The sequence below is a fragment of the Malus domestica genome, chromosome 07, assembly GCF_042453785.1.
Source record: "Malus domestica chromosome 07, GDT2T_hap1".
Taxonomy (NCBI): Eukaryota; Viridiplantae; Streptophyta; class Magnoliopsida; order Rosales; family Rosaceae; genus Malus; species Malus domestica.
In genome coordinates this window covers 7,222,671-7,293,976 of record NC_091667.1, presented here as the reverse complement: position 1 = coordinate 7,293,976, position 71,306 = coordinate 7,222,671, and the positions used below count along the sequence as shown (strand labels likewise).

At 40.6% G+C, this 71,306-nt stretch overlaps 5 protein-coding genes across 5 annotated transcripts; all 5 read right to left on the bottom strand.

The window, feature by feature from the left end:
* Positions 1 to 19,606: 19,606 nt before the first annotated feature.
* LOC103402020 (oligopeptide transporter 2-like) lies at positions 19,607 to 25,215 on the bottom strand. The gene is made up of 6 exons (XM_008340764.4): positions 24,644 to 25,215; positions 24,471 to 24,568; positions 22,614 to 23,177; positions 22,228 to 22,483; positions 21,723 to 21,905; positions 19,607 to 20,327 (listed from the first exon to the last, which is right to left on the bottom strand). Exons 1-6 carry the CDS (start codon positions 25,127 to 25,129, stop codon positions 19,713 to 19,715), a joined length of 2,202 nt encoding a protein of 733 aa, XP_008338986.3. The 5' UTR covers positions 25,130 to 25,215; the 3' UTR covers positions 19,607 to 19,712.
* A 3,601-nt stretch (positions 25,216 to 28,816) lies between these two features.
* Positions 28,817 to 31,321, bottom strand: LOC139197656 (oligopeptide transporter 2-like). Its single transcript, XM_070825597.1, has 3 exons — positions 31,234 to 31,321; positions 30,319 to 30,827; positions 28,817 to 28,849 (listed from the first exon to the last, which is right to left on the bottom strand). The coding sequence occupies exons 1-3, from the start codon at positions 31,319 to 31,321 to the stop codon at positions 28,817 to 28,819; spliced, it is 630 nt and encodes a 209-aa protein (XP_070681698.1).
* A 16,490-nt stretch (positions 31,322 to 47,811) lies between these two features.
* LOC139197655 (uncharacterized) lies at positions 47,812 to 48,768 on the bottom strand. Its single transcript, XM_070825596.1, has one exon. It carries the CDS (start codon positions 48,766 to 48,768, stop codon positions 47,812 to 47,814), a length of 957 nt encoding a protein of 318 aa, XP_070681697.1.
* Positions 48,769 to 54,694: 5,926 nt separating this feature from the next.
* LOC103437400 (uncharacterized) lies at positions 54,695 to 61,568 on the bottom strand. Its single transcript, XM_029105422.2, has 2 exons — positions 61,190 to 61,568; positions 54,695 to 54,980 (listed from the first exon to the last, which is right to left on the bottom strand). The coding sequence occupies exon 1, from the start codon at positions 61,460 to 61,462 to the stop codon at positions 61,190 to 61,192; it is 273 nt and encodes a 90-aa protein (XP_028961255.1). The 5' UTR covers positions 61,463 to 61,568; the 3' UTR covers positions 54,695 to 54,980.
* A 592-nt stretch (positions 61,569 to 62,160) lies between these two features.
* Positions 62,161 to 63,699, bottom strand: LOC103437459 (transcription factor bHLH10-like). The gene is made up of 3 exons (XM_017332799.3): positions 63,132 to 63,699; positions 62,558 to 62,986; positions 62,161 to 62,362 (listed from the first exon to the last, which is right to left on the bottom strand). Exons 1-3 carry the CDS (start codon positions 63,591 to 63,593, stop codon positions 62,261 to 62,263), a joined length of 993 nt encoding a protein of 330 aa, XP_017188288.3. The 5' UTR covers positions 63,594 to 63,699; the 3' UTR covers positions 62,161 to 62,260.
* Positions 63,700 to 71,306: the final 7,607 nt, after the last annotated feature.

Here is a 71,306-nt window from a genome sequence, read left to right as displayed (position 1 = left end):
CTTTGTTCCTGCCCGAAAGCATCTGAAGGGTAGTGAGTCATCATCTTTTTACTTAGAATGCCACTGAAAAGTGTTCTTTGGCTAGTAGTAGGTTAGTCTCCATCAGTTGCCACTTTAATGGTAAACAAGTGACTTATATTTCGATGAGAAGGCTTCAATTTGCCTTTGGGCTCGGTGTTGAGCTTTGGGCAAGTCTCCTTTAATTCGGCATCCTTGGGTTTTTTTTCATCTAAGTCCAATGTTCAAATATTAACCCAAACAAGAAGCAATCATGGATATTTCCTCAATAAGCTAAAGGTAAACATGTCTATTATTTTCTTCAACATGAACATCTTTAATAAGATATTCTTTCTTTATTTTCTTTTTTTTTCTGATAAAACCATAGCGTCAATCTCATTCTAATATTGTCATCATGAGAAACGGTTATGAGGTACATTTAATTTTTTTTTTTTGTTGATAGAACCATAATGTCAATTTCATTCAAGCATTGTCATTATGAGAAATGACTATGAGGCGCACACAATGAGAGTAGAAATCAATGTTCTGGTTTATGGTTTGCTGTTTGATATCCACTAAGAATTTTAGACAAGAATGCAGGTGCAAGTGCAGCTGGTAGGACGGGGTCGCCTGGGCATGCACACCTTGTGTTACGGCAACTGCAGGATGTGCATTTCGGACAGCTGCAATCCCTATCTTCATGGCATCGTAACGAAACTACGTTTCTTGCTTTTGCTCATTTCTGAGCATCTGCATCCCAACACATTTAAACGAAAACAAATACTGACAAATCATCAACAATAATAAGATTTCATAAATTCGTATTCAAAACCTTGCGCAATTGATAAAAAAGTACCAATATTATCTCAATTAGGGTTAATTAGTTGGTAATTATTCCGGATTTTTTTTTACAAGACGGTATTCTAAAGTCCTCTTGTCTACATGAAGGGGGATGAAACTTTGGTGGAAGGGAGTAGACACACTTTCTTAACAAACTTGTTGGAATGATCACTCGTTGAAAGTTAAGAAATTAGAGTTTATAACTACAATGTGATTATATACGTAGACAATTTAACAAAAAAGTTTAACAAAAAAGTGTTAAAGTCCCACATCGGTGGATGAAAGAAAACCAAAGGGGTTACACGTGAGAGAGAGTGTTAAAGTTCCACATCGGTGAGTTCAAAGAAACCCAATGGGTTTAAATAGGATTACCCTACTCTAATTAATACCGAGGCCTTTTGTGGAAAAACTTCACACCTGACGGATTGGGCAGGTGGTAAAGTTAGGGACAATATCGGTGTCATTAGAGTGGGCCGGGCCCGGCGATCTAAAAATCTAACATGGTATCAGAGCCATGGTGCGGGCCCATGCAAACTAATGAGCTTGTATGCAAGCCAACGAGCTTGTCACCCATAAGGAAACAAGTTTGAACTCTTAATATAGAGACGATCGCTGAGTTCCATTGAAAACAAGTGGACCCAATGGGAGCCAACCTCTGAATTTCAATTACCGATGTAGATCTCCACGTGTGAACCGCTAAATGGGGTTACACGTGAGGGGGGGGGTGTTAAAGTCCCACATCGGTGGGTTCAAAGAAACTCAATGGGTTTAAATAGGATTACCCTACTCTAACTAATACCGAGACCTCACCCATAAGGAAATAAGTTTGAACTCTTAATATAGAGACGACCGCTGAGTTCCATTGAAAATAAGTAGGCCCAATGGGAGCCGACCTCTGAATTTCAATTATTGATGTGGATCTCCACGTGTGAACCACTAAATAGGGTTACACGTGAGGGGGAGTGTTAAAGTCCCACATCGGTGGGTTCAAAGAAACACAATGGGTTTAAATAGGATTACCCTACTCTAACTAATACCAAGGCCTTTTGTGGTAAAACCCCACACCTGACGGATTGGGCAGGTGGTAAAGTTAGGGACAATATCGATGTCGTTAGAGTGGGGCGGGCCCGACGATCTAAAAATCCAACATGGTATCAGAGCCACGGTGTGGGCCCATGTAAGCCAATGAGCTTGTGTGCAAGCCATAAGGAAACAAGTTTGAACTCTTAATATAGAGACGACCTCTGAATTTCAATTACCGATGTGGATCTCCATGTGTGAACCACTAAATGGGGTTACAAGTGAGGAGGAGTGTGGGTGAAAGAAAACCAAAGGGGTTACACATGAGGGGGAGTGTTAAAGTCTCACATCGGTGGGTGAAAAAAAACCAAAGGGGTTTAAATAGTATTACCCCGCTCTAACTAATATCGAGGCCTTTTGTGGTAAAATCCCACACCTGACAGATTGGGCAGGTGGTTAAGTTAGGGATAGTATTGATGTTGTTAGAGTGTGACAGGCCCGGCTATCCAAAAATCCAACAAAAAGGAGAGTTTGAGTTCAAATTCCACGAAGAACAATAATTAATAAAATGAAAAACAAACTGTGAAAGGTAGACTTACAGGATGCAAAAACCAGCAGAATGGTAAGTAAAAAGGCCAACTTAAAGGAAGACTTCTCCATATCTGTTAGGCTGCTGCCAGGAGTTGCTCGAGTATACAGAATAGAGGTGGCTTTATTTGTTCATTCAGTTGGGTGCTCCAACACATGGCTTTATAGTCAAACTAAGCGTGGTTAATATGGTAGATTATCTTGCTGTGGATATTGGAAGCATGAAATCTTAAATATTTACGGCTACTGACTTTTCTAGATTGTGCACATTCATTGCATTACTAATAGAGATGGAGAACAAGAGGATCTAGGTCCATTAAAAAGGATGGTTAATGTTCTTTTTTGGTCAATAAAAAGGATTATGGTTGAATGAGTGTTTGAATGCATGATATCTGAGGAAATAAGGGGAAGCTTAATTTAAGACTAGCTAGCATTATATTTGTGTAAATATATGACTATAGTCCATTGACATTGACCTGGTTTGGTTTTTTTTTTTAATTAAGTAATGTTAGGAATGCCAAATTTTTAAACCAAATGATGTGGATGTCGATGAATGGATTATTATTTGTAATTATTGATTAATGTGCTTATTTCTTATTTGGTTTGCAAATTTATGTATAAAAATTTGGTCTCTTTGGCATTATCTTTTTTTATTATGTGTTATTGTTCTGCCCATATAATTTTTTTTAATTATTGTATAAAAAATTAATATTGTCCATATAGAAGAGGAAAATTGTATAATGACCTGATTAGTCCCTTTGTATTTATATTGAATGGTGGAGTTTTACACTGGTGAATACAGAAGATAATTATCACTTGCTATAGGATAACCAATTTTTAACATATCAACATTCGTGGAAATGTCGACATGCAAATTTACAAAAATATTAATGAATATATCGATATCGGTATAGGCTGCTTTTGACGGACATTATGAAAATTTGCAATGGGTGGACATATCAACTCATTTAGATTAGTTTAGTCGAAATTAGATAAAAATTTCTCAAAAGAAATCAAAAGTTGGAAGTTTGCAATAGAGTCCGACCAAATTTTTGTAATGAACTATAAATATTTTCGATATTCATTGATTTTCTTATATTTCACCATACAAGGTGAAGTTTGTATTTCACTACTTCTCATATCAATCTTTGATTTTTCATATATTTTAACAATTTCGTGAATATTTTAAATACTGACTATGTTGATGCACAAAATCACTAAGGACTTTGGTACAACAGAAAGTGTTAAGTTTGTGACCTTCGCTAGATTGTTCCGGTCGCTAGTGTGGATAAGTATGTAAATGGATAGGGACAGGGAAGCAAACACAAGATGTACGTGGTTCACCCAGATTGGCTACGTCCACGGAGTAGAGGAGTTCTCATTAATTGTGAAGGGTTTACACAAGTACATAGGTTCAAGCTCTCCTTTAGTGAGTACTAGTGAATGATTTAGTACAAATGACATTAGGAAATATTGTGGGAGATTGATCTCCTTTTATAGAAGAGTTTCTAGCTTTGTTCTGACATTGACACGTGTCGTGTTGTGATTGGCTTCTGATGTTGACATGTGTCGCGATGTGATTGGCTTCTGATGTCGACACATGTCGCACTGTGATTGGCCTCCTAGTTGGAGGGAAACTCTTCTAGGTCCTTGACGGTATAACGTTGACCGGTGCTCAATAGTTTCGGGATTGGTCAAGTATGGTACAAACAGTGCTCCCCTAAGTTCCCGATTGAGGGAAGCTCCTCGGTTGAGGACTTGCAAGATCCAAGCCGTTAAGTAATCACGAAACTTCTAAGTACCGAAGTGTGGTATCGTCTTCACTTGCCTTAAAGGTTGGGCATTTTTTGCCAGTCTGCCTTGCCATGGAGCACAGAGGTTGACACACATAGGGACTTTCCAGTTATCAAGCAATGTTGCTGTTCCTTTACCCTTGTGGGTAATAGTAGGGTAGTTTGACCTTCAAAATTTATGTGTCTAAACGTTGTCAGAGATCTTTGGCAAAGTTATCTGTGGTACCCGAGGAGCTGATGTTGCGTGTGGGGATTGTCGACATATTTTACTCAGGAAAATCTGCTTCTCGAAATCCGAAAAGTGGTGCCTCTTCGATTTTTGAACAAACGACCATGCTGCATTTTCGTTTATAAGGGCACCAATTGTGTGCAAGAAGTACGTTCAGATAGTTATTGCTTGTACGAATTTTCCCTTTATTTTTGTACTTCAGAGATTTATTGGACCTTATTTCTCCTTCATCATTTCTGAAAATGTCTGGCCCATTCGACTATCGTTTTGACTTGAACTTTGGTGAAGAGGCAACCATGCCTCCTCAAAACAACATATGGCGCCCATCCTTCTTATCCCCTACTGGTCCTCTTACTGTTGGGGACTTTGTGATGAAGAATGATATGACCGCTGCGGTGGTGGCCAAGAACCTTCTCACTCCTAAAGATAACAAACTACTTTCCAAACGGTCTGATGAGTTGGCTGTTAAGGATTCTCTAGCTCTCAGTATCCAGTGTGCAGGTTCTGTGTCTAATATGGCCCAACGCCTATTTGCTCTAACCCGCCAAGTTGAATCATTGGCGGCTGAAGTGATAAGTCTCAAACAAGATATTAGAGGGCTCAAGCATGAGAATAAACAGTTGCACAGGCTCACACATGACTATGCTACAAACATGAAGAGGAAGCTTGACCAGATGCAGGAATCTGATAGTCAGATTTTACTTGATCATCATAGGTTTGTGGGTTTGTTCCAAAGGCATTTATTGCCTTCATCTTCTGGGGTTGTACCGCATAACGAAGCTCTAAATGATCAACCTCTGATGCCTCCTCTTTCTGGGGTTCTGTCCAGTACTAAGGCTTCGAATGATCACCCTCTGGTGCCTTCTCTTTTTGGGGCTCTGCCGACTGCTGAGACTTTTCCTAATCAACCTTTGTGAAGGTTCCCTCTTGTTTGTTTATTTTGACTCATGTATATGTACATATTTGTAACTTATCGGAGATATCAATAAATAAGCTTTGCTTCATTTCAACGTATTGTGTTAAATACACCAAAGCCTTCTTCACTAAGTTCTTTGAATTTTTTCTTTTGTTGAAGCTTGTATGTTGAAGCTTTGTGAGTGAAGCATGTAGGTTGAGATAGTGTTCCCTTAATTTCCCGAGTGAGGAAAACTTCTCGGTTGGAGACTTGAAAAATCCAAGTCACTGAGTGGTTGTGAGACTTCCGAGTATCAAGGTGCAGTAGCATATGGTAGGAGTCCCCCAAGTCTCCGGTTGAAGAAGTTGACGAATGAGGTGTCTTGCTAGTAGCCAAGGTTCTAAAGTAACAAAACTTCACCATTTTCCTTTCTAAGTGGTAGCCCAAAACTTCTTCTTCATATATGTTTGTTATGCAAGTTGTTAGGCCCAAATAAGAGGAGGCCTAGGCAATTTTTTTTTTAGATTTTTTTTTTCGAATTTCTTAATTTCCAAATTTTCAAATTTCTGAATTTTGGAATTTCCGAAAATATATATATATATATATATTTTAAGCTTTGTAGGTGAAGCTTTGTTGGGTACTATGAATTGATTTTGCTTCACACTATCTTGATCAAGAGTGTGTGAAGCTTTTGTAGGTGAAGCTTTTGTGTTGAAACTTTGTAGGTGAAGCTTTTGTGGGTCAAGCTTTTGTGGGTCAAGCTTTTGTAGGTCAAGCTTTTGTGGGTGAAACTTTTGTGTTGAAGTTTTTGTAGGTGAAGCTTTGGAGTTGAAGCTTTGTAGGTGAAGCTTTGGAGTTGAGCTTTTGTTGGGTACCATGAATTGATTTTGCTTCACACTATCTTGATCAAGATAGTGTGAAGCTTTTGAGAATTTGTAGTTGTCCTACATTGATGAAGCTTTGGTTGGTGAAGCTTTGGTTGGTGAAGCTTTTGTGTTGAAGCTGTTCGAAAATATTAGTATTTAGGTTTATTTTAGTATTTGGGTTTTGCTTGTTAGTTTAGGATTTGGGCCTAACCCATCCGAGTTAGGGTTTCTTAGGTTTAGTTCTCTACAAATATTGCTTGTAATTTAGTTTGAGCATCAAGTTAGTCACAATGTAGTCTCTTAGGGTTTTGTAGCCGTTTCGGCATTCTCAGTTTGTTTAATATATTTCTTATTATTTGTTAGTCTTGTTCATTGCACACTCTGATATTCAACTTGGTATCAGAGCAGGTTTGATCCTTCGGGATTTAATCTGCTTTGGGTTGGTATCTGTTTGCTTGTTTCTGTTGTCGTTCGTGTTCAGATTGTTAATTGGTATTGATTGTTTGCAAGAAGAAAAAAATTGCTCGTTTGTTTTTTGTCCCATGATTCTGCTTCTGCACCTTTGAATGCCGTAGCCTGCAAGAGTATCCGCAAGTCTGTATTGTTGCAAAGGAAAAAAGAAGGAAAAACAGGGGAGTAAAAAAAAAAGGAAGAAACAAGAAAAAATTGGTTGCTTGTCTGAGGCCTATGCGGGCAAAGGGAAAGAAATTTTGGTTGGATTTTTTGTTTGTTTGTTCGGAAGTTGGCATCGGCATCAACATCGGCATTGGCATCGGCATTGACATTGGTATCGGCATCGGCATCGGCATCAGCATCGAAATTTGGAGTTCTACTTTGGCAAACCCATGTCATGTACCACCATGAGTTTGACGGGGGGGGGGGGGGGGTGTTGGAAAATATTAGTATTTAGGTTTATTTTAGTATTTGGGTTTTGCTTGTTAGTTTAGTTGGGCCTAACACATCCAAGTTAGGGTTTCTTAGGTTTAGTTCTCTATAAATATTGCTTGTATTAGTTTGAGCATCAAGTTAGCCACAATGTAGTCTCTTAGGGTTTTGTAGCCGTTTCGGCATTCTCAGTTTGTTTAATAATATTCTTATTATTTGTTAGTCTTGTTCATTGCACACTCTGATTTTCAACTGAAGCTTTGTAGGTGAAGCTTTGGAGTTGAAGCTTTGTAGGTGAAGCTTTTGTGTTGAAGCTTTGTAGGGTACCATGAATTGATTTTGCTTCACATTATCTTGATCAAGATAGTGTGAAGCTTTTGAGAATTTGTAGTTGTCCTCCATTGATGAAGCTTTTGTTGGTGAAGCTTTTGTTGGTGAAGCTTTTGTGTTGAAGCTTTGTAGGTGAAGCTTTGGAGTTGAAGCTTTGTAGGTGAAGTTTTAGTGTTGAAGCTTTGTAGGGTACCATGAATTGATTTTGCTTCACATTATCTTGAAGCTTTTGAGAATTTGTAGTTGTCCTCCATTGATGAAGCTTTGTTGAATTTTCCAATTTCTTCTTTTTTTTTCTTTTTTTTTTTTGGGAAAATTAGAAATTTGAAAATATGGGAGAGACAACATATACAAATTTTGCTTCCACACTGTTGAGCAAGAGATTGTGATGCAATCCACACCTTGTAGTAGTCAAAGGTTTGGATGAACCATATAAATTGAATTTGCTTCGAACAATCTTGATCAAGAGTGTGTGAAGCTTTCTACGAGTTGTAGTTGCCCTTCATTGATGAAGCTTTTGTTGGCACCATAAATTGGTTTTGCTTCACACTGTTTTGATCAAGAGTGTGTGAAGCTTTCTACGAGTTGTAGTTGCCCTTCATTGATGAAGTTTTTGTTGGCACCATAAATTGGTTTTGCTTCACACTGTTTTGATCAAGAGTGTGTGAAGCTTTTGAGAATTGTGGTTGAACTCCTTTGATGAAGCTCTTGTTGGCACCATAAATTGGTTCTGCTTCACACTGTCTTGATCAATAGTGTGTGAAGCTTTTGAGAATTGTGGTTGAACTCCATTGATGAAGCTAATGTGTTCACCTCTTCCCCCCTCTTTTTTTCGGATTTTCTTTTTAAGGGGGAGAGGGGGTGCTGCAAGTTTGAAATTTGAAAACTCCCTAGCTTGTGTGGAAGTTTGAAGACTTTCCATGTGGGGTTTTCTCATGGTTTGAATTTTGAATTTTGAATTTCTTTGGCAATGTTGAACCCTATAAGAATGATAAGTTTCCACTCTTTTCATTGTCTTCATTTGCTCATTTTGTAGTGATTTTTAGAAACGGAGTGCTCTTATAGTTGAGAGGGATTCCGGCATTGCTTTGCACCATCTTCAAGTTGGTAGTCTTCTCCACTAGATCGCATGCTTTCATTCTTGTTGAATTGTTTGAGTGTTCATGTATTTGGTTGAGAACATAATGAACTGATTGAGCTTTTCTCCATGCCCTAGGAACTTCCTTATGTTTCGATCTTTCATGTGGTGATAGAGTTTGTTTCTGTTTGTTGTAGACGTCAGACTTTGGAATTCCTAATGGTGGGGGCTCCCCTAACTCTAACTCTAGGTTTGAGCTTGCAATGTTGGAGTCTTCAGGGCATTTGTTGGAGTCTTGTACAAAAAATTCGAGATTGGGTGATCTTCGCAATTGCCAAGCCTTAGCCAATATTGGTTCTTCCTCCTTCATGTTAGTGGGTGAGGGGGTTGTTTGTGACGCCATACCCATATTTTGCTCTGAGTTCACAGCAGACCATTTAGTGCAAAACTTGTTAGATAGCGAAAAACAGCTTAAGCCCTAAGGCAGTCATGTAGTATCCCCCGTAGTGTAAGAATGCGTTTGGTGCATCATGAAGAATTGTTCTCTGAACCGCCCAAAAGTCATGTTATGTTCTATACTCAAATATTATTGACTTTAGGGGTGAAGCTGCCTTTGCACCTATGGTTGCAACAGATGCTGTCTTTCATTGGATATGCGCCTGGGCAACTTTACCCTAGTTTTTGGGATAATCAGGTTTTATATTATTTAGATGGAATGTGGGTTAAATGAGCCTTCCTTTCATTAGTGGCGCTACTGCTATAAGATGCGCCCGGTGAAAACATGCACTGGTATGTCGAGTGTGCATGTCGGAGTAAGAGAGAGCGTATTATCTTTGGTAAGAAAAAGGCGTACTGCACGTGGAAAAACCGTTGGTGCTTTCTTTATAATGATTGGGAGTATGCTAAAGGTGTCACGCTTAAGCGACGTGTTCCTACTCACTTCCAGACTATAGGTTGTAATGTATCCATTATTTGCATTATTTGCTATTTGTTGTGATTTTCTCTTGCTTCTAACATTTTTTCTTCGTGCAGTGACGCGAAGGACCATCAAGCTGTCTGGACGGGAGCTAGCTGACGTAGATAAGGTGTTGAGGGTGTCCAAAGAGGATAGACATTTGGGCAAGCTACCCTAGTGTCGGAGTGCCAGAGACGAGCAAGTAAGTTATGTCTTTCATTTCGCCCTCTCTTTCTTTTACAAAGTTGCATTCCTTACTTTGATTTTTCTTGTTCAGTGGAGAAAGAGGGCAAGAAATGGGAGACTAGTGCCAAGAAAGAGAAAGCACCCATGTTAGTTCCCGTAGACGACATTTTGTTTCACAAGGGAGCTCGTAAGCACCGGGTGAAGCCAACCCCTAAACCTAAGTTGCAAGAAGAGGTCCTCAAGATTGCTACCTCAAAGAAGGCTGAAGCTGAGGCCATCAAGTATGCTGCTGCCATAGTTGCAGGGGAAGAGAGACGATTGTTGCCTCCTCTTCCTACCATCAATCCCATATTTCCTCCAACCATGGAGTCTACTGACCAAGAAGGTGGCCCTAACTGTAGCTGTAAGAGAAAGTACAAGGAAGAGGTTGGCAACATTCATTGGAAGGACTTTAAGGTTGCCATGCAACCAAGTAGTTTTAGGTATGTCAATAATTGCCTGGCAGGACATTAATCCACTGTTGATGAGCTTGGCGAGCCGCTAGATGAGAACGAATCAGATCATGACCGGATGATGAGGCTATCTTCTTATGTAAGTGTTACTCTTGTTGGAAATGTGCCCTAAAACCAATCATATGATGATACTTTACGGACATTTCATATGTTAAACTAATCTAGTTTAATATCAAGGGCAAAGATTATTGTTTTAAGCCGTCTCATATAAATGTTATATGCTTAAAAGATAAGTCCAAGGAATATGTAATTAGGAGAATGTAATTTAAACAAGTTAGATTTATGAGACCATTCTCTTTCGTATACATATCCTAAACGTTCCTGATCATAGGATTGCCAATTGGGCATTGACAGTCTGTTAAGATCAGTACGTGCTGTGTCTTCTCTCATGGAGAGTGACTGGTCTCGAGTCATTGGTGTGATTGACACCAAGACAAGCATGTAGGTGCTCAATAGTGAATGAGTCCACTGAACACGATCAACGAGCAGTTCTCATACTCATGTCACATGAGAACTCATGGTTGGGATAATGCAAAGTAGTCCTTTGACATGAGGCATCATAGTTATCTTGTGGTTAGGTCCTTGATCTTTGACTATGTCAAAGTCACTCCATCAGAGGGTGTCCACGGCATAGTTGGGGTTAAGCCACTTAGCCATGGAGGCAAGTAAATGCGCAACAAGGGATCTCTAACCTTCAAACCGTTTGAGGGAGAATACTCTATGATATGATTAAGAATCTTTGGCCAGAGTATGAATAAGATTTAGGAAGTCGTTCCAAATCACATTCAAGGTAATCATATAAGTAAATGAATCTCATTGGATAGTAGACATGAATAAACTATCAAACCAAACAATGTGGTCAAGAGTATTGTATTAGAGAAAGACCGTATTGCATTGTAATCCTAAACTGAATAGGTTCTCCACCTCTTCTGATTAGCTTGGGTAACCATGACATACTGCTAGGTGTCACTCATGGTTTATGGAAGCTCTAAACGTGTATAATCACTAAAGGGAGAATTGAAAGTAAGTTTCAATTCACAATCGATTTGAAAGAGTTCTAATGGCACACTGCCTCGCTAAAAGGAACCTAATGAATCATACACCGTGTAAGGAAGAGATTGAAGAAACAACGGAGATGAGTAAGGATAATTAAATGGTTTAATTATTTATGGCAAGGATTAATTAATATGTTAATTAATCAAATGAATAAAGTTCGTTAAAGACCTCGGGTTAGTTTTGGGCCTCAAGGCCCAATGGGCTTCGAACGTCAAGCCCATTGACTTAAGTTGTATGACAACTTAATGACTAAATATTCACAAAGGCCCAAACAACCCAATAACTCCCTAAGGCCGGCTATATTGATAAAGGAGTGGGTTTTGGACTTAATTACAAGTTTGCCACTCCAATGAAGGTAGGTATAAATATGACTTTATAGCCTTTTCTTCATTAGGGTTTCTTTTGGAGAAAAGATGAGAACAAAAGCTCTCTTTTCTCTCTAAGAGACCGGCCACCCTAGAGGATTTTAGCTAGCAATCTTACTTCCTCTAGGTCACTCATTTCTTCATCAATCCTTCCTTGGTGTGGAGACTTAGAGGTTCTCAACTTTGAGAACTTGGAGAAACCAATTCTTCCATCCAAATCCATTGAGCTAAGAAGCAAGGAATGAAGGCCCTATCTCTTGGGTGATTATCCTTTGCTTATGCAAAGAAGAACCAACAAAGGTATAAATTTCTCAACTCACTTTGTTTTGAGTTGAGTCTTGGTTCACCTGCTTTGAATTTCATGGGTAATGTTTTGTTTTGAGTTTCCGCCTTTAATTTGTTAATTGCATGTTATAGATGTTGCTTAAATGAACATGTTTTTCACAAAATTTCCTTCAACTCTGTTATTTCTTTGCTTTCTCCCCTCTTTTTCCTGGTAGTGACGATCATCTTGTCATGTAGGTCATGACCGAGTACGATGACAGATTACGAGAGGTCGAGCGGTACAAGGCAAAGTTTAAAGAGAATAAGCAGCTTGTGAATGACGCCAGAAAAATGAGCAAAGCTTTGGCTGATGCCATCCGCCTTAAGGATGAAAACTTTGAGAGTTTGAAGAGGCGGAATGGTGAGAACATGAGGCTTAAAAAACAATTGGAAGCGACTAAGGAACAGTTGGAAACAACCATCCTTGAGGTTTCCAAGGTTAAAGGGGAGTTGGATAGTGCCTTGGTTGAGGTTTCTGGGCTGAAGAGGAGTATCCCAACTGAGAGGGATGCTGCTGTGTAGGAATTCTTAGGTTCCCAGGCCTTTCACGATGCCTTTAGACCTCACTGCATCCGAGCAGCTATTTTTGAGAAAATGAAATAGATGGCCATCCTTGAGCGTTACGACAATGGAAGCATTATCTGAAAGTACCGTGATGAAATGGATGAGTACCGACAAAAAGGTGAAGCCTTTGTCCTCGCAGTTGATCCTAGTAGTGATGATGACTCTGATAATGAGGCTAGTATCAGTGAGCAGTCTTAGGAGAATGAGGATGGTCCTGGAGATGCTTAGGAATGTGATGATGGCGATGGGGTTAAAACGCAGAGTGATATTATCGAGGGTTCAGATGAGGATGACTCATAGTGCCCTCGTTTTCTGCATGTACTCTGGATGTACGAGTTTGTTGTTTATGTGGCATGTGCCATGTACTCTGGATGTACTAGTTTGTTGTTTGTGTGGCATGTGCTATGTACTCTGGATGTACTAATTTGTTGTTTGTATGGCATGTGCCATGTTGTAAGCATGAGAGCTTTTCATTTATGGATGCTTACAACTTTGTGCCATATAGTTTGATGTTAATTACCAAGTATTTGCACTATCATTGATGAATGCCTGGCTATGTTTGAGCAAATCCTTTGTTTGGATATAAGCCATAACTTGGGTCAGATTGAACGAATATACTGTGGAGCTGTTCGTTTATTTGTATAGTCTTGTTGACATATACTTAGACTTTACTTCCTGTTGGGAGTATTCATATTGAAGCTTTGAACCCGAGTGTTTCATTACTAGGAATGTAATAGGATTAGGACCGAGTTGTCTAAATCACCTCTTTATTGAATTCATGCCAAATGGTATTCGTTACATAAGATGCCGAACGGCTGAAGCTTAACACTTGTACAATGTGAGTTTAATTGTAATAGTACTTCAAGTGATCAACGTTCCATGGATAGCCAATGGTCTTGCCATCGGAGCTTCTAAGCTTGTAGAAGCCAGGGCGACTGATGCCAACAACTTCAAATGGTCCATCCCAGTTTGGACTAAATGTTCCTTCACTCAGGACTCTTGTCGCAGAGTAATCTTTTCTTCAATACCCAATCCCCCGCTTTGAAAGAACGAGGTTTGACCCTTGAGTCATAGTAGTTGGAGATGCGTTGTTTGTAGGCAACATTCCTCAAGTGAGCCTGGTTTCTGTGTTCCTCGACTAGATCTAAGTTAAGGGTAAGTTGTTTTTCATTTTTGCTTTGCACGTAGTTTTGGACTCCGAACGTTGCTTGCTCAAGCTCAACTGGGACAACTGCCTCTGTACCAAAGGCAAGTAAGAATGGGGTTTCTCCTGTTGACGTTCGGTATGAAGTGCGGTATAACCAAAGAACTTGGGGTGCAAATTCTGGCCAACAACCTTTAGCCTTGTCCAAGCTGGTTTTCAAAGTTCGCTTGATTATCTTGTTGATGGCTTTAACTTGTCCATTAGACTGGGGATGAGTTGGGGAGGCAAAACATAAGTTGATGTTGAACTTAGAACAGAACATCCTGAACTTATTGTTGTCGAACTGTCGCCCGTTGTCAGTGACTATCGCATTGGGAATGCCGAATCTGCAAATATGTTCTTCTATACGAAGTCTTCTATTTTTGCCTCAGTAATGGTTGCCAAAGGTTTTACTTTGGCCCACTTTGTGAAGCAGTCAACTGCAATGATTGCATAGCGGACCTTGCCCTTCCCTGCAGGCATTAGGCCAATCAAATCAAGTCCTCATTGGGCGAAGGGCTAAAGGCTGATCATAGGAGTGAGCTGCTCGGGAGGAGAGTGAGGAATAGTTGCGTAGCGTTGACACTTATCACATGAGCGGGATATTCTGATGGCATCTTGGTGAAGTGTTAGCCAGTTATATCATTGGCGAAAAGCCTTATCTGCTAGGGATCGAGATCCAGCATGATCTCCGCAGACTCCTTCATGTATTTCCCGAATGACAGTTTCCGCCTCTACGGGCGTAAGGCATCTTAGGTATGGTAGGTTAAAACCCCGTTTGTAGAGTTGGTCATTAATGATCAAGTAATGGGTAGCCTTGTATCGAATCTGCTTAGCTTGGACTTTGTCATTTGGAATGGTGCCATGAGCAAAGAATCTATAAATCGGGGTAATCTAATTATCCCCCTGTTGTAAGTTGCACACTTCCGCAACCATGGTGTTTGGTGCTGCCAACAATTCGACCTGAATTTTTCTCCCAATCTTGTCTTCCACCCTGAGGCGAGGCGAGCCAAAGCATCTGCATGACTATTTACCGCTCAAGGAATTTGGGTGATCTGGTAGTGGAAGTGCTGGAGCAACAATTATGTTTGTGTCAGATATGCTGCCATGGAGCTATCCTTAGCGTCAAAGTTGTTGGTGACCTGGTTAACCACCAATTGGGAGTCACTGAAGATATCAATTCGTTTAACCCCAAGGTGTTTGGCCAAACGTAAGCCTGCTATGAGGGCTTTATATTCGGCCTCATTGTTCGGCGCCATGAATTTGAAACGAAGAGCATACTCCATCACCACTTTGTCAGGAGTCGTAAGGACTCGTCCTGCTCCACAACCCTGTTGGTTGGACGAGCCATCAACATATAAACTCCATGATGGGGCTGTTGGTTCTATTTTCTGAGTTTCCGAGGGTAATGAAACCACTTCTTTAGGCGTAGAAACAATGTCAACAGGATATGTGAAGTCGGCGATGAAGTCTGCCACTGCTTGGCCCTTCTCAGCTGGCTTTGGTTGGTAGGAGATGTCAAACTCACCCAATGTTATCGCCTATTTGATCATTCGTCCGGAAGTGTCAAAACTTTGGAGTATCTGTCAAAGAGGATGATTGGTAAGCACGATGATGGAATGTGCTTGGAAGTAAGGGCGAAGTTTTCGAGCAGACATGACCAATGCTAGAGCCAATTTCTCAATGTTGGAGTATCGTGTCTCTGCATCTTGTAAGGCCTTGCGGCCTTGCTAGCCTAGTAGACAGGTTGTTCGACATTACCATCATTTCGAATGAGAACGGAACTTCTTGCTGAAGCCGATACCGACAGATAGATAATCAGAATGTCACCAACCTTAGGTTTGGAGAGCAGATGGGCTTTACTCATGTAGTCTTTGAGGTTCTTGAATGCCTCAAAACATTCGTTAGTCCATGTAATGTACTTCTTATGTCCCTTAAGTACTTTGAAGAAAGAAACACATCTATCTGTGGCCTTAGAGATGAACCTAGTTAAGGCTGCCACCTTGCCAGTAAGGCACTGAATGTCTTTTGAAGTTACCGGTTCCTTCATGTCGATGATTGCTTTGATCTTCTCGGGATTAGCCTCAATGCCTCATTGGCTTATCATGAAGCCTAATAATTTGCCAGAGCCTACGCTGAAGGCACATTTGTTGGGGTTCAACCTCATTCGATACCTCTTCAGAATGGTGAAAGTTTCAGATAGGTTGGTGATGTGTTGATCAGCATGTTTGCTCTTAACTAGCATATCATCAACGTAAACTTCCATGCTCTTCCCAATCTGTTCGGCGAACATTGAATTGACCAATCTCTAATAAGTCGCTCTTGCATTCTTTAGGCCGAAGCGCATGACTTTATAGCAATATAGTCCCCTGTCAGTAATGAAGGCTGTGTGTTCTTGGTCCAGAGGGTTCATGAGGATTTGGTTGTATCTTGAGTAAGCATCCATGAAGCTCAGGAGTTCACACCCTGTCGTAGAGTCTATAAGTCTATCTATGAGAGGAAGAGGAAAGCTATCCTTCGGGCATCCTTTGTTTAGGTCGGTGTAATCGACACACATTCTCCACAAGACCTTTTGGAGCAGGAAACTTTCCTTGGTCGGATTATTCTTAACAAAGACAACATTTGCTACCCATGTTGGATAATTGACTTCGCGGACGAAGCCTATACCTTTGAGTTTTTCAACTTCTGCCTTCATTGCCTCGTACCGTTCAACGTCATAAGATCTTCGCTTCTATCTCACTGGCTTGGTCTTGAGGTCAATACTTAAGTGATGATAGATGATATCGGGAGATATGTCTGGCATGTCCTCGTATGACCAAACGAAGACCTCAGTATTCTCTTGCAAAAAAGAGATCAATGCCAACTGAATGGGTGGTGACAAAGTGGTGCCAATCTTCACCATGCGATCCGGATAATCTTTTGAGATAGAGACCTTCTCCAACTCTTCAGCGGGCTGTGCTTGCTAGGTGAAAGAGTCATCTCGAGGATCGTCGAGTTGACTGTTGTCACCATGAAGATCCAAGTTGGTTTCGTCCAAGCTGATCTTTATGACTTGGTCATGTATAGAAATGGTTTCCTTGGGCACATGCAGGTGTTGTTGCTTGACCGAAGTGTTGTAACATGACTATGCACTAAATTGATCTCCTTTGATGTAACCATTGCCACAAGGGGTTGGAAATTCATCAACAATATATGTGTGGATACCATAGCCTTGAGATCATTGATGCCTGTACGTCCAAAGATGACATTGTATACCATTGGGCAATCAACCACCAAGATGTTAGTGGTAATGGTAGCTATGTAAGGGCCTATACCAATGGTGAAAGGTAAGTGTATGCTCCCTAAAGGTTGCACGATATCACCGGAGAAGCTTATCAGAGGAGAAATCGAGCGATCGAGCAAGTGTTCAGCTACATTAAGTGCCCTGAAAGCTTCAACAAACATGATATTGACCGAAGCCCCCGTGTCTACCAGGATTCGTCATACTTCAAAGTTGGCTATATGAGCTTCCATGATCAGTGGGTCATCGTAAGGGTAGATGGTACCTCTTTCTTCCTCAGGGTAGAAACATATTGGATCCCAGTTAGGTTTTTGACACTTTCCTCCCCTGATGTCTTCCACGTGAAACACTTGGTGGCCAGGCCTTAAAGCTCGTTCACTGTTTTTCATGGCCCTGTTAGAAGATTTAGATATGGGTGTGCCGCCACTTATGGAATATATCACATTCACTGAGCAGAGCCTCCATCATAAAAAGCATTGATCATGTTGTGGTAGCAAAATTCACCATCTTTAGTTTTGACGAAATTGTATCTACAAGACAAATAAGCACTTTGATCAAGGCCAAAACCTCACAAGCCCATGAGGTGGGGGGGTGTTGGCCAATATATTTCCAATGGCTAAGTCAATTTCTTTGAAAGAGAGAAAGTGTTTAGGGCTTAAGTGCATAGCAAAAGCTTACTAGAGATTGGTGGAGATGAGGTATTTATAGGAGTTAGGCTGGCCACATATGTCGGCAGTTGATTGGCCAAGATGAGTCATGCGTAGGATGGATGAGCAAAGAATTATCTCAAAGATATTATTTAATAATAATATCTTGGAATTATATTTGAAATTAGGGCTAGGCACGGGCTGAGCTAGGCCCAAAATGAGAAGAACTGAACCAGACCGGTTTTAAAATAATATGGGGTGGGGTGGATCAGGTAATAGAAATTTGAAAAAGGGATACAGATCCTAACCTAGCCCATTTGAAACGGGCCGGTTCCTGCGAGTCCACGGGTCAATTTTTTTTTCTTCAGAATAGAAACTATCTGACTAAGCTTCAAAATTAGATGGGTTTCATATGCATAAAGTAATCTCTCTTAAAAAAAATAATCTAACAATCATGATGATTAAAAAAAATAAAAGATCTAGAGAAAGGGGTTCGGGGTTAATTTAGGTGGAGATATAGTACTGCAGTACAATAAATTTAGTACTGATTTGTGTACTACTATGGTATTGATCAAAATTTGATTAAACCCAGAAAGCATTTGGCATAAAACAATTCACAAAAAACCTAGAAATCATTGCTTTGGACCAATCAGCTGTGGAGATGTCCCATAGAAAGTATTTTGCATAAAATCCAGAAAGAGTTTTGCATCTAAAAAATCCCACAGAGAAGCAATTCCCACTCAAGCAGAGAAGCAAACCCAAATTCCAGTTGAGTTGAGAGGCGATGAGGAGGGAGTCGACGATGAACCACCGAAGAGCAATTCCCACTCACGACGACAACGAAGGGTGGATGGTGTGTGAATTATGGAGAGAGAGAGAGAGAGAGAGAGAGAGAGAGAGAGAGAGAAACTAAGAGAGACCCGTGTGAATTGTGATTTGTGATATGTGTGGAAAATGGCCATGGATGGTGGAGATTTACTCAATAAAAAGTTGGAGTGTTGAAACGGTCTGGGCTGAGGGCCCGTGTCCTCAAATATTTGGACCTGCCCTGCCCCGCTATTTACATTGACCCGCCCCACCCTTAACCCGCCCCTAACCTCTTAGACCCGCCTCGACCAGCGGGTCCATGACCCATTTGCCCACCGAAATATCCTTGATTGGATATGGTTGTGTTGATTGAGTTGTTCTTCAATTAGTAGAGTATTAAAAATAAGATTTAGTAATTGATCATATCTTTAATACTTTTGACTTTTCTCTTTGCCATGGGCAAGAGAGTTTGCAGCAATTGTAATTAGCAGCTCACGTCTTCCCGAGGGTTGAACTGTGCGTAGAGTGGATGTGGGTCTCGCCAATTTAATTAGGGTATTCTCGTCAATTATGTAAAAATCCATGTGTTGACTCTAAAATTTTCTGTATTATTTTTCACTCCACACATGTCATAAATGTTACTCTTAATTTGATCCCAATAATGCTGAAAAAAAAAGCATGAAAACCATCAGGACCTAGAGCCAATTAATTCGAGCCCGTTGTGTGGAATAGGCCTCTTCCAGTAAAGTTAAACTTTTAAGTTTGAGTTATTTCCCGTTCTTTCCAATAGAGATTACTGTCACGATTAAATGATACGTGTTCTTGAATGTCAGATAATTATCTATGAGCAGAAGGCTTATATTTCCACGCTTGTGTTAACAGAGTTAAAAAGTAATGATCATGTGTCCAATGTTCTTTAAAAAGATATAAAGATTTACGTTTAATAGGTTGTAGTTCTGAATCAAATATGATTGGGCTGTGATCAGAGTTTGCAATCGATAATACTTCTTTACCAAAGAACACAAATGCCCAGCAGGGCTATATATCACATTTGGATAACCAGAAGAGTAATTAGCAGCATTTTGATTCAGTTTAGATTGCCCAGCGGGGCTGTAAAATGTATCTGGAGTACCAGCCTATTTTCACTCGTGAAAAGACTTTCCCAAACTAATTCCCGTACCAGGTATTAATTTAGAAGCAGCATCGTTGGTAAAATTATAACGTGTAAATATAGAATTCAGTCTCATCAAGAACACTGGTTCATTCTTCATATAAATATATATACTAATTAAAATCGCTTTTGAAATGGGAATTAGTAGACAGGGCAACCATCAACAACTATACCCTTGGCTGTGGGGCATGTAGCCAAATCACAGTGTTCACCATTTGTTCCCCACCAGGACATGCTCTTCTCGTAAGTGGTCAAAGAAAAGTACAAAAGTACCCCCATTACAGCCACTCCAGCATCTAGGGCAGCAGAAAGAACGTAATTGTACCTCTGCCACCACTGCTTTCTGTACCTGAAAACAAAGTAGTTGAAAATAGTTCCAACCACAATCCAGCAATTGAAGTTCACAGTTGTAGCTGGTGGCATTGCAGCTGTTGCTCCCAAAAGCACTGGGAGGTTCATCAGTTTGATCCACTTCTGACTTGGGAAAGCTTTGTGCAGCAACCAGACCAATAGAGGTCCCAATGCACCTATGAGGAAGAACCAGTTGAGTGCGTTGTAGTTTCCGAGAGAGCCAAAGATTCGTTTTGGTCCGACAAGGCCCCAAATCACAGATGCATCAAAGAAGACACGGTCCCCAGGACAAGTCCAAGGACTGTTGGGAGGGAGTAATTGATCTTGACATATGTTTTCAATGCTAGACAGCAGCAACCATGCAACTCTTATATTGACTGTTCCAGCTATTATTGTTCCTATGCACTTTAATTTTGTGAAGCAAGAAAGGACAGATTAGCATTCAAGTAATGAGTGATGTTGTATGTATTGTCAGAACTGTAAGTTTGGATCTTGCAATTAACATGATCGGTGATCCATATTCTTAGTCCAACACCATAAGCATTTTCTATTTCCAGAGTAAGAGAACACTGATTTCCCGTTAGTCAAGTTATACGAGTACTGTGTCTCATTTTAAATACGGGAATGACTTCTGCACTCCCTTTTTCACCTTCTGCCCCTTCAAAAAAATTTTCTCTTAATTTTCTTTTGATTTGTTCAATTTAATGGCAAGAAAAATAAAAAATAAAAAACTGCATATGAATGAAGTGTAGAAATGGTGTGCATAAATAATTTCCCTTTAAGAAATGCTCTTCATCTTGTGGGATTATTTTCAACTGATAGCAGCATCATATACATTGAAATTATCTGATTATATTTAATTAGTATGGATATGATATATTTGTTTTATGATAGACTTTGGATGCAGTCCCTAACTAAGAATATTCTTTTATTGAAACCTTGTTGGTTTTCAATTTTTGATCAAAGTCCCTAAAATTAATGTGATAATTTATTTCTATATATGTTACTATATTTTTTAAATTAAAAATTGAAATTTATAGGTATTTATATTAATGAGATTTTAAATAAAAAAACCATAATTTGTGGGATTAAAAATATTAAAATATAAATATACTATTGTGTGTGTGTATATATATATATATATATAAAAACATGGGTACATTCATCAAAATTAACCAAAACATGGGTACATTCTTCAAAATCACAAAAAAATAAAAAAGTAAAAAAAGATATTAGGTTTAATAACATTAGTAAATTTCTTCGATTAAACTTGACAGGGATACATTCTCAAATCAAAGAAAAAAAAATGTACCCATATAAGTTTAAAAATGAATTAGAAAAAAAATTGAACATATTTTATATAAAAAAAATGGTACATTTCACATATAACAAATTGGTATATTTAAGAATGAGTACATTTTAATATTAAAAGTTTTAAAAAAAATACATGAATGGGTACATATAAGATTAAAAATTGAAAACATTTTTTAAAAAAGATAATGCGTACAAACTTATTCTAATTTATTTATTTATTTTGGAAATGTTTTGAATTGAAAATTAGTTAGGAGTTTAATAAAGGTGTGAGTATTAATATTCTAAATCAATTCTTAATTTTTATTTTAAAAAATTATGTAACTAACATGTAAATTCATTATTACATTAATCTTAGGGACTTGGATCAAAATATGAAAACTAATAAGGTTTCAGTCAATGAACATTAGTAAACTAGGGACTGGATACTAATTTTCCTTTTTTTATCCTACAATTAGAAAAAACAAATGGCAAGTCAAGAAGATGTACCTGGACTATGAACATTGATATAGGTGGGATCTTCATGTAATGACCTAGCTTAAAATCATTGAGAAAGGAAATTGCCTGCGACATGCTTATATATCCATATGTTTTGAAACACACATTGGCTATTGGCTTGCCAGGTAATATCAATCCCATGATGTATTCTGTGATGATGTTTAGTCCTGGAGACTGCCATATAGAAAGAATAAAAAATTTGAGATGGTTCGAATAGACTTCAGATTAAAAAAAATCCGAAGGCTACTAAATCACACATGAAAACAATTGTTTGCACCATCTCAACTATAGTTACCATCTAGGATACAACATTTCTAATAGAGATGGAACCTATTAATTGTATGAGACCTAGCCATGCACTGACCCACCTTTATAACTAGGTCCCACCTTTGTTAAAGAGATTGTACACGGTAAAGGGTCATATGAGAGAGTACATATATGATATAGCTAAAACAAATCTAAAACAAGTGAGATGGCTAGTGGGTTGAAAGCTTACCTGATTTGTTGTGGCAGTTATAATGCTTATAGGAAGAGTGAAAACTAATGCAAGTCCAGCTGCAAAATTAAGTCCCCACCATGGCAGTTGGACTTGATCTTTCATGAATATGCACATCACTAGAGAGAGTACCATGGACACCAAAAGCATAAGATGAAACCACCAGTTAGGTATGTCCTTGTATTTCCTCATTAATCTGGTGTGTATGTCCACCTTTACACTCTGTGATGCCCTTTGGTATTGTTTATATATCTCTCTGTTGGAACAACAACAGCTGTATATATTAATTCATTCATTTCCAATAATAAGCCTCGCCAGGTATTAAAGAGATGATATACAAGATAACCAGTTGCGATGATACAAATAGCAATACTCAATTGATTTACCTTCCGTTGAATAGGGCAACGTGCGTGAGGGTCGAGACAACAGACGCAAAACCGATGCCATATGTCAAAGAAAAGAACATACTCAAGTTTATGCGTCCTTGTCTTTCATAGGCAGGCATGTCAATCTCAAACTTGTTATTCACAAGGGCGGAGACATTATATATTTGGCCACCGGCGTCAAACAAATGTGAAGAGAAGATTGCAAAGTTCTTGGCATTGTACAAATTGACACCCCAATAGGCAATTGGCAGTAACATGTACATAACAAGAACATAGCCAGCAGCAACATTGACAATGGCAAAGAAAGGGCTGATGAGAGGGCTGTAGAGGTAGGAGGCTATGACTGTCCAATCAAGTGAAAATGCTCCAATGCCAAGTCCTCCCATGCCTGACCCTATTTGTTGGGCAGTGACTGACTTAGGGTATATCCAACAAACCCATGAAATTGTTGACAAGGTTGGGAAAAGATAGCCGGGGACGACAAACCAAGCGAAGCTGCATATGAGTGCTATAAAAAAGAACTTCCCTCTTGACATTCGATTGTTGTCTTTCTCATGTAGAGCCCTTCATATCAAGGTAAATGAAAAATGAAAAATTAGAGACATTGTTACTTATGAATTACTTGTTCAAAAACTAAAATAAAATGCATGCATGCATGCATGGATAGTTGGTAATTGGTGTTTTAATGAGTCATTTTCAAGGCATGGGGGCATCAAGAATAACACTTTTAATGCCCTTAACATTATATCCGAGACCCATTTATATGATGACCAACAATGTAGCCTGTCTAAAGCAGCATTACTCAAATTAATAGTAGCCATCTTATAGTTTGGTGGAAAACGACACACAAACTTTTCAAACATAGAACACGTATACATATAAGAGTCCTATAACAACTCAAGACTACTACATACCACGTACAACTCAGATACATCACATTAGATAAATTACAAGATTAAACCCTACTTATCAACATTGAGTACTGTTAAAAATTAGAATGAGTCGCAAGTTGGCGCAGATGTTATAAAGGATAATGCTAGGAGGACCAAAATTTTAAACTAAATTTATAAAATGATATGTCACCAATAGGAAATAAGCACGTTAATCAATACTTAAGTAATAATTCAATGATCAATCACCACATCATTTGGTTTAAAAGTTTTAGTCTCCCTAGCATTACCCCACCATCAAACCATCACAAGTGGCTAGTTTTAAGCACTCATGCATGCATAAGACCAAATTCTCTGCACTCAAAATGGGTGTAGTCTCTCTAAAACCCCAATAAATGAATGATATGTATTTATAAACTTAACTTTTCTTAATTTCATTATCATAAATTTAATGTGTCAAACACTTATTAAGACTACAAATAGACCACACAGTCGCGCTAAGTTGGGCCCGGTGAAATGTATATGCAATAGTGACACTAGTGTTGAAATATTAATGTTGAAGTTGTTGTATTAATATTAATATAAATTACCAAGACAAATGATTGGCGTAGAAGAGGTCACGTGCTTTACTAGGAAGGAGATAGGGAATCTCCTCCAAGTCAAGGAGCGTGTGTTGAAAATGGGGGTGTGCTATCCCCTTTTTTTTATTTCTTTGCATTAATCTTTTTCAATTCATCGTTTGACGGTTGAAAATTTACAAAATATAAAAAATAAATAAATAAAAAAAGTCTATGGATCATATCTTTTAAAAATATCTTCAACGACATGCTTTGCAAGCGTAGAAATGTGAAAGTGTGGAGTTTGACTAACATTTTATTTTTTTTCTTCTTCTATTTCTTGCCAAAATTCCAACAATTAGGTGATTATGTTCTGGATCTACCGAAAAATCTCTCTGACTCTAAATTACCTGAACAAGGAGACTTGAACGAGACTACTCGGCCACCACATCTCCGCCGGATCCACCACGTACCTTCTGAGAATACCAGCCCACCCATACCCTAATACCTGCAGCCCTTAATTACCATTAATCAGCACTCAGCAGCAGATCAATCCCTAATAAATACATTAATCAATTGTTACCTGCGTGGTTATAACAAGTATCCAACTGGCCAAGAACGAGATCTTTCTATGATAAAACGCTTTTATTATATCCACAATGCTAATCGCATAAGCCGTTCCACTTCCGAATCCGGAGCCAGCATTGGCAAATATGGATATCAGCACGTGCTCCTTCATGTTAAACGGACCAGGGTTCAGCGAGAACTCCTTCGACCCTATCTGAAACTTCCGCTTCGGCAGCGCCCTCGCCATGAACCGTCCGATGGGGAGCGTCGCCACCTGTACGGAGATCACCGAGATGACGAGGGGCTCCGTGCGGTAGGAGAAGAAAGTGTTGAGGAATGAGAGGAGGGCGCAGGAGGCGAGGCCTAGCGTCCACATTCGGAAGGTCCATACTGGAAGGGTGGGATCGTCGTCGTTTGAGACAGTTAAACGGACTTCTTCGACCGGAGAAACGTCGTTTTCGTCGTGTTTTGTGGCCGGCTCTATCTCAAGAATGGTGGACATGGCGGCAATGGCACTGAGAGAGTGAGAGTGAGAGAGAGAGAGAGAGTGAAACGGACTAAAAGAGTGAGAGTGTAAAAAGAGGTTTTTGAGGGATTTTGTTTGTTTGTTTTCAAATACTTTAAAGTCGTTTTAACGTGTGATTAAGGGCTGGTTTGTTATTATTTTGCTTTTAAAAAAAACTGCTGTGAGAATAAGCGACTGTCCTGTGAGAATAAGCGGCTGTGAAATAAATCAGCAGAGTGTTTGGTAAACTTTTTTGTAAAAGTGCTTTTGGAAAAAATAAAAAATAAAAAAAGCAGTCTGATAGTGGGTCTTTTCATTAAAGGAGCATTGTAGCTCCGTGTGCTTTGAAAAAAAGTCAGTTTTCCAAAGCTGCAAATAGCAGCTTCAGCTTTTTCCTTTGATTTCAGCTTATTCTCACAGCAGTTTCCAAAATAAACCCTTTTTTTTTCAGTTTACCAACACCTAAAACCCTTACAGCTTTTTTTCATAGGTGCTTTTTTTTTAAGCACCTCACTCTCAAACTACCCCTAATAGTCGTCTGGAATTGACAAGATAATCTTTTCATGCAAATACTCCCTATGAGTTTTCTATTTATCGTATAAAAAATAAAAAAAATAAAAAAAGGAAGAGAAAATTAGATAAAAGGAACTTTTGCAATTAAATTTTCTATTTCTCTATAGTCTTCAAAATTTTCTCTCTTGTAATCATTTAGGTAGATGGCACTGCTACCATATGTCGAAAGAAAAAAATCAAACTTTGTATTTAATTGGGTATTTGAGATATTTTAATGGATTTATATAGAGTTTAATGCTTTGTAGAGATTTCTCATATAAAATTTTGATTCAATTCCCTCAAAATCTCATGGAGAGAGATAATATTTGTGAATACTTAAAATACACTACAAAATCTCTCCAATTCCCTATAATTCCTCAACTTTTTCAAATTCTTTAAAATCAACTTCTAATTGAATACACCTATAAAGTTATAAAAAATTTAAAATCCTATTTGAATACACTTGGATTTATAAGGATTTTAATAAGTTATCTTAAAATCCAGATTGCATACACCTTGAATTTTAGATAATCACTTAAAATCTTAATTGAATACCCCTATATTTATTAAAAGAATTAAAATCCCTCAAAATTCCAATTGAATACAACCCCAAAATTCATTTCTGGTTGAGATTTGTAAGATTCATTAATTTTATTTTCCAGCTGATATGTAAGGAGATATTGGATATCAGAAAAAGGTTTTCTTGCGGGACTTCTTCTAGCTATTTTTGTATTTGGACTATTGAGCCTTGCAACAAATATTTTGAGCAGAAGATGTGGTCTTAATTGTGGCTGAGTGCGATAAGATCATACCGCAATCAGTGGCTCTCAAAAATGAATATTTATTTATGTTGCTGCTGAACCTTTTAACCAAATTTGTTGCTGTATCATTTGAACTTGCATTATCAACTATGAGTGTGCATAACTTTTTTATGCATGTTGACCCTAAAAACTATCAAGCCTACGTGGCGCGCATGCCGAGTAACTAATGAGCTAACTACATCCTTTAGTTATATGTGGGCATGCCAACTCGTCGGCAGAGCTCGACCGAGGAGTAAAATATGTTGATGTTGCGTTGGGTGCGCTGCTGACTTCACGATCTTGTGATTGCGGCCGAGGAAGGAACACGTCTCAGTCTTCAGGTTCTAGAGCCTGAAGACAAGGCTGCTAGTTTTGCAAAGTTCACGGATCGTCGACACCAGGTTCGGTCACGGTGATTATATTCGTAAGAGTATAAGCACGTCGAACCAGCTCCAAACTATATGGACACAAGTACTCAAAAGATATGTATGTCTTGATGGTGAATGCGGTTCGACCGTCAGAATGCTGAATTCTAAAACTTACTTGTGAATATCCAATCATAACCAACTCGGCGTTCAATGTGCCGAGCCCAGTATTTTGTAGCACCTCACTTCGTCCAGAAGGCCAATGAGATGACCTCTGCCAATAAGGATTCGAAAACCCTTTTTGACCAAGACTTGGATAGGTAACCAGTCGGCCTCGACGCAGTGCTGTTTATTCAAACTGAAGGTGCTCCTTGGTCGGCTGATTCTACGGCAACAGTATTGTTTATCCAAACTGAAGATGTCACCGGTTGCCTTCACAGTGCTATTTATCCAAACTGAAAATGTGTCGGCGAAAAAGAAAATAAAAATCTCAAGATGTTTGAGAGGTTTCGCGTAGAGTAAGGGTTTGTGTAGGGCAGTTTTGTGTGTTGAATTGGAGGAGCTTTTGCATGTTGCACATCGTCTTATATTTATAGCAGGGAGGTCTCCTTCATACTCTTCAGTTGCGACCTGCCAATACGTTTTCCAAATTGCACCCGTCTCTCTGTGATGCTATCGGAATATTCTTGATATACCACCAGTGACCAAACCAAATCCCTTTTGATCTCCTTGTGAACTTAAATTTCTTGATAGAAATTCAACGTGTATGTCGAGCCCAATAATGTGGCCTTCCATTAATATTAAAACAACTCATCCAGCCATGATATCTAATTCCACACGCTTCAACATGCAAAGCTAATTGCAAGCAGATTGCAATATCACCTCACTTGTCATTATCACATCACATTATTTTTACTTCATCATTATCCCATGCATGCATGAAGATCATGCATCCTAACAATTCTGATCGAACCCATGCTGCTCCAACCTGATGACAAGAATCCCAATCCCATTCGAACTACACCGCTTGCTTGAGGATATAATCTGCATCCTATCTATCCTGCTTAAGAATATGATAATTCATATTAAAAGATGATAATTATGATAAAAATCATAATATTATCCTTTAACAATAACAAAATTATCTTCAATTTTTCATCCAACGGTTGGGAGCTATGCTCACTCAACGGCCTTGATTACACGGACCAATGATGTAATTTTGGGTCCAAACAATACCCCAATTCAATAAACATGTTTCTACAGCTTGTGCAATTACCTCATCACGATGTGGAGTGGAACCACTCGAAAATTTATGATTCTTTTCTGTAACACCCAATCTTTGTCAATGAAATGTGCAGTAAGACACATATGTCCAAGATTCTAAATAGAAGTCCACAAGTCGGTTGTGAGACTCACTCGCGAATTTGAAGCTTCAACATCTCCTTCAGTTTTTTTCTTTCTTCTGCATACAATTGAACACAATCTTTTGTAGTTGTTGTACGTGACAACAATTTAAATCTTGGTTGTGCAGCATGCATAAATGTTTTGAAGCCTTCCTTCTCCACAAAGCTAAATGGTAATTCATCAACAATAATCATTCTAGCAAAGAGTTTTCGGCAATGCTCTTGGTCAAATTTCCAATTAGAAAGAGACTATGTTGTTGTAAAAGACAAGAGTTGTTGTTTATTGTCCCCTTTTTAAGGGTACTTCTGACACACTTCTCTGTATGCCTTTTTAGTGTAGTGGTTCCATTGGTGCTAGAACATGCAAATATTTTCGTACAATAGGTGCATTGTGCCTCACCAGTCTTACTTCCATCCGCATTTAGAAATCCTTCATAATGTGCCCAAACTTTAGACTTGGGTTCATTTACTCTTTTGCGTTTAGATGGTATCTGAGGTTCAATTGTAGCATTTTGAGGCTCTAAAAGAGCAGCTGGCAAAGGCTCTCTTGGAGTAGTTGTCTGATTATGTTCTACCATATATGACAATCAAATGGACCTGAACAATTAACACATGAAACAAAATAAAAATATTAACATATGACAACAAAAATAGTTGATAGGAAGTAACATAAACATATAAGACAGAAAAACGTCAAAATTTTAATTAAGTTTGTATAATCATACATGAGGAACTAAGTAATTGAGATTTTATCATATATGCATGCATGATTACCTAGAATACTTCTTCTTCTTTTTTTTTTAATAATTCTTTCTTCACTTTCATGCGATATGATTCGAAAGAGCTCCCTAATCAAACTTGCAGTGTATTATATTATATTATGTAATATATATGTATATTATATATATGATTAAACCACTAGGTCCATTGATCAAGGAGAAAAGGCTTACTAAATTATGGCACATTTTATTTACACACTCAAGAGGGAGTGCGTGACACAAATTCTGGCACATGTGTGATGGTGTAAATCATTAGTAGATTGTATTTGGGATATTAGAAGATCTTATTCCTTTATGATTGTATTAATTGCAAAGCAAGAAATCTTTCTTAGTTTACTATAAATAAAGACACATGTGATGGAATGTACACATCACAGAAATTCCCCAACTCTCTTTCTCTCTCTTTGCCACGCATTTCAGTAAAATATGTCACAACAACTTGAACTTTTCTAGTTTTAGCCATTTAGGATTACAGTCTAGTGATATTCTTTTTTTATTTGAATCAAATTATTATGGCTAGTTCATTGTGAGACTTAACTCATTCCCCATTCATAAGGTAGATAAAATTGTATAGATTAAAAAATTCACTGAGTTTCATGATGGCCCTTTTTCAAGGGCGTTCTTATAATTTCTCACGATTTGTTGCCTCCGTTTAAACTGTGAATTCAAATGGTTAATTGTGAAACAATATGAAGCCTTTGTGAATATTCTCGAACGGAATCAATGTTTTGAGATTTCCTTTTCACCCTTTGGAATAAATTGATACAAAACAAAAAATAAAAAATAACACACCACTTTCTAGCAATGGCTAGCTAGCAGTGCACCCAAATGGGCAAATTAGGCTTTGACAATCAACTGTATTATATAAGAACCAATATTACTTGGACAGATGAAATGAAAGTTCATTCATTCATATTTTATTATTTACAACGTCATTTCCTTCAAATGAACCTTGCTGCATAAAGTCAACTCCAAAATCCAAAAGTAACATATGATGTAGCAGCTTAAAGAGAAACTTTTCATTTAGCTTAAAATACAGATAGTATGTCACATAACGTTATATGAGTGAAGGAATGTTTTATTTTTTATGTTACTAGTTTTTTAACACAAGTATCTCAACACTTGTATAATGATACATGATGTATTATATCGTGTTCCGCACACAATGAAAAACTCTCTAGTTTAAGGGAATATACAAGCATGACCAAGTCCTATGCTCTTAGATGTTGGACAAGTAGACAATTTACAGTGGTCATAGTCTTGTGTACCGCACCAAGAAATGCTTACCTCGTTTATGGTTAAACATATGTATATAAGCACCCCCATAAAAGCCACTCCAGCATCTAGGGCAGCAGAAAAAACATAATTGTACCTCTGCCACCACTTCTTTCTGTATCTGAAAACAAAGTAATTGAAAACGATTCCGACCACAATCCAGCTGTTAAAGTTCACAGTTGTAGCTGGTGGCATCACCGCGGTTGATCCGAAAAGCACTGGAAGGTTGATGTAGGCGATCCATTTCTGTCTGGGGAAAGCTTTGTGAAACAACCATACTATGACAGGTCCGAGTGCACCTACCACGAAGAACCAGTTGAGTCCTCCGTAGAGTCCGCGGGAACCGAAGATTCGTTTCGGTCCAACCAGACCCCAAAGCACAGATGCATTGAAGAAGACATTATCACCAGGACAAGTCCAAGGACTAGTGTCAGGGAGTAATTCAGTATTGCATATATTTTTCACTGTAGTTAGAAGCCACCATGCTGTCCCAATATTAACGGTTCCGGCTACTACAGTTCCTACGCACTTTATAATGTGAGGAAAAAGAAAATTACAAATCAAGAGTTAGATAATAGCTGAATATTTTCCACAGCGTAGCATTTCAACTAGGAAACAGATTATTGGTATCGAATACCTAACATGTACACTGTTAGTATTAATTTGGAAAGATATATTGTCAGACATTCATGTTGGTACGTGAGGAATTGATCAATTTTTCCTTCACGTGCCAAAGTTTCAATATGATCACGAAGGGTGATACACTTCTCGCCGTCATGGCCGTTATGCTCGTGGTAGCAGCAAAACGTGCCCGTGTTCTTGGTGGGCTTGTAATCCGGGTGCCTCGGCTTTGGTTTCGGTATCATGTGTGCTATACTGGGGTAATTGGCCACACATGTGGTGTTCAAAGGTGTGTATGCCTCATACCTAGGGGTAGGGGCTGTCCTGACACATGTTTGACCCACTGTGTTGACTGCCTGGGGTCGAGGATTATCGTGGCGATACCCTTGGTCATCGCGGTAGTGTCTCTTACTCCTTTTACTAAAATGAGACTGGTGAGGATGGAAATCTTTCCTTTTTCCCTGAGATTGATATGTCTGTTGACTTGGCAAAGTATTAAGTAAGTTAGGGGGAGGCACCGCTGCCGTTTGGAAGGTCGAGGTCTTCTCATTTGGTTGGATCTGGCTTCCACTCTCTACTTACTGATAAAGGGTGGTTGTGGGGGGTTTCCCTTGATATGTCCTTGCCTCGGCGGAGGCATGGTTATAACCCTGTGCCATCACCTCAGAGTAAATCTTCCAAGTGTTGGCATTGATCATGTACTTAAAAAACAATCACGTAGGCCTGCCGTGAAGGCCTTGAGGGCGGTCTTGTCATCTGCCTCAGCGCATCGAGAATACTCATGGCTGAAGCGACCGGGATACTCTCATAGTGACTCGTCCGGCTTCTGGCGAATAGTGTACAAGTCATCTACAGAATGCAAGCGATCGGTCTGGAAGATGTGTTGAGAGACAAACAGTTTCCTCAGTTCCTCAAATGAGTCTACTGTCTCAGGTGGAAGACGGCAATACCAGTTTAGAGCTCCGCCAGAAAGGGCGGAGGGGAAAAGAAGACATCCCTCTTTGTCGGTGTGCATCCAATATGCCATGGTGGACTCAAAGAGGTTAAGGTGTTCAATTGGGTCCTCCCTTCCAGTATAGAGTTTACCAAGCTTTTGTTTTGTCTTCGCTTGAAGATGGTGTCGAGGATCCTCCTTGTGAGAGGGTCAGGCCTGGGTTGGTTCCAGTCAGGTATATCGGCCTGACGTTCGGCCTTCAACTTGTTTACTTCCTCAATGAGCTGTAGGAAAAGGGGGTCCTGAGTAGAGTCATGTACCACTGGAATTTTCTTTTGTAAGTCTCCATCGCCACTTGGAAGTAGGAAAGTTTGAGCAAGGGCATATGGTTTTTCCTGGACTCAGCGTACTGACTTCTAGGGCGAGTCTGTCGGAATACCTCAGAGTCCCATGTACCTTCATGTTCCTCTGGGACCTATCGTTCCTTCCCTAGATTGGTAGCTGGCCTGGGTCGTGGGAAGGGACCGAGTCTTTCAGAAACCCTTGGGTCATTGATCTTCGAGCATATGTGGAGGGGATTCTCTCAACGTTGCTTTAGGAAGTCTTGGCAGTCACGATAAACGCCTTTCGATCCTTCCAACCCTTCTGCAATGAGGTGTCTTCCTCCACTTCTCCTGCTTCGGGTCGAAGCAGCTGGGTTGAGAGAAGTCTCATGTTGATCAATGTTTTGATGATTAGCTCGCTCCCCATTAGGGATACTCATGTCGAAGGAAAGTGACCCTCCATGTTGGGAGGCACCCAGATGATAGTTGATGTCCACAGGAGCAACGAGCTCGCGTGTTTGAGTACGCCTAGTTTTGTGGAGCGTCTCAAAGAGCTTCTCATACTGCTCTTGGACGACCTCATTCTTCATTGTTATCTTGTTATTCTGAGCTTCTAGCTCATCGACTTTAGCTTGAAGAGCAACCCTCTTTCCTTCCTTCTTTCGTTGATTCGCACTAGGTGCAAGAGGGGTGTCATTCTGTGTGTTGTGGCTTCCTTCGCTCCCTATGTTGGAGAGGGATGCCTAGTCAAAAGAGAGTGTACGAATAGTGGAAACCAGCTTGACAAAGCTGAAGAGAGTGGGAATAAGTGTCATTCCCACAGACGGCGCCAAATGTTGATGCACAAAATCAGTGAGGACTTTGGTACAACAGAAAGTATTAAGTTTGTGACCTTCGCTAGATTGTTCCGGTCACTAGTGTGGATGAGTATGTAAATGGATAGGGACAGGGAAGCAAACACAAGATGTACGTGGTTCACCCAGATTGGCTACGTCCACGGAGTAGAGGAGTTCTCATTAATTGTGAAGGGTTTACACAAGTACATAGGTTCAAGCTCTCCTTTAGTGAGTACTAGTGAATGATTTAGTACAAATGACATTAGGAAATATTTGTGGGAGAATGATCTCCTTTTATAGAAGAGTTTCTAGCTTTGTTCTGACATTGACACGTGTCGTGTTGTGATTGGCTTCTGATGTTGACACGTGTCGCGCTATGATTGGCTTCTGATGTTGACACGTGTCGCGCTGTGATTGGCTTCTGATGTCGACACGTGTCGCACTGTGATTGGCCTCCTGGTTGGAAGGAAACTCTTCTGGGTCCTTAACGGTATAACATTGACCGGTGCTCAGTAGTCTCGGGATTGGTCAAGTATGGTACGAACAGACTATATATATGTTTGTAAATATGTATACATGGAAAGATTTGGGGGATTGGGCAATAATAAACCATGCATGATGTGTTGATGACTGTCAGCAAATTAGAGGAGTGCAATCCGGTTATTTTTTACAACATTGCTAAGAAATGTAGAAAACTTAGGTATGAAGAAAGACAACGAATATCAGAGAGAAAGAAAGAGAGAAGACGATCTTTTGCAACATATTTTGTTATTACTGTTAACTTAATCAATACAATGTAATTCTGCTATTTATACTCATACAAAACATAACACCCTAGATACAAAACTCAACAGCCACTAATACAATGACAAGTGGCATTCTCTACATAACTCTATCATTCCCCCTCAATCTTATGGTGGGAAGCCCCAAGCATAAGATTGGAACAATGATGAAGAAACAAAGGTGAACACAACCCTTTGGTAAGAAGATCGGCATATTGATCAGTGGAGGAGACAAACTGCAGAGAAATAACTCCCTGTTGAACCCGTTCTCTAACAAAGTGACAGTCCACTTCGATATGTTTAGCTTTGGAATGAAGAACCGGATTAGTTGCCAATGCCATCATAGAGATATTATCACAATGCAACAGAGGAGGTACTGAATTCAGAATATGCAAATCCTTGAGCAGTTGTTGTAACCAAACAACCTCAGTTGTGGTAGTGGCCATTGCTCAGTATTCGGCTTCAGTAGAAGAACGACTCACTGTATGTTGTTTCTTGGAACTCTAAGAAATCGGATTGGAACCGAGAAAGACCACAAAACCAGTGGTAGACCGACGGTCATTGGGATCACCAGCCCAATCTGCATCAGTGTAGGCTCTAATATCAAGAGATCCAGGTCGAAAGCAAACTCCCCAATCAAGAGTGCCTTTGAGATACCGCAAAATTCTTTTGACAGCAACAAAATGAGAGTCCAATGGAGTGTGCATGAATTGACACACTTGGTTAACTGAATAAGCAATGTCAGGTCTTGTGAAAGTTAAGTATTGCAGAGCCCCAACAATACTTCGGTAATGAGTAGGATCAGAATATAGGGGACTACCATGATTGAGTAATTTCTGATGTGGATGACATGGAGTAGTGCAAGACTTACATTGAACCATGTATGTCTTCTGCAACAAGTCATGTACATATTTAGACTGATGAACAAATAACCCCTGTGGATGATATTCAATTTGCAGACCTAGGAAATAATGAAGAAGACCTAAGTCTTTCATATCAAATGCCTTGGTTAAATGGCGGATCACAAATTGTATACTATCAGCATGATCTCCAATAAGGATGATATCATCCACATATAACAACAACACAACCATGTGAAGACCATTATGCTGGACAAAGAGAGATGGATCGGCAGAATAAGCTTTAAAACCAAGAGAAAGCAGAACAGAGGTAAACCGATCATTCCAAGCTCTTGGAGCTTGTTTAAGACCATAGAGGGACCTTTGTAACTTGCAAACATACTCAGGGTGATCTCTATCCACAAATCCCGGAGGCTGAGACATATATACTTCCTCCTCAAGAAAGCCATGTAAAAAAACATTCTTGACATCAAGTTGATGCAATGTCCAACCTTTAGTTACTGCCAAAGATAACATCAGTCGGACTGTGGTTGGTTTAACCACAAGACTGAATGTTTCATAGTAATCAAGGCCTGCTTCTTGAGAAAACCCCTGTGCCACTAGGCGGGCCTTGTGCCGAGCAACAGATCCATCGGGATGTCTCTTGATCTTATAGATCCATTTGCAGCCTACACGATTTTTAAGTGGAGGAAGAGGAACAAGTGACCAAGTCTTCTATTGAATTAAAGCATCCATTTCCTCTTGCATAGCCTGTTTCCACTCATCAGACTTGGAAGCTGCAGCAAAAGTGTGTGGTTCTGTGCTACTAGGAGATGGAACTGAAGCTGTGAATCCTTGTCTTTTCTTAAAAATGCCAGACTTGGATCGAGTCTGCATAGGGTGACAATTTGGAGCAGCAAGAAGCACAGGTTGTAAATCAGGAACCTGAGACATGGTAGTGTCGGGATGTAATTCCAAACCAGAAGGAGAAGCAGACCGATCATTGACTGATGAAGGAGCACTAGCAGAGACAAGATCACCATGGTGGAGAGAACTGAACTGAGTAACATGAGGAGATGCAGCAGATGTCTGAAAAACATTTGGTAAGGGGATAGGGATAATGGGATACTGGTGAAAGGTATTAGGATGAACAATATGTGGTGGTGAGGGAGAAAAAGTGGAAGAAGAAGATGAATTAGGCAAATTGGAAGACAAGATAGGATACTGAGTTTCATCAAATAACACATGGCGGGAAACCATCAATTTGTGTTTGGAAACATCAAAGCAAATGTAACCTTTATACTGTGCAGCATAACCCAAGAAAATGCACTGAGTGGTCTTTGGATCAAGTTTAGTAGCCCGATAAGGTTTTAAAGAAGGATAACAGGCACAGCCAAACACCCTTAAGTGATCTAACCTAGGTGCAGAATGAAAAAGGACTTCAAAGGGAGATTTCATGTCAAGACTAGGTGTAGGCATCCTATTGATAAGATAGGTTGCAGTAGCACAAGCATGATACCAAAAAGGATCAGGTAAAGAAGCTTGCTGAAGAAGAGTAATAGCTGTTTCAACCACATGCCTATTCTTTCTTTCAGCTAAGCCATTTTGCTCAGGTGTATATGGACAAGAAATCTGATGAACTATGCCCTTAGATTTAAGAAAAGACTGAAAAGAATTACTAAGATACTCTCCACCACCATCACTTTGCAGAATTTTAATAGATTTATCAAAGAAATTGACCACAAAAGCTTGAAACTGAGCAAAGAGGCCAAACACAGAAGCTTTATTAATAAGAGGAAAAATCCATGTATATCGAGTACATTCATCGATGAAAGAGACATAGTACTTAAAACCTTCTAAAGACAAAGCAGGAGCAGGGCCCCATACATCCGAGTGGATGACTTCAAAAGGAATTGAAGACTTAGAAACATGTACAGGAAATGGCAGCTTAGTGAATTTGCCCTTTAAACAAGAAATACATGGTTGAGGGTTTAAGGTACTAGAAAATGGAATGGAAAACTTAGTAAGGGCAATTTGTACAATATTATTGGTAGGGTGGCCCAACCGACTATGCCATAGAAGATAACTAACTTTTTGGCCAAGAAACGCAGTAGGAGGACCAGTGGAAGGTTTGAGCACAGGAATAGGATAAACTGCATTGTTACTCAGGCCGTGGAACAATGTTCTCTTGGTAACCTTGTCCTGTACACAAACAGAGAATTCATCAACAATACATCTGCAATTATTATCTTTACACAATTGATGCATAGACAGCAAGTGTTGAGACAATTGAGGAACATGCAGAACAGAATTCAATCTGAAATTGTGAGACTTAGTGTGAAGATTAGAACTGCCAAAATTAGCAATAAGTAAACCTTCACCATTTGCACCAGTGACAGTATCATTAGCAGGATACGAAGCCGCAGCATGAAGATTAGACAAATCACTAGTCATATGATTGGTGGCGCCCGAGTCTAGAAGCCAATACTCTGATTTTTGTGGTGCAGAAGGTGAGACTGGAGCCCGCACATTCATAGCAACAGGAGGATTGTGATATGAAGTGCCAGAATGAGGAAAGAACTGAGGAGACCCGGGAGAAACTGAATGGTATGACATATGAGCTGATCCAGGAGGTGGAGCTTGAAACTGCACCGAATGTGGAGCTGATCCAGGAAGTTGTTGAGGATAGGCATGGTAGAACTGTGAAAAAGGAAATGATGGATTGGGAGCTGAATTTCTGTCAAAACATGTAGCTGCAGTATGCCCAACACAATGACAGATTTGACAACCATGTTGAAAGCAAGTGAGTGTAGTATGACATTTCCTTTCACATATTTGACACATTTGTTGAGGATTAGGAGACGATTGTGGGACTGGAGGCTGAATTGAAGACTGGGAGAAAGGATTTACACCATAAGTGAAAGGTTGAGTATGAGAAGATTGACCCCCAGAAAAGAATTTCTTGCCTTTCCCTTTGGATTTGAAGTTGTGCCCCCTAAAATTATTATATGTACCCGAGCCAGATTGAGACACAAAAGCCTGCTGACCAGAAACTGGAAACTGAGGCATGAAAGGCATTGAGGCAAACTGCTGGGGAAAAGGCAGCACAGAGCCAGAGGACTGACCAAAAGTAGAACCGGAAGAATAAGATTTTGTGTTCGAGGAACCACCAACATCAAAAACAGTACCAGTGGATTGAGCACGCATGGTAGACATAAGAGGAATCTGTCGAGTGGTCTCATCTAATGTAGATTTTTCAGCCCTCAGTTGGGATCTAAGCTCTTTAAGAGACACCAGATTTTCACGACCACGAATCACTGCTTTGATGGTATTAAACTCAGGAGGTAAGCCTCGCAATGCAACAATAACAATGTCCTCATCGGAGATGAACACCCCAACTGCAGCCAATTGATCCCTAGCATCTTTGATTCGTTGCAAATAGGCATCAATATTCTCAGAACCCTTCTTAATATTCTGAAGATCAATTTTCATTTGAACAATGCTAGTCCGAGTCATATTGGCAAATCTTTCACGAAGAGAAGTCCACATGTCTTTCGAACTTGTACAGCCAATTACACAAGACAATGCAGCAGTGGACAAAGTAGCAGTAATGAGTGTCATTAAAGCCTTATCATGAATCTTCCAGATTTTATATGCATCAGTTACAGTTTGTACATGATCCACAGTATCATTATCAGAATCCGAGTCATCAAAACGTGCAGGACAAGGAATTGAGCCATCAAGAAAACCTCGAATGCCATTACCATCCAATAACAACTCCAGTTGAAAGTTCCAAGTAACATAATTGGAATCATCAAGTTTAACCGTAACAATATTACCAACACTGGGAATCAGTGAGGAAATCGGAGATTGTGTAAGAGCCAATTGAGCAGTAGTAACCATGTTTGTACAAATGACAATCAACAAATCGTGAATCCCACGAGAGTATACCACAGATAGTCGAAACGAACCAAGAACAAGAATCAAGAAGTAGTAATATCACAGCAGAGAAATGTAGAGATCTTCAACAAAAAATCAAGAATCCGCAACAACAATTTCCACAGATTAGGTGTGCAGTAGAAATCTTCAACAATAATCAGGAATTCAACCGTAACATAGAGAAGAAATCACCTCAGCAACTAGCGACAATGAACAACAGCTCAAGAACACCAAAAATCCCCAATTTCTAGGGTTTTGCAGAGCATCGACTTCGAAGACTAGCGACAGAAATCAGAACCCTCCGACTACGACTGAATCGAAATCCACAACCTGAACACCGACGACGATCGACAAATCATAGCAACAATCCACGAAAGAGAAAACGAGAGCGGAAGCAAGAAGGATCGACAACCGAAGGTGTTAACCGTATCGGCGAAGATACCATGACAACATTGCTAAGAAATGTAGAAAACTTAGGTATGAAGAAAGACAACGAATATCAGAGAGAAAGAAAGAGAGAATACGATCTTTTGCAACAGATTTTGTTATTACTGTTAACTTAATCAATACAATGTAATTCTGCTATTTATACTCATACAAAACATAACACCCTAGATACAAAACTCAACAGCCACAAATACAATGACAAGTGGCATTCTCTACATAACTCTATCAATTTTCTTATCGGTGCAATTAGATTACAATTACTTTCTTTCCATTGTCTCCTTGCCTTTTCTAATTCTTCTTATTTGGGCACAAAGGACTTGGAGAAGTATTTGAACCCACAAATCAACACTAACTAGCAAAACTCAATTAGCAACTGTAGATGATATGTAGAAAGATATAATTCGTTGAAAAAACAAAACATATAATCCAGGATAGTAGAAAAAAAATTAAAGAACACCAGAAAAATAAAATAAAAAACTAATCAAAGTTTTATCAAAAGCATAATAAAAGGATTAAAGAGAGTGAGTGTGGATGCAAATTTTCACCTCTTCGATCTTGGACGATTTTGCACCTACAAAACAACTAGCACCTTAGGTTAAGGCCAAAAGCCTCACGCGCCCACGATGAATGGGGGGGGCTTTGGCCGAAGAACCTCCGATGCCAAAGTTAGAATTTTAGAGAGAAATAGTGTTTAGAGTGTTTTGGAATTTTTGCAAGAGATTTGGAATGAGTGTTTAGTAGAAATGGGTGACTATTTATAGGACCAAGTTGGTCCACATTTTCAAGAAAGTAGCCGGCCCTTTTGTGTGTTTTTGGGGTGAATTTTTGTGATTTAATTAGCCACTTTATTGGCTAATAAAATATAATAGAAATAAATGGGAAGTTACCAAATTGAATGGTTATCATTATTTGGCTAATGAAGTGGAGGAAATCTGAAAAGGTAAGGAAAAGAGAGGGAATGTGGCCGGCTCCTAGGTGGGAGTTTTGGGTTTTATTTTTGGTTTAATTAGCCAATTAATTGGCTAATTAAATACGAAAGGAGATGTTTTAGTATTTATGGTATTGATTGGCTAAAAAGAGAAGGAAAGGTGGAAAAGGTAGAAAAAAAAGGTGATGGAATAGGTTTTGAATGGGGTAGCCGGCCCTATACCATTTTTTAGGTTTGAGTGGATGTTTCAAATTGATAATTAAGGGATGATTTTAGGAGATATGGGAAGAATATATTATTTAGATAATTAATTAACTAAATAATATATTAGGGAAATTAAGTTTTGGAAATAATTACCTAAAATAAGATAATTTGGAATTGGTTACCTCTTCTAGAGCATTTTTGAATTGGTTGAGGATGATTACCCACTACTTGCGCGTAGGAATCCCGGTATGCCTCAAGGGTATTTTTGTCCTCTTTTGTTCAAAAGTCCACGTGTCGCCTGGTGAATATTTTTGGCTCCACAAATGCCCCCACACCTGTTGAGCTGTTTGCAGAAAAGGGCAATAGGTGTAGAGATTTTCTTGCTTTAGGAAACTCTGAACTGCTTCCTATTTTGTTGTTGATTCTCTCTTTCAATAGGAAATTAAATCCTTCTAGGAAAAGGAAATAAATTTCCCCAAAGCTTATTTAAGTCCACCTTAAGTGGATTGTTAAATCAACTTTTAGAGAGAAATTTATTCATCCTTACAAGAGAAAAAGAGAGCTTAGAGGATATTTGTTCCCCCTCCGTGTAAAGGATCGCTCTTCGTTGCTTCCAGGTAAGAAAAAATTGATTTTCTTGTCTTCTTGCTGGGCTATGGTGAATGGATGATTAGCCAAGCCGTGGGGCTTGGCAATTTGGCTGGTTCCTGCGGCTTTCAACTCTCCTTTTTTTTTTTTTTTTTTTTTTTGCCGAGAGCTGCTTTGGCTTTTTTTTCTTTTTTTTCTTTTTTTTTTTTTGCCGAGAGCTGTTTTGCTATTTTTTTTTTTTTTTTTTTTTTGAAAACAACTCTCTAACAAATCTTCCTTGTACTTTTGTAGAATTTTCAAGCATTTCCTCCTCGAGCCGCAAGAATGATGATGGTGTGCCCCCGTTGTATCGTCAAGGCGGGTCTTTGAGCAAGATTGGCTACTTCAAAGCTGCTCACCTCAAGATTAACTCTGACAATTTGTTTAGAGATTTTCTTGAAACGTATTGGCATGCCATTCCGTCGGGAGTGCGTGTGAGGCGAGTTAAGGATGGTAGCAGCCGGGAACCATGCAGTGGAACTCGGAGAGCTATCAAGTTCCATCCTTACTATTTTGTGTTGGGGTTTACTTTCCTTATGCCGCGTTTCTTCCAAGAAGTGCTTTGCTCTATGAAATGTGCGCCTGCCCAATGTTCCCCAAATGCGGTCCGAGTGATGGTGGGGTTCCACAATTTGAACCAATTCTTTGATTTGGGACTAACCACCAACGAATTTTGGTATTTCTTTGACATAGGTCGTATTGATGGAGTTGGACAACTGCGAATCCGTCATAAGCTTTTTGATAATTCGAGCAAAGGAGATCATGATTGGGCCAAAGAGACTTTGGAGATAAGTGGAGAATGGGAATCTGATTCTTCTCCCGAGCTGCGTGTATCAACGGTCTTCATATCTGGTAAGCAGACTGCTTAGTCTTTTCGGCTGCTTTGCTTTAGTGCCAAATCATTCTTCAATTTTCTGATTGTCTTCTGTTTCTTTTTTTTTTTTTTGTAGATTCGGAATTTGGCTCAACTCCTAGGGTTTCTCCAGATATGAAAAAAGTGCATGTCGTTCTGGGTATTCCTTCCGAGTATCGTGAGTGGCGTTGGCTGCTTAGTCCTCTTCGTAGGGAAAAAGGTGGACTACCCCCAGAAGAAGAAATAAAACGGATCAAGGCAGACGCGATGGCTCGTCCTATCACTGTGGTGGAGCCTACTACCAATGAAGGTGGGAAAAAGAAACATTCTCCGCCTGCTCAAGAGATGCCTGCTGAGAAGAAAATGAAGACTGCTCGTGGGGATTCTCCGGCTGCTCCCAAGATTGTGATTGACCTGACTTCCTCTAAGGGCGAGAAAGAAAGAATTGGTACATTTGTGCCGGTAACGCCTATTGCTTCGAAAGCTGCTAGCTCGATTGCTGAAAAAATTGCTCAGCGTAAAAGTTCTTCCGTGCCTTTGGTACCGAAGTTTGTGCCGAAACGTCCGTCCGGGACTAAACCTGACTTACCCTTGAAGAGACTTGCTACTATGAAGAGTGATAAGGTGCCCCTGTCTGCTAAAGTGGCGCTGAAAACTGCTTCTTCCGCTGCTGCAACCAACTCGTCTGCTGATAAGAATGAAACTGCTCGCTCAGGCAGGCTTGAAGAATCCGCCAAGGCCGTTTCTGGGGAGGCTGCTAAGATTTGTGCGCTTTTGAAACCAGATCTTCTTGAAGACATGGATGTATGTGCCCAGTTTGTTGATGGCGTCAAAGAGATTGTTGGTCCGAGTCTTTTTGCAAAGCACACACCCGAGTATAGGAAGACTGCTCTGCTAGCCATGATGCAGAAAACAACAATTCTGGCAGCCGAGTCTATGTTCCTTGACCAAGAGAACACCAAGGCTGCTAAAGAGATGGCAAGAACTATGGCTGCCGAAGCTTATTCATCGGCCGAAAAAATCAAAAAATTGGAATATGAGCTTGCTACTTTGAAGGAATCTAATACTTCTGCCCCCACTTCTCTGCAGCTTGAGGCCGCTCACCAGGAGATCATGGATTTGAAGACTAGGTTTGATGCGATCCAAACAAAGAATGAAAGTGCAGAGAAGGAAATCGAGCGTTACATACCTCAGATTCAAGATCTTGAGCGTTCCATATCTGAACTTCGCTCCGCTGCTTATGCAAAGGATGAAGAATTGATTGCTACTTACAACCAAGCGATCCACTTCAAAGAGGTTGTTGACAGGCTTGAGCCTCAAGTGTCGGAACTTCAAGGTGTTTTGAAGACCAACGACAATCTGAAGAAGGAAATTGAGGAGTTGCAGCGGGTTCGTGCTTGCCTACTTGAGGAGAATGAGCAGTTGAAGAGTGAGAAAGATGGTTTCGAGGCTTCGCTTATTCAGAACCAAACCGATTTCTACAAGCTGGGCTATGTAGATCATCTCTATGGGCGGCCGTCTGACTTTGAGTTTTCCGGTAAAGACTTCAAGACCTTCTTTATTTCTCCAGAAGACTTGCTCGATTTTACCTTTGAGTCTTCTATCGGTGAAATAGTTGGAGAAGTTGATACCCAGGCTGGAGCAGTCGAGGGTAGAGATTCGGAGAATGCCGCTGCTGAAAACACCAAGGTTGCTGAAGGTGTAACGACTGAGCAGCTGGGAGATGTCCAAACTACTGAAGAGTAGTCTTCTAGGTAGCTTTTAGGGTTTCCTTTTCTTTCCTTTGTTGCTTTTGCTTAAACTTCTTCGGTATTTGCTTGTTGTTTATCAATTTTGCTATAAAATTTAATAAACTCGCTTCTTTTACTTTTCCCATCTTTTTTTTTTTTTTTTTTTTTACCCTAACCTTTAGACCTTATAAGCCAGTGGCAGGCGTGCTACTTTTCTATAAGCAGACAAGCCCACATAGCCTATGCAGCCGTAGGTGTTGATGTAGAACTTTTTCCAAGTTATTAACCATAGGGTTGGCAGCCGGATGCCTTACTTACAGAAGCAGACGAATCCGCGTAACCACTTGGCTATTCAACCTTGGATCTTTCCAATTCCGTAGGCTGTGTAGCAAGTATCACAACACTTTAGGACTTGGTGTAGGTTATTCTACGTTTGACAGAGATGAAGCTTATCAACTACGTAGCATGTCGGCAGTGGATAAAATCTTCGTGTGCGCACGCTAACTTGTTTAACGTTTCACAATAATGTGCGGTTGCATAAGTCTAGCGTGGTTCTACTGCTCGAAGGGTAAGCCGTAAGCAATCTTCTGGAAATCCGTAGGCTACCTTAGTGCACTCGGTAGCAGCTTTAGGTTTCCAGGGCAGCCGCCCATTGGGTGTGCTGCATAATGTGCCCCCTCCGTCTCTAGGGCCCGGTTCCCTGCGGATTAAGCCGATAGACCCATAATCCTTCAACTAGCTAAGCCTTGAAACAGACCATTGTGGCTACTTCTAGGAATCCCGGCGCAAGCCATCATGCACCTAGTTATTCTAGGGCAGCCAAGCTCATCCACGTCTGGATATTCGGAGTGTTGAGTTTATCCTCCCTCCTTGGAGAGCACAGTTGGTCCCTTGGGGGGTGTAATTTTCTTTTAAAGTGCAGAAAGAAATAAGTTGTTGTAGACATATATTAAAGCCAAATTACAAATTACTTTTGAATTCTTTATTGAAAAATAAAATGAGCAAATAACTTGGTTGCAAAGACTGCATGATGATTGGATAGTCCTCGGTTTACGAGGTGGTGCCCGTTGAGATGCTCGAGTCTTCGGGTCTTGATATAGTGTGAAGTCACACATGGTATTTCCTCAAATTGTAGGCGTTCCATTGCTTCTCGATCTCTTTATCATTCATGGTAGCAAGAGTATAACTACCTTTGCCGCCGACTCTGTTGATCTTGTAAGGACCTTCCCAGATGGGGTCCATTTTTTTCGAGCCTTCTCGCGGGCAGTGATGAAAGCTTTTCTTAGGACTAGGTCTCCGGGTTGGAACTGCCGGATCTTGGCCCTTTTGTTGTAGCTGGAAATGAGCTGCTGCTGGTAGGCTGCAATGCGGGTGATGGTTTGTTCGCGCCTTTCTTCTGCCAGATCTAAATCTGTGGCCATTTCTTTACTGTTCCGCTCAACGTTTGGCAATAGATTGTTGATGCTTGGCACGATGATGTTAGGAGGTATGATTGCCTCCGAACCAAACGCCAAAGAGAAAGGAGTTTCACCGGTTGCTCGTCTTTTGGTGGTGCAATATGCCCATAAACATCCTGGGAGCTCATCTGGCCATTTTCCCTTTTTGTCGGTGAGGGATTTCTTGAGGCAGTCGAGAATCGTCTTGTTGGATGCTTCAGCCTGCCCATTGCCTTGAGGATATCTTGGTGTGGACATGTGTTGTTTGATGCCGTATTTTTGGAAGAACTTTGCCAAATCTTTTCCCACAAATTGAGGACCGTTGTCAGTGACGATAGACTGAGGGATGCCAAATCGGTAAATGATGTTCCTCCATATAAAGCGCTCTATGTCCGTCTGAGTCGTGGTTGTCATGGGTTCTGCTTCTACCCATTTGGTGAAATAGTCGGTTGCCACGATCATCATGCATCTGCCCCCCGTAGCAGGCGGCATAGGCCCTACCAGGTCGATTGCCCACTGCATGAATGGCCAAGGACTCGTTTGCGGGTGTAGCTCACTGGCGGGTAGTGCTGGTACTGGTTTGTAGCGTTGGCAACGGTCGCATTTTTGTACTAACTCCTTAGCATCTTGGTGCATGGTAGGCCAGTAATAGCCTGCGTTAAGAGCCTTTTGGGCTAAGGATCGACCTCCAGAGTGATTCCCACAAACGCCTTCGTGGATTGAGCTTAGAACCTTCAAGTCATCGGGAGGTTCCAGGCAGCGGAGATGTGGTCCGGTGTAGGATCTTCGGACGAGAATGCCATTCCACATATAGTAGCGTGCCGACTTAATTTGGAGCTTCCTTGACTCCAATCTTTTTGTGGGTAATGTGCCGTTGACCAAGTAGTCTATAATTGAACTTTGCCAAGTGGGAGTTACACTAACCTGTGACACTTCGGCTATCGACTCCATCTCTATGCTTGGCTTGTCTAGATATTCCACCGGAATGGAGCGTTTGAATTGGTGGTCAAGGGCGGAGCCTAAACCAGCTAGTGCATCTGCATGTGCATTGTCTGCACGTGGAACTTGAGTAAGAGTGTAAGTCTGAAATGCTTCAAGCTGCTGGCGTACTTTCTCTAGGTATTGTGCCATCCTTGGGTGTTTTGCCGTGTATTCCCCAGTAGCCTGGCTGGTGATTAGTTGGGAATCAGAATGAATTGCGAGTTTCTTCACCGCCAAGTCTTTTGCCATTCGGAGGCCTGCTAGTAGAGCCTCGTACTCTGCTTCGTTATTGGATGCTTTGAAACCTAGAGTGATCGCCTGCTCGAGCATTAAGCCATCTGGAGTAACAAGAACTATACCTGCTCCCGAGCCTTTATAGTTGGATGCATCGTCGACATGCAAGTTCCAGAAATCTTTATTGGATGGAGTAAGTGTGGCTAAGGTACTCTCGGCTGCTTCTGGGGCGTCGTCGGGCCGCACTGTTGCGTTGCCTAGGCTAGGTGTGAATTCTGCCACGAAATCTGCCAAGGCTTGGGCCTTTATCGCTGTGCGAGGTTGGAAAACTAAACCATATTGGCCAAGTTCCAATGCCCATTTCATCACTCGTTGAGAAGCGTCCGGACCATGTAATATTGATCGTAAGGGATATTGAGTCATAACAATGACTGTATGAGCTTGAAAGTAGGGTCTGAGCTTCCGAGCCGCAACAACTAACGCCAAAATTAATTTTTCAATCTTCGGATATCTTGTTTCCGCATCGAGAAGAGCTTTAGAAGTGTAGAATACCGGCAGTTGGGCCCCCAGCTCTTCTCGTATGAGAGCAGAGCTCACTGCTACCTCGGAAACTGCCAAATAAATATATAAATCCTCCGCTGCTTCCGGCTTGGATAGTAAGGGAGGTGATGTGAGATAATTCTTCAAGTCTTGGAAAGCTTTTTCGCATTCTTCATCCCATTTGTTTCTTTGTGCCCTCTTGATAGCTTTGAAAAAGGGTTTGCATCGATCGGTGGATCGTGAGAGGAAGCGATTGAGGGCGGCTGCTCGTCCGGTCAAGCTTTGGATCTCCTTCAAGGTAGTTGGAGATTTCATCTCTATGATTGCTTGGATTTGCTTGGGATGTGCTTCAATTCCTCGTTGGGTTACTAAGTACCCTAGGAATCGACCTGAAGATACTCCAAACGTGCACTTGGTGGGGTTGAGCTTCATCTTGTACCTTCTAAGGATATTGAAAGTTTCTGCTAAATTGCGAATGTGATCTGATCGCTGCTTGCCCTTTACCATGATATCGTCGACATAGACCTCCATGGTTACCCCAATTTGCTTTTTGAACATCATATTTACTAACCTTTGGTAAGTGGCTCCCGCGTTCTTGAGGCCAAAAGGCATGACCTTGTAGCAGTAAGTGCCTCGCTCTATCACGAACGCAGTTTTCTCCTTGTCGGGCTCATGCATGGCTATTTGGTTGTAGCCGGAGTATGCGTCTAAGAAACTAAGTAACTGGTTTCCAGAAGTTGAATCTACTAATAGATCAATCTGGGGGACAGGATAATGGTCTTTTGGGCATGCTTTGTTGAGGTCGGTGTAGTCTACGCAAACCCTCCATTTGCCCTTCTCTTTCTTCATGACTAGTACGACATTAGCAAGCCATGCCGAGTGTGCTACCTCTTCTATGAAACCGGCCTCCAATAGTTTGTCGATTTCTGCCTCGATGATCGCTACTCGTTCGGGAGCGAAATGTCTTCTTTTTTGAATTACCGGTTTGGCAGTTGGATCGACGTGCAGCTTGTGGCAGGCCACTTTGGGATCAATACCGGGCATGTCGGATGGTGACCATGCGAAGATATCTCGGTTTTCCCTAAGGAAAATTGTGAGTTCTTCCTTCTCGTCTGGGCTTAGTCGTGAGCCAATTTTAACCGTCTTTTCCGGCTGCTGGGGATTAAGAATGATGTCTTCGGCGTCCTCTTCGGGTTTCCATCCTATCTTGTCTGCTTGGGTGCCATCTTCTCGATCCACCTGCTGTAATTGCTATTTGGCAATTTCTTTGCCCTTTTGGACTTCGGTAACCTCTATGGGGGTAAAGGTCTTCTTCTTTGTTTCTTTTAACATTTGCACAGTGCATCGTCGGGATGAGGCCTGGTCAGACTTGATCTCTCCGACTCCTCCTCCCGGGATGCGGAATCGGATTTTTTGATACTTGACGGAAGTGACAGCATCCAGCTTGATCAACCAAGGTCTCCCAAGAATCCCATTGTAGGGAGATGGGTCGCTTACAATCGTGAATGTTTGCTTTGAGACGACTGGCGGTGTTTTTACGTCAAGTACGATATGGCCGATGGCAGTTGAGGTGTGTCCGTTGAATCCAGTAAGTACCTCTGCCCGGCGTATGATTGTACTTTCCAGGCCCATCTTCTGAATGACTGAAAGTTGAAGTAGGTTGACCGCACTTCCATTGTCAACCATCATCCTGTCGACTATAGCATGGGCTAGTTGGACAGATACTACTAATGCATCGTCGTGTGGGAAATTGACTCTTTCTGCATCCTGCTCCGTGAAGCCAACGATAGGTCCAGGTTGGGTATTGACTGCTTGAACTTGTGAGATTAGTAAAGCCTGCTGGATCTTCCTCTTTTTGGAGTTATTAGTAGCCCCTAAGTGCTCGGATTCAGCGAAAATGCCATTGATTCGAATCATCTTAGTTGGTGGCTCCTCATCTCCGTCAGCATTCCTTTTTGGCTGCTCAACTGGCTTGTCCAAATATCTATCGACTTTGCCTTCTTTCACGAGTTTCTCTAGGTAGTTCTTCCAAGTGTAGCAATCGTTGGTTGTGTGACCGGGACCTCGGTGGAATGCGCAATATTTAGTGTGGTCCAACTTGGAAGTATCTCCTTTTGACTGCTTCGGCAACTTGAACCATGGTTCATTCTTGACGTCACGAAGGATTTGATGAATCGGAATTGAGAACTTAGAATAGTTGTTGGTCATCGGGCCTTCTTTGGTCGTGGGTCGGTCCCTGCGCTTGAACTCCTGCCTGCTCTTGTTGGGTTATTTTTCATCCTTCTTTTGAGCAGCTACCAACTCTTTTCGAGGTTGTTCGGGAGCCTTTTCTGCTTGTTGAGCCTCGTCCCAAAGCGCATGCTTTTCTGCCATAGCAAAGGAATCTGCTAGAGTTAGGTCTTCTTTCATGATCATTTCTCCAAACAGTGGGTGGTCTGCTGGTAGTCCTTTTTGGAAGGCTGCACTTGCTATCGAGTTGTCTCATCCGACGATCTTCACCTTCTCTGCTTTGAATCTCTTCACGTAATCGCGAAGCGACTCTTTTGGGTTTTTCTTTACGTTGAACAGGTGATCGGACTTCTTCTTGATCGATCGATAAGATGAGTATTCTTTGGTGAAAACCAAGGAAAGATCATCAAAATTCTGGATGGATCGTGTCGGCAAGGTATGAAACCAATCTTGTGCCTCGCCTTGTAAAGTAGTGGCGAATATTTTGCACATAAGGGCGTCATTATTCCGATAAAGGACCATCGCATTTCGGTAATGCTTCAAGTGTCTTTCGGGATCCTCATCTCCTTTGAAAGATGTGAAGTGCGGCATGCTAAACTTGGGCGGAGGCTCTGTCTGCTCGATCTCATCCGCGAAAGATGACCTGCTCATGTTGGTCACATCTCGCCTTAGTGCCTCATCAACCATTTCGTTGCGCCGAAAATCACGCATCCGTTCATTGAAAAGTCTTTCTACTTCTTCTTGGATTTGCTTTTGTTGGGGTAACGGAGCTTTTGGCTGCCCTTGGTCTTTTTCTACCGGTCTAGGCTGCTCTTCTTCTCGGTCGGCTCATATACGCTGTGGCTGCAATGGATGAGATAGATTCCTAGCAGGCGAGGGATTTCTTTGCAGGCTACCGGTTGAACTAGAGCCAGATTGAACGATCGTTTCCTTCCGTTTGTCAGGTTGCCTGCTCCGATGTGATGTGGAGGATACTCCTTGTGAGCCTAATCGCGAATGAATGCTTTGCCTGGAAGGTTGCCCATGTTGATTATCAAAGCGTGGCCTCAACCGTGAATGTATACTTGCTCGTGGGCCTAACCGAGAGTGCACGCTCCTCCGCGCGCTAAGACGGGAGTATACGCTATTTCGGGGGCCCAATCGAGAGTGTGCACTGTCTGAATGCTCGACTTGTGATGGGTTGAATGGCTGCTTTCCAGGACGCTGTTTAAAAGGCTCCTTGTCTACCCTTGTTCTACTTCGGGAAACTTCATCGTGGGCGCGATGCATCTCAGTACGTTGTAAAAGTTGATTCACCAAGGTAGTTTGTTGTGCAAGGGCGCTCGTCAATTCTATGACTTGTCGGGACAAGTTTTGTTCGCCATTCGGATTGGAAGAACTTGGATGGAATGCACCTCCTTGAACAATGAAAGGGTGGTTGACTCCAAGTGCAAGATTTGAGTTGGGGAATGTCAAATCTGCGGAGAAATGTGGTGAAAACACCTCAGCCTCGATGATTGGTCCGGATGGTTGAGATTGTCTCGGGCGGACTTGGGCAGCTTGGGAAACCATGAAAACAGGCTGGGCTGCGGGGGCAGGCTGGATCACTGGGGCAGGCTGGATCACTGGGGCAGGCTGGATCGTTGGAGCAGGTTGGGCTACAAGAGCAGGCTGGATCACGGGAGCAGGCTGGGCTACAAGAGCAGGCTGCTCAATGCGCGGTGCATGTGAATGCGAGGCTTGGGCTTTGGTCCACGTAAACTTGGATGGCACGGCTCGGGCCGTGGTGAAGGCTCCATGGACCTCGCCACGACTGGCTACCGAAGTAGCCACCGTGGTGGTTCCCATGGCGGCCGTGGTGAAGGCTCCATGGACCTCGCCACGAGCGGCTACCGAAGTAGCCATCGTGGTGGTTCCCATGGCTGCCGTGTTGAAGGCTCCATGGACCTCGCCATGAGCGGCTACCGAAGTAGCCCCCGCGGTGGTTCCCATGGTGGCTGTGGTGAAGGCTCCATGGACCTCGCCACGAGCGGCTACCGAAGTAGCCCCCGCGGTGGTTCCCATGGTGGCTGTGGTGAAGGCACCATGGACCTCGCCGCGGGTGGCTACCGAGGTAGCCATCACGGTGGTTCCCATGGTGGAAGCTCGTGGTGATGATGTCGCTCCCCTTCTTGTCGCATTTTGCCTCATGGATCTCCGCAGTCCCATTTCTTGAATACTAGAATTTTTACTTGCGGAATTTTCTAAATTTCTAGTCATTATATTTTTCTTATACATTTTATCAAAGAACCTTTGCAAGTAAAAAATTCTATAAATAAGAACGTATGAAAAATATTCAAATGGACTAGAAAATAAAGAAAAAACCTTTTTGCGCGAGAGTCTTTTGCGAGTATGGATAACAACTCTCAATGAAAGCACCAATTTGTGGATGCAAATTTTCACCTCTTCGATCTTGGACGATTTTGCACCTACAAAACAACTAACACCTTAGGTTAAGGCCAAAAGCCTCACGCGCCCACGATGAATGGGGGGGGCTTTGGCCGAAGAACCTCCGATGCCAAAGTTAGAATTTTAGAGAGAAATAGTGTTTAGAGTGTTTTGGAATTTTTGCAAGAGATTTGGAATGAGTGTTTGGTAGAAATGGGTGACTATTTATAGGACCAAGTTGGTCCACATTTTCAAGAAAGTGGCCGGCCCTTTTGTGTGTTTTTGGGTGAATTTTTGTGATTTAATTAGCCACTTTATTGGCTAATAAAATATAATAGAAATAAATGGGAAGTTACCAAATTGAATGGTTATCATTATTTGGCTAATGAAGTGGAGGAAATCTGAAAAGGTAAGGAAAAGAGAGGGAATGTGGCCGGCTCCTAGGTGGGAGTTTTGGGTTTTATTTTTGGTTTAATTAGCCAATTAATTGGCTAATTAAATATGAAAGGAGATGTTTTAGTATTTATGGTATTGATTGGCTAAAAAGAGAAGGAAAGGTGGAAAAGGTAGAAAAAAAGGTGATGGAATAGGTTTTGAATGGGGTAGCCGGCCCTATACCATTTTTTAGGTTTGAGTGGATGTTTCAAATTGATAATTAAGGGATGATTTTAGGAGATATGGGAAGAATATATTATTTAGATAATTAATTAACTAAATAATATATTAGGGAAATTAAGTTTTGGAAATAATTGCCTAAAATAAGATAATTTGGAATTGGTTACCTCTTCTGGAGCATTTTTGAATTGGTTGAGGATGATTACCCACTACTTGCGCGTAGGAATCCCGGTATGCCTCAAGGGTATTTTTGTCCTCTTTTGTTCAAAAGTCCACGTGTCGCCTGGTGAATATTTTTGGCTCCACAGTGAGCATAGGAAGAAAAAGGCTAAAAGGAAAATTGAAGTTACTGTTTCAACCATAACATTCCTTGATGCCAAATCTGATTCTCACTTCTATCCTGTAAATAGAATAAGCAAAAACAACAAAAGATAAAACAAATTGTTATCACCTCTGTTGATGCACAAAATTGGATTGACTTTGGAACAACGTAGAGTGTCGTCTTTGTAAGGTTGTTTCGGTCATCTAGTGTAGGTAATATGTAAAGAGATTGAGACAGGGAAACAAACACAAGATGTAAATGATTCAAAGAAAGTCACGAGGGTAAAGGAGTTTTCATTAATAATGTAGAATTTACATAATACAAAGGTTTAAACATAATCACCATTAGTGAGTTCTAATAATGGGTTAAGTAAAATAATAGCGTTAGAGATTAATTGTAGGAGAATGATCTCCTCTTATAGTTGAGCAGAATCGCATGCTTTCGTCCACGGTCGATGTAGGACTTTAGGAGTTTTATTCTGATGTCGACATGTATCCCATTGTGATTAACCTCCTGGTAGGAGAGAAACTCTTGTGCTTTGGCATGGTGTCTCAACAAGTATCTTTCAATGGGTTTCTGAAGGTATAAAGTTGATCGTGCTCGGTAGTTTCGGAATTGGTGAAGTTTGGTACAAATAGTGCTCACCCAAGTCCCTAGTGAGAAAAGCTTCTCGGTTGGGAACTTACAAAATCCAAATCACTAAATAATCACAAAACTTTCGAGTGACAAAGTGGAGTAGCGTATAATGGAAGTCTCTCCATACCTCCTATCGAGGAGAATTACTGAAAGAGGTGTCCCAAATTTCCCAAGTCATTCAAGAAAAAAGACTTCTCATAAACTTTAGCCCAAGTATATATATTTTTATTATTATTAAGCCCAACTTAAGTAGTGCTCCACCTTACTTTTCCAAGGGCTGAAGCCCAAGGCCTTCATTTGTGTTGTCTGCTAGGCCCAACGTGGGGCCCAACCTCTCACCATATTTTCCTGTTGCAGCAGCCCACCTCCCTTTCTTTTGTCTTTTTAGAAACTTGCTGGGTTCAAAAATCTGTGCCTCCGGCTTCCCTGTCCTTCAATCACTACACCTTGCAGCCATTTCCTTCTCAGCGCCTTTTTTTTATATATATATTGGGGAGAAATTTAACTTCGGTATTTGTGAGCTGTTTGGCGTGGAGAGCCTGGAGAGATTTCCGAGCTAAGATCGCTGCCATAGACGGAGATGGCTGCGATTGCTCCATATTTGTGATTCTGGGGACTGAATTGCTGCTGCTGACCTAAAATCTTCAGCACTTGCTGGCAAAATTGTCCTGTTTCTCGTAGATTGATTTTGGTCTGGTCTTGGTGCACAGATAGTAGAAGCAGCAACTGAAGCCGTGGAAGCAGGTTTGAGCTTCGATAGTTTTGTGTCGAATTTGTGTGGGCTTCGTGAGTTGGGGTTTGGGGCTGCCAAAGCTCGATCTGCAGGAAGTGTTTCAGGTTTGAAGTTGTGTAGGTTGCGAGCTGTGGTATTGGAGGAGTGAACCTGTGACAAAGTTGAACATGCCATGATCTCCAAAGAGCCGTGGGTTCGTCGGCGCAAATTCAATCATCCTTTGTAAGCCTTCAGAATTTACCCGAGGAATTGGACTTTATGAGGAGGCTTCCGTCGACATTCAAACTGCTGATACGGGTGTCCATCGACAGATGGAGTGCTGAGGTAATTACCATTACGGCCTTTGAATGTCACGTTCTTGGGAAATATCACCAGCGATTCCCAGTCAATCACAGGGTGCACATCCAACAATCCCTAACTAGGCGATGCCGAATTTGCATACATGCCATAGTACCAGAACGATTCCTTCACACTCGAACCGTCCCATGCCACCATTACATAGGTTCAAAAACAATAAAACCAGCTGACCTAGTGTTAGTAACAGTTGTGATTTTCTTCTAACCAAAGTAGTTTCGTTCCGCTTATGTGAGAAACTAATCACTGCCAGTATCCCATGCACGAAGCAGTAATCTCATGCATGCTGCACAAAATGTGCGGGTCATCCAAGCTCTCCATTCAAATATCCATAGAAAGGGAGAAGATAGAAAAAGAGTTAGCTAGGCCTGTCGACAGGCATGCAATATGACTTGCAAATGAGCCTATAAAGGCTCGATGAAATGCCAATTTGCATGCTCAACTCATCAAAAATTTTGCATACTGTGTGCACTATTCTTAATGCCCACCCCAATAATATTTCCTGGATACACCACTGATGTCATTTAAAGCAAAAGAGAAACCATAATAATAATCACAGGGAAAATCAAGTTGCTAATGGAAGTGATCAAGCCATAAACGAGACCAATGAAGATTTTGGTGGAGGACCTGGAGCAACTAGGAAAATAATAAAACTGATTTGTTGCCATGGCACTTAACTATATTGCCGTTCAAGTTTTTCTTGTTACCTTAAAAAGGCAAAAGTTGGGAAGTTTGTTTCATTTGATGTTAACATACTAATCCAACGAATAAACCAATCTTATTGATGGAGAAGCTATTCAACACATTTTACCAAAATGCAACACAAATTAAGAATCATATGAGTCTTAAAGGAAGCAAAATATTATTGAACTACCATATGCAGAACGAATTGTTCATGGTATACATATATTTTAAGTATATATAATAGATGATAATCTTAAATCAAATGCACATAAATCTTTTGATTTTGCGTAGGCCTACCAGCTTCACATTGCCGCAACCGTTTGACAGTTTAGTTTGTCAATCTCAGCTAACAGGAGAGCAACCGAGAATAGACAAATTGCTCTACTTCCTATCTCCTTGCAAGAGCACCCAAAGGAGAAACTGAAATCTTACAGAAAAGGCCTGCATCATTTCCGCAAGACAAAATTATAAAAACTGATGTTCTTTAATAAGGAAAAAAAAATGAATATGCAAACATACTATGTACCAATTCATTAAAAAATTGGTTACTGCACAACCATACATTATAATCATCCATTCTAACTCTCAGCTATGCTATCGATGGTGGATGGATAATAATTCTATAAACAATTTCACACAATGCCATTAGTCAAATGCCTGATGCTTGACTTATACAAGAAAATATAACTCAAATATCCTAATACATGGGTTGATTTAGTTCCATGACAAATAATCGTAATACACAAGTGCTAACAGTAGTTCAGAAAATCCACAAAAACAAACAGAAAACCAGAATTAGACATGCAAAACCAAACATTGGACAACAGAACTTGGAAGATGCCAACTGCCATAAATAATATGCAGGGAAGAATTTGATGCTTTCCCAATATGTTAGCCAAATTCCAAATCTATACACCCCTAGCTCTGTATACTGATACGGGCCTATTATGAATGTTAAACACACCAGATTGGACAAGAAAACCAGTTTATATTTTGATGGATTTTAACATTCATAATAGGCCGTATCAGTATACAGAGCTAGAGGTGTATAGATTTAATGGCTAACATATCGAAAATGCATCAAATTCTTCCCATCAAAACCAGTTTATATAATACCAGAACAACCCCATTAACACATCATTTACCACTAACACTCCAGTAATTACTCCTCAGCACCCCACTACACATACAGCAGCAGAGACAATATTTTCATCCCTGTTCAAGAAGTAGTCAATGAATTTTATCTGCTTGTCTCTAAAACGCGCTTTAACAAAAGAAAATTCAAAGAACTTAGCGAAGAAGGCTTTGGTGTATTTAACACAATACGTTGAAATGAAGGAAAGCTTATTTATTGATATCCCCGATAAGCTACAAATATGTACATATACATGAGTCAAAATAAGCACACAAGAGGGAGCCTTCACAAAGGTTGCTTAGGAGAAGTCTCAGCAGTCGGTAGAGCCCCAGAAAGAGAAGGCACCGGAGGGGGATCATTTGGAGCCTCAGTACTGGACAGAACCCTAGAAGGAGGAGGCATCAGAGGTTGATCATTTGGAGCTTCATTACGCGGTACAGCCCCAGAAGACGAAGGCAATAAATGCCTTTGGAACAAACCCACAAATCTCTGATGATCAAGTAAAACCTGACCATCAGTTTCCTTCATCTGGTCAAGCTTCCTCTTCATGTTTGTAGCATAGTCATGTGCGAGCCGGTGCAACTGTTTATTCTCATGCTTGAGCCCTCTAATCTCCTGTTTGAGACTCATCACTTCAGCCGCCAATGATTCAACTTGGCGGGTTCGAGCAAATAGGCGTTGGGCCATATTAGACACAGAACCTGCACACTGAACACTGAGAGCCAGCGAATCCTTAACAGCTAACTCATCAGACCGTTTGGAAAGTAGTCTGTTATCTTTGGGAGTGAGAAGGTTCCTGGCCACCACCGCAGCGGTCATATCATTCTTCATCACGGAATCCCCAACGGTAAGAGGACCAGTAGGGGAGACGAAGGATGGGCGCCATATGTTGTCTGGAGAAGGCGGGGCTGCCTCTTCAACAAGGTTCAAGTCAAAACGACGGTTGGAGGGGCCAGACATTTTCAAAGGTGTTGAAGAGAGAAGAGGTCGGACAAATCAAGATCTTAGAAGTGCAAGAATGAAGCTTCTACTGGTGGAGATTCAAGTGTGCTTTGGAACTTAATGCCAGCCCCTATAAAAATCTGCACTCGACGAAGCTTCAGAAATCGAAGAGGCGCCTGCTCAGAAATCGAAGAGGCGTTTGCTTTCTCAAAAGCTGGGCTGCTTAGAGATTACGAGGGTTGATCTCAGAAATCGAAGAGGCGTTTGCTTTCTCAAAAGTTGGGCTGCTCAAAGACCACGAAGGCCGATCTCAAAAATCGAAGAGGCGCTCGCTTTCTCAAAAGCTGGGTCTCCCAGAGACCACGAGGGCCGATCTCAGAAATCGAAGAGGCACCTACTTTCCCAGCCTTTTCCAGCCTTGTCAGCACCTGTCACACGCACACTCAGTTTTGCGGAAATTATGGGCATTCTGTCAAAGACTTCTGGGGAAGTAGAAAACACATGAATCTTACTGTTCAATCACCCACTTCTCACACGCAACAATAGCTCATGGGTACCACAGATAACTTTACCAAAGTTCTCTGCCAAAGTTGAGCACGTGAAGCTTGCAGCTCCCACTACATCGCTCTGACCAAGAAGGGTAAAAGAATAGCAAAGAAACAGCACTAACAAAGTTTAGACCCATAAATTTTGAAGGTCTAGCTACCATATTATTACCCACAAGGGTAAAGGAACAGTACCACTGCTGGATAATTGGAAAGTCCCTGTGTGTCAACCTCTGTGCTTCGTGGCAAGGTAGACTAGCAAACATGCCCAACCTTTACTCACATTCGAGAAAACACTCCCAATAAGATTGCTTGCTCCAAAATCGAAGAGGCACCGTCCTCCGAATCTCGAGAGCCAGACTCCCAACATGACTACTTTCTTAAAAATCGAAGAGAGGGTAAAGGAACAGTACCATTGCTGGATAATTGGAAAGTCCCTGTGTGTCAACCTCTGTGCTTCGTGGCAAGGTAGACTAGCAAACATGCCAAACCTTTACTCACATTCGAGAAAACACTCCCAACAAGATTGCTTGCTCCAAAATCGAAGAGGCACCGCCCTCCGAATCTCGAGAGCCAGACTCCCAACATGATTACTTTCTCAAAAATCGAAGAGACACTGCTCCCCGAATCTCGAGAGCCAGACCCCCAGCATGATTGCTTTCTCAAAAATCGATGAGGCATCGTTCTCCGAATCAATCGAAGAGGCGCTCGCTTTCTCAAAAGCTGGGCTGCTCAGAGACCACGAGGGCCGATCTCAGAAATCGAAGAGGCACCTACTTTTCTAGCCTTGTCAGCACCTGTCACACGCACACTCAGCTTTGCAGAAATTATGGGCATTCTGTCGAAGACTTCTGGTGAAGTAGAAAGCACATGAATCTTACTGTTCAATCACCCACTTCCCACACGCAACAATAGCTCATGGGTACCACAAATAACTTTGCCAAAGTTCTCTGCCAAAGTTGAGCACGTGAAGCTTGCAGCTCCCACTACATCGCTCTGACCAAGAAAGGTAAAAGAATAGCAAAGAAACAGCACTAACAAAAGTTTAGACACATAAATTTTGAAGGTCTAGCTACCATATTATTACCCACAAGGGTAAAGGAACAGTACCACTGCTGGATAATTGGAAAGTCCCTGTGTGTCAACCTCTGTGCTTCGTGGCAAGGTAGACTAGCAAACATGCCCAACCTTTACTCACATTCGAGAAAACACTCCCAATAAGATTGCTTGCTCCAAAATCGAAGAGGCACCGTCCTCCGAATCTCGAGAGCCAGACTCCCAACATGACTACTTTCTCAAAATCGAAGAGAGGGTAAAGGAACAGTACCATTGCTGGATAATTGGAAAGTCCCTGTGTGTCAACCTTTGTGCTTCGTGGCAAGGTAGACTAGCAAACATGCCCAACCTTTACTCACATTCGAGACAACACTCCCAACAAGATTGCTTGCTCCAAAATCGAAGAGGCACCGCCCTCCGAATCTCGAGAGCCAGACTCCCAACATGATTACTTCCTCAAAAATCGAAGAGACACTGCTCTCCGAATCTCGAGAGTCATACCCCCAGCATGATTGCTTTCTCAAAAATCGAAGAGGCATCGTTCTCCGAATCTCGAGAGCCAGATACCACAGACCACTTTTTCAAAGTGCTCTGACAGAGTTAAAACATGTGAAACTGGCAGCTCCCACTACCGTGCTATGACCAAGCAGGGTAAAGGAATAGCATTACTACTTGTTGTTAGGGAGACTCCTATATATGTCGACCTCCATCCCCAACGGACAGGCAGACCTGCAAAAATGCTCAACCCTTCATCATATCTGAGAGGGCACTCCCAACGAAGCCTTTCGAAATATTCAGCTTTCTTTCCCCCCGATAATACCTCTGCAAACAAGCTATACTAGAGCAAGAATATCTCATATCATCAGGGTTAAAAGCAAGAGTATCCCATATCATGCTTTTTCCCTGTCTTTTCTTTTGGCCTTGTTTTTACCTGCAAGACAAGGAGAAAGAGAGCAATCAGTCAGCACTTGGAATCAAGCTTCCAGCCAGGAACTGACTGCCTGGAACCCCTTACCTGATTACTTACCTGGCATTGCTCTCGAGTACTCATCTTCAACATCTTATGTTTCCAGGGAAGATTCCGCATCTGCTTGAGGAACAGATAGGGCAAGTGCGAAGGATACAAGGAAGCATGTGGAGACAAGCATAACAGCACACGTGCCGATACATTCATTACTCTGTCAAAAGCAAAAGTATCCCATATCAGCAGGGTGAAACGTACTCTAGATTTGGTGGACTTGTTTTGACCCTCAAATTCTTCAGTCGGCCTTATACTCTGGAGGAAACCAGAAAACCCTCCAGCTCAGTTCAAGAATAAGCCTGTGGAAAGTTACTTCTTCAAAAGCAAAAGTATCTCATATCATCTCTTCTCATTTTTCTTCTCTTTATCCTTCATGCTGCTGCAAGATGGGGAGAAGGTGAACAATCAGTCGGAGCTCTGATTGCTTACCTTGTCTGTCACCTCTTTCAGCAGACCCCCTAGCTCGGCGACTTGGGGGACTCCTACTACATGGTTTGTATCGCGCTTGACCAAGCCTGAAACTACAAGTAAGCTTCAAGTGAAATTGATACATTACCTTGTGCATCTCCACCAGTTAAAGATACCACCCCTGGATGGAGGAAGAGTACTTCCAGAGAAGATGCCACATCTACCTATGAGACAGATAAGGCAAGTCAAGACGACACCACACTCCGATACTTAGAAGTTTCGTGATTACGAGATCATTCTCCCACAATATTTCCTAATGTCATTTGTACTAAATCATTCACTTGTACTCACTAAATGAGAGCTTGAACCTATGTACTTGTGTAAACCCTTCACAATTAATGAGAACTCTTCTATTCCGTGGACGTAGCCAATCTGGGTGAACCACGTACATCTTGTGTTTGCTTTCCTATCTCTATCCATTTATATACTTATCCACACTAATGACCGGAGCAATCTAGCGAAGCTCACAAAAAGCGATCGTTTTCGCTACCTAGGATCTATCTTGCAAGAGAACGGAGAATTAGATGGAGATCTCAACCATAGAATACGAGCTGGATGGAAAGAGTGCATCCGGCGTGTTGTGTGACCGTCGTAGGCCACTGAAGCTCAAGGGAAAATTTTATAGGACGGCAATAAGGCTAGCGATGTTGTATGGCACAGAATGTTGGGTGGTGAAGCATCAACACGTACACAAAATGGGTGTAGCGGAGATGAGGATGCTTCGTGGGATGTGTGGGCACACGAGAAAGGATAAGATTGGGAATGAGGATATCCGAGGTAAAGTAGGAGTAGCCGAAATTGTAGGAAATATGAGAGAAAATCGGCTCCGGTGATTTTGAACATGTGCAAAGAAGGCCGACTGACGCTCCGGTTCGAAGATGTGACTACGGGACAGAGGTTCAGGGCCGAAGGGGTAGAGGAAGACCTAGGACAACTTTGGAAGAGACTCTAAGAAAAGACGTAGAGTACTTGGATCTAACGGAGGACATGACACAAAACCGAGCGCAATGGCGTTCTAGGATTCATATAGCCGACCCCACTTAGTGGGAAAAGGCTTTGTTGTTGTTGTTGTTGTTGTTGTTGTTGTCTCTAAAACGCTCCTTTTCTCACTTTGCCCACCACAAAAGACAATATATTTCACAAATTAATCGACTTCAAAACTAAAACCGAAATAACGACTTTCCAAATAACCAAACATCAATCACCCTGGACAATTGCAAGACTAAAACTAACTAAATCACATTACTGAAACATGAGGAACAAATCAATCAATCAATCATTGAAAGCACATAAAAACTTCCACCAATGATCAGAAAGCAACCAATTTCTTCTACTAATTAAATGCTCAAGACATTCACAACCAAATCAAATCATAACCAGTCCCCAAAACCCATAAACCCAGTTGAATTCAACAATTGGACACCAAAACCCAACTGGGTCAAGCTCCAATTCGAATGAAAATCCACAAGAAACAGAAACCTACTCATTGAATGTATTTGGGTAATTCCCCCTTCCTCAAGAGGGAGAGAGAGTAATGAGCGGCATCAACGAGGTCGTCAATGTTGTGAAGGGACCTCTCCTCCGCCGCCAACATGAAGATTGCGCGCGCCTCCGCTTTCTTGGCCAGCCTTGCGGCCAGATTCAGCGGCAAGCTAGGCGAGTTGAGGCTTCTGAGTATCTGGCGATACAGAGAGAGGACGCGTCCTCTGTTTCTTGCCAAGTCCTCCGCCGTCGCCCAAATTACTCCCCTTCCCATTTTATTCCCTCACTTCACTTTTCGCTCGCTGCTCAGAGTCAAGTTGCAAAGCCGGCAATACAAATTGGAGTTTTTTTTGTTTTTATTTTTTTGTATTGTAGGATAAGATTTGTAGAATACTAATAATTTTTTTTTGTTTATTGTTTCTTTTAAAAATTAAAACATCTGTTTTTTATCGTAATGACCGATCTCACCGATTTTCTCCCCTATAACAACTAGCAACAACTAAACTGTTTATTGTGTACCGGTTTAAGTTGTATAATATAATTTTAGTTGAATGCACATCTAATAGGGGCGTGTGGAGGGGTGTGCTATCAAATTCGTCTTTGATAAAAATCGTACATAACCTCTCACTTATATGTAAAGTGAAATACTAATAGACTGTAAAATTCAGTGGCCCAACGGATAGTGTTTTGACATGTCCATTGTCTAAATTCTGACATGATTCTATTATTTTTTTCGTTCAACATATCTTGAACATAATAATTTATCCATTACAATTCAATCATATGTACCAAACGATGCTTAAACATCCAAGTTTACATTCACCTTTAAACCAAAAGAATCTATTTGGAATGACAACAATTTAGTAATTAAATTAGTTTCAATTCCGATTCAAGTAAATTAGCAAACAACTTAAATGAAATCAATACTATTCTTATTCTAACTCAAGAAAATTTAGAAAACACCATCAATAATATATTCAAGTGAACTACTCAATCCAACTCTCCAACATTTCAGGAAAAGATACTATTTAAAAGACTTAAAACAATAATCCAAGGACCATCTAATGCCTTCCTAATAACTGCCGGTAGGTGGAACTGCTGAATATTGTCCATCCAGAACCTCAATGAACTTGCCAGCAATAGCACTTGCATACAAGCAAGACCCTTCATACATCTGCAAAGTTAAAACCAAGCCCTAATTAATAAAACCGAACTAATTAAGTGAATTAGGACACAGTTGGTCATGTGGTGCTTGCCTCATTGCACACAAATTTGATTTCTCCTTCTCGTATATAGGACTAGTTTAGAATATCGCTTTATCAAAAGAGAAAAAAGTGAGACTAATTGCGGACTAATGAAAAAAACAAACCTTGGTATTGAACAAGAAGCTGTAGGAATTGCCAATTTGGCCACCAGCAACATGATGAAGATCAAGCTGCAGCTCGTCAAGAAGCCTGGACACAAACAGCAACAGGTTGATCTTCTTCCTCTGCACCAGTTTGATGGTAACTTCATCTTCGATAATGCGGATATCAACCTCGGTGTATTTGGATTTCCTTTGAAGCCATGAGCTCCTCAGAGAGCCATTGTTGTAGGACTGGTCATGAGGCTCACCAAGAGGCTTAATGTTGCAACTCTCATCGTCTCCGGCGGCACCTCCATCTTGTTCAGTTTTGTGCCTGTTGATCCTCTCTCTCCCACACCTTTTCTTCTCCACCAGCAATTTCAGCTCATCCACTGTCCTCAGAAGCTCGTTTATGTAACCAATTGCATCTCCCACAATTGATGCTTTATCATTCTTGTATCCCAAGCAACAAATGTTAAGAAAGAATAATATTATCAAGCCAAAAAAACGGAGGGAAACACTGGAAAACTACTAGCCAAACTGCCACATGAAATTCAAATTGGGATCGGATTTGGAATTCTAAAATTTGTGCCTATACCTGAGTTGGGTTGGGAATTAAATTCCTCAAGGTGAAGAACTTGTCATTCAACTGCTGTCTCCGAACGCGATCAATGGCAAGGTTTTTGGATTCTTTGCGATTTCTTCCTCTTCCAATAGAACCCATTTCTCTGGAGAACTCCATAACTCCATCCTCAAAAAAAGACTCGGTAATAGTGCCATCATCTGGGTAAATGCCCCCACCACTCCCCTCTCTCTCATCGCCGCCGCTACTGAACAATGATCCGTTTCCTGAGCCAGGCAAGGTGTACCCATTGTCGTTATGGCCACTGGTGGTGTTGTATGGATTATCCACATTGAACCCAAGTTCGTTATGGAGCTCGATGTCCATGGAGGAATGATGATTATGGTGATGGTGATGACAAGATAGCTCATCCATCAGAACTTGCGGTGGTTGTGGCGGCGGCGGTGGTAGAGGAGGGAGAGGGTCGTGGTTGGGCATACTCTCTGCTGCAGACTCTGGGATGGAGATTGGGTCAAAGTTGCAGCAAACTGCAAATATTTATGGAGGTTAGAGAGAACTGTATCTTTGTTTTCTTCTCTCTCTCTCTCCCTATTCAATAGCACAGCTGGGAGTTTGTTACTGAGATTCCCATAGGTGGGGCCCATTCACAATCTCTTTTCTCTGAAATTCTTGATGGGCTGTGATATTCACACACTCTCTTTTACTTCTCACACATTCTTCTAATTTTCGACCGTCAGATCGAATAAATTGAAGAATATCAAATGACAGAAATTAACAAGAGGTGTGTGAGAAGTAAAATAGAGTGTGTGGATAGCACATCCCAAGAATTCTGCATGCCCATTTTGCATTTTCATTCATTCATTTTTTCCTTTTTAATTTGTATCCATATTTTACAACTTTTATTTGTTAATTTTTTTTCTTTTATTTGTACTCATAATTTACTTATAATGTACCACTTTGTTATATATATGTAAAATGTACAAATGTTTAAAAACAAAACATTATAGTTTAAAAAAAATACAAAATCTGACCAGGTTTCACACAATTCAAATTTGAGCAAAAAAAAATTAAAAATCTCTCTTTGGTATTAGTTTTTGCATGATTTAGGAAGGATTTAATATTTTTTGTTATTAAATTTTCTAATTAATACTAAAATTTAACATTTTGTACCATTCAATCAAAGTATTCAAATTAATAAAATTTCAATCTAAAATTTTAGTCAACCAAGAACGAGAACCAAAGTTTCCCCAACTTAATAATAATGTCCCAACCCAATTTTACATGCATCAAACTGTACTATTTGTAGGGAGGCAAGCTAGTTGTGTGGTTCTATACACTTCCATTCTGCAATTAGGACATGCGTGGACGTCCTAAACATCAAGGACCTTAGATCTCTATACTTTAGACTAAACAGTTAACAACATGTTGATTAATGATATCAATTATCTCACGTTTACTTACTTGGAAATAAGTCGAAGTGATTAACATACGTGTACGTCATATATGATCGTTGCATCCGTATAAGTCAAAATTGAGAACTTCTCTAACCAAATGGAGACAAGGTTGTCAACTAGTCACAGACAACCTTAAAATATAGTAATTTGCACAATCTTGTCCAACTTTCAGTTCATTATTATGGAATTAGTTAGATTCTCTATTTGTATAAGGGATATTAAAGGAGAGAGAGTAAACGTACATGACATGAATACAATATTATTATGTTGTTCTGTATTAAAAGCTACAACGTCGTGTAGAGAGAAATTTATACATTAAATTATTAATACAGAACACCACAATAGAAAGAAATGTAACTATAACATATAAATCCTGAGAGATTCCAATGGAATTATCTCAAAAGTGAAACTCTCAAACGCCTAATGCTTTTGGTATAGTTTTTAAAATATTCGCACGAAATTAACATTAAATTATACGATAACAAAAAATTTATAAAAAATCTCACTTTAAAAGAGTCCCTTCAAATTTCTCGCAAGTCCTTTATAAGAAAGAGGATTTAAAATGAAATAAAAATTCAGTCTTTCTTGTTAAATGGTAGGAATGATTAGTTTGGGATGGCGGTTTGCATGGGAGAAGTGAGAAGTGGGGTCCACATAAACTGTATGAAAAATAGGGCTCCTACCGAAACTCACTCTTGGAGAAGAGAATAACCAAATTTGCGTGAAATACTCGGAAAAGGTTTTCTTTATTCGTTTTCCTGTTTTTAGTTCTTTTAAATTTGTCTCTCTCAACTAAAGCTCTATTCATAATTTATAATTATCAAAAAACCATTCATTATTTCTCTAAATTACAGTTTGAGACAGGAAGAAAAAAGTATAAATCTCACTGTTGAATTTTGTCTCAATGGCAAAATGGTCCTACAAAACTATTGAGGATATATTAGAAACTTATTATTTAGCATACAAGTGATATTGGGAGTTAAATTAGGAGTCTAAAATGTGGAAGTGTGTTTAGGTGTACAGCAAGGAACGAAGTCATCGTCCTTCTCTTTTGGACAGGTAGGTAATTTCAAAAGAATATCCATCACGTTTCTTCTTTTAAACAAACCTTGAGAACCCACCTTTCTTTTTTTTTTCTTTTTTTTAATTTTTTTGAAAGAAAATAATTGGTGACAAGTCACGGTTATCCATCCCTTCCAGGGGCTGGGAAGACTCACAAGCATTTCAATCTCTCTCTAGCCACAGGTCTGGCTTCCACACCTTTCTCACTATGGATAAAAGATATTAGGATTATGAAAATTATTGTAAAGGGCTTAGATATTTTAACACATTAATATTCAAAAGGTTTTTGTTTAGTGTAGTGATTTTTATATTCTTGGTTTTTTCTTTTAATTTATTTAACTGAAAGATTGAAAGAAACTAAAAGAGTGTATAAAGAGAAAATGAGTGCTGAAAATCAATACATTTGTAAGTCATCTCCTGCATTATTTTATATTGAACTTGTTGTGAATGATTGAACAAATTTTTTGACTTTTTATCGTGTAACAAGAAAAACACAATCGCATTTTCTCATGAATTAGAAAATTATTAAAGGTAAATCTCAAAATACATGTCATGAGTGTAAAGGTATAAAAACACAGGATCAATCCAATGGCTGATGTGCTACCAGGTGTAAATAGATTAAGCTGATATGTCTGTTAAGTTTGTTATGAGCTAGCTTAGTCTGTAAGGAAAGTGAAGTGTATATATAGCAATAGTTTGTAATGATTCAGTGTGAAAGAAAACAATATATAACAGAAGAAGAATTCTCTCTCTCTCTCTCTCTCTCTCTCTCTCTCTCTCTTAGTGTGAAACCTCCATTGTTTAAGCTTAAAGCTTTTCTTCTTACATGGTATCCTCGCCGGGTCGGCACGTCTCGATCCTGATCAGGTGTTGCTTCTGCTGTGTTGCTTCTGCTGTGTTGCTTCTGCTATCTTCGATTCTCTCTTCTCACTTCATTCTCTGTGTTGATGGTATGAATTCTTCTCTCGTGAATCTTTATTTGTCTGGCGAAGTATGATCTGCAATTCAGTTGTGTTTCTTGCACGCAAACTGTTTGATGATATGTGTGAATGACTCTTTCTCTCTGAATCTCCCAATTCTTCTCAACACTTTCTGACTATTACTCTGGCAAAGTGAAGTGTGTGTAATTACGAACCCTAGATTCTCAATCTCTTCCAGTTTTCTTCAATTTTTCTCCAAGAATTTCGACGGTATGGTGACTGCTGCACAATTACAGATAGTTCAGTCTCCAATTACAAACCTGATTCCTAATGTTTCGGTTTCTGTAACGGTGAAACTAGATGATACAAATTACTTGGTTTGGCATTATCAAATGCGGTTGCTTCTTGAAAGTCATGGAATTTTTGGATTTGTGGATGGAACACGTCGATGTCCAACTCGTTTTGTTGAAGATTTAGATGTTGAAGGTGTTGAATCTGATGAGTACCAAATCTGGAAAATGCATGACAGAGCTCTTATGCAGCTCCTTATTGCCACTCTCTCCACTCCTGCAATGTCGTGTGTCATTGGTTGCTCCAATTCTCATGAAATTTGGACAAATCTGAAGGACAGATTCTCTACGATCACTAAAGCCAGCATTTTTCAACTCAAGACTGAGTTGCAGAATATCAAGAAAGGCTCAGAGAATGTTTCTCAGTACTTACAGAGGATTAAAGATGTCCGAGATCATCTCTCCGCTGCTGGAGTTTCATTTGATGATGATGATATTGTCATCCTTGCCTTGAAGGGGCTACCTCTTGAGTATAACACCTTTCGTACAGTTATAAGGGGTCGAGAGAATGTTATATCTCTCAAGGACTTTCGAGCTCAGTTACTTGCTGAAGAAACAACTGTTGAGCATGCTCCAGTTCATGAATCATTTACTACTGCTATGACAGCACAACATACTTTGTCCAAAGGAAAGGCCTTGGTACTTGATGACGGGTCTTCTAATTCTCTAACTACTCAGTATCATACTGGTAGTTCATCTGGAGGTTCTTCCAATTCTGGAGGACCTTATCCTTCTGGTGGCACCTATCATTCCGGTAACAATACCAATAATTCTGGTGGCTATAGAGGTCAACATTTCAGAGGGCGAGCAAGAGGCAGGCATCCATTTGGTAATAATTTCAGATTCTCTGGTCCTAATAATAGTCCTGGCATTCTAGGCCCTGCGAGACCACATGTCTCTACCTGTCCCGAGCACAACAATGATATCCCTGTGTGTCAGATTTGCAACAAACGTGGTCATATTGCGGTTGACTGCTTCCAGCGACATTCTTCTACTATTGTTACCTCATCACCAGTGCAATGTCAGATCTGTTGCAAGTTTGGTCACTCTGCAATGCAGTGTTATCATCGTGCCAATTTCTCATTTCAAGGAAGACCTCCACCATCCTCCATTACTGCAATGCAAGCTAACTATCAGCCATCTGCTCCTCAAGAACAATTTTGGGTAGCTGACACTGGTGCTACATCACACATGACGTCTGATCTGTCCAACCTCACTTTTGCTGCTCCATTCACTGGCACTGACACAATTACCACTGCAAGTGGTGCAGGTTTGCAAATCTCCCATACTGGTTCTTCGGTTTTGCATACTCCAAAATCTGTCTTTCAATTAAAGACTGTATTGCATGTTCCGAAACTGTCTCAACATTTGTTGTCTATCTATCAACTGTGCAAAGACAATAAATGTCGGTTTATTTGTGATGAGTTTTGTTTCTGGATTCAGGACAAGATCACAGGGAAGGTTCTTCTTCAGGGACTGTGTAGAGCTGGTCTATATCCCATTCCATTATACATACCATCATCCATTCTCAAACAAGCATCACCGACACCTCATTTACACAAACAGCAACATTGTTACCTTGGTCAACAAGTGACCACAAGCTTGTGGCACAACAGATTAGGACATCCCTCAAACACTGTTGTTTCTCAAATGTTGCAACAATCACAAGTCCCATTTTCTGTGGATTGTTCTAAACATGTTTGTGTATCCTGTTTGCAAGGAAAGTTTACTAAACTTCCTTTTTCATTTCCTGCAAATAAAAGCATAAAACCCTTAGAAATCATACACAGTGATGTGTGGGGACCATCACCTACTTTGTCCATTGAGGGTTTTAAATACTATGTACTTTTCATTGATGAATGTACCAGGTTTACCTGGATATTTCCTTTAATGAATAAAACTGAGGTGTTTCATACCTTTGTGCAGTTTCATTCTTTTATACAAACTCAATTTTCAACTGCAATTAAGGTTTTTCAAAGTGATGGTGGTGGTGAGTACATTGGTACCCCTTTCAAACAGTTTTTACTAGATAAAGGCATTGTGCATCATAAATCTTGTCCTTATACACCTGAGCAAAATGGCCTTGCCGAGAGAAAACATAGGCACATTATAGAAACTGCTCTCACTCTTCTTCAAACAGCTCATTTGCCTTCACAATTTTGGTTCCATGCCTGTGCCATTTCTGTTTATTTAATAAATAGAATGCCATGTCAAACTTTGTTTAGGCAATCTCCCTATGCTTATTTGTTTCAGAAATCACCAGTGTTGACACATTTAAAGGTCTTTGGCTGTAGTTGTTTTCCCATGTTGAGACAGTACAATACTTCTAAGTTTCAGTCCAAAACTGCACAGTGCATATTTTTGGGATATGCTGGCCAATATAAAGGATATATCTGTTTTAATCCCCTTACCAAAAAATTTTATGTGTCGAGACATGTGATCTTTGATGAACACAGTTATCCCTATTTGACTCTCATTTCTCAATCTCATACTACACAGTCACCATCACTGTCTTCCTCACATGTTATACCACCATCAGTCACACTTCAAAATGTTGTTGGATCACACACCTCTTCATCATCATCTACATCATTACATTTAGCCCCTCGAGCTCCAGAGTCTTCTTCTATGATCTCTAGTGCTTCAGAGTCTTTGGCATCTCCCACTACAGCTCCAGAGTTATCAAATCCTTCACCCACCAATCCTATGCCTTTGCCTACACCTTCTACTTACCCAGATATGTCACCCTCACCCTTGATGGCTCCTCTCTCAGCTACACAGTCCCCGATCCCTGTTGATCCTGATTTTCAGCAAGAAAGTCTCAGTGTCGTACTGCCAGTACCTTCTGTCAGTTTTCATCCAATGCAAACAAGGTCCAAGAGTGGGATTTCTAAGAGAAAAGCTTTCTCAGCTTCTGTCACCTCATCAGTCGTGCAACTTACAGAACCATCTTCGTATAAAACAGCTAGTAAAATCCCTGAATGGCAGGTTGCCATGCAAGATGAGATTCATGCTTTGGAAGCCCAACAGACTTGGACACTTGTACCTCTCCCAGTTGGCAAGAACTTGGTTGGTTGTAAGTGGGTGTACAGGCTTAAGAAGAATCCAAATGGGTCTATAGCGAGGTATAAAGCTCGCCTTGTAGCTAAAGGCTACAGTCAAGAGGAAGGCATAGATTATACTGAGACTTTTAGTCCCGTAGTCAAGCCAACCACTGTCAGGTTAATTCTAGCACTTGCAGCTCAGTTTAATTGGAGTTTAAAACAATTGGATGTTCGAAATGCATTTTTACATGGTGATCTCCTTGAAGAAGTTTATATGAGTCAACCTCCGGGGTTTGTGAGCTCTTCTCATCCTTCCAATTATGTGTGCAAACTTCAAAAATCCTTATATGGCCTTAAACAGGCCCCCAGGGCATGGAATGAGAAATTTACGAGTTTCTTACCGGGTTTAGGCTTTAATGCCTCTCTTTCCGATCCTTCTTTGTTTGTTAAGAAGCACCCTACTGGTATTGTGATTTTATTACTCTATGTGGATGATATCATCCTAACTGGCAGCAGTTCTTCTCTTATTTCTGAGGTCGTTTCAGCCTTGACACAAGCATTCGATATGAAGGATTTGGGTAACTTACATTACTTCTTAGGTTTGCAGATTACTTACAAGAGCACAGGCTTGTTTGTTTCTCAAACCAAGTATATTCAGGATCTTCTAGCCAAGGTGGATATGCAAGATGCCAAATCATGTGCTACACCCTGTCTCCCTTATCACAGGTTATCCAAGACCGAAGGCACATTGTATCATAGTCCCGAACAATATCGCAGTATTGTTGGCGCACTGCAATATTTGACCTTTACCAGGCCAGATATTGCATTTGCAGTCAATCAATGCTGTCAATTTATGCACAATCCTCTGGATATTCATGTAGTTGCAGTGAAACGGATTTTACGATATCTCAGTGGCACTCTTGACTTCGGTATTCATTTCAATTCTGGACCACTACATCTTCAAGCTTATAGTGATGCGGATTGGGCCGGGGATCCTAATGATCGACGGTCAACGTCTGGCTATGTTGTTTATCTTGGTAACACTCCTATTTCTTGGGCTTCCAAGAAACAACACACGGTGTCGAGATCGTCTACTGAGGCCGAATACAGAGCACTTGCCATTACTGCTGCAGAGGTCTCTTGGATACGGAAGCTTCTATGTGACCTTCATGTTCCTTTATATGATGCTCCTGTCTTGTTCTGTGATAATATTTCAGCCATAGCATTGTCCTCTAATCCAGTCTTTCATTCCCGAGTAAAGCATATTGAGATAGACTACCATTTTGTCCGGGAGCGTGTTATCCGCGGTGATCTAGCTGTGCAACATGTCTCTTCCAAGGAGCAATTTGCTGACATTCTT

Bases quoted from the DNA above. Each gene is read 5' to 3' on its own strand.
- LOC103402020 (XM_008340764.4), bottom strand. From the start codon at position 25,129: ATGTCCACCATTCTTGAGATAGAGCCGGCCACAAAACACGACGAAAAC. The intron at 24,569-24,643 runs GTAACAATTGAT...TAAGGGCTGCAG, and splicing joins TACTTGTTATAACCACGCAG to GTATTAGGGTATGGGTGGGC. The intron at 23,178-24,470 runs GTAATTTAGAGT...CTTGATATGAAG, and splicing joins GTTCAAGTCTCCTTGTTCAG to GGCTCTACATGAGAAAGACA.
- LOC103437459 (XM_017332799.3), bottom strand. From the start codon at position 63,593: ATGCCCAACCACGACCCTCTCCCTCCTCTACCACCGCCGCCGCCACAA. The intron at 62,987-63,131 runs GTATAGGCACAA...TTGGGATACAAG, and splicing joins TAATTCCCAACCCAACTCAG to AATGATAAAGCATCAATTGT. The intron at 62,363-62,557 runs GTTTGTTTTTTT...TTAACTTTGCAG, and splicing joins GCTTCTTGTTCAATACCAAG to ATGTATGAAGGGTCTTGCTT.
- LOC139197655 (XM_070825596.1), bottom strand. From the start codon at position 48,768: ATGACCAACAACTATTCTAAGTTCTCAATTCCGATTCATCAAATCCTT.
- LOC139197656 (XM_070825597.1), bottom strand. From the start codon at position 31,321: ATGACCAAGGGTATCGCCACGATAATCCTCGACCCCAGGCAGTCAACA. The intron at 30,828-31,233 runs GTATGAGGCATA...TAAAGTGCGTAG, and splicing joins AGGACAGCCCCTACCCCTAG to GAACTGTAGTAGCCGGAACC. The intron at 28,850-30,318 runs GTAAGCATTTCT...TTAATTGTTCAG, and splicing joins TATGTTTAACCATAAACGAG to GTCCATTTGATTGTCATATA.
- LOC103437400 (XM_029105422.2), bottom strand. From the start codon at position 61,462: ATGGGAAGGGGAGTAATTTGGGCGACGGCGGAGGACTTGGCAAGAAAC.